At 46.9% G+C, this 53,441-nt stretch overlaps 1 protein-coding gene across 1 annotated transcript; it reads right to left on the reverse strand.

Moving 5' to 3' along the window:
* Positions 1–280: 280 nt before the first annotated feature.
* On the reverse strand, positions 281–46,845 carry hs3st4 (heparan sulfate (glucosamine) 3-O-sulfotransferase 4). The gene is made up of 2 exons (XM_037476966.2): positions 45,546–46,845; positions 281–2,333 (listed from the first exon to the last, which is right to left on the reverse strand). Exons 1-2 carry the CDS (start codon positions 46,127–46,129, stop codon positions 1,679–1,681), a joined length of 1,239 nt encoding a protein of 412 aa, XP_037332863.1. The 5' UTR covers positions 46,130–46,845; the 3' UTR covers positions 281–1,678.
* Between the last annotated feature and the right edge of the window lie 6,596 nt (positions 46,846–53,441).

The following is a 53,441-nucleotide window of genomic DNA, read 5'->3' on the forward strand; positions in this document are numbered from 1 at the left end:
TTTCTTTTTCTTTTTTTCTCAGTAAAGATAATGAAGCCCTGGGTGGATTTGGTTCCATTTAATTACGCTTGACACTGCCAAGTTCTCTTCAGGCTCGACAGAAACGCACCGCAGCCTTTTACCTTCATTTTAAATAGACGGCGGTCGCATCCCATGTTCTGATCTGTACCCCCTGCAGGGAAAGCACCGCGGGACACGGCTTCCCGCAGCAGCTCACACGACGTAAATGTTAAGAGCGACCTGAGAGGATTGTCAAGAAAAACACCAGAAAGGGGGGGGGGGCTGCAAAAGAAAAGGCCTCGAAGTGGGAGACTCTGGCGACGGTTAAGACCAGATGGAAGGTGTTCAAGCTCGGCTCTACAATAGGTGGGGTGGGGGGGGGCAGCGTAGTGCTCACTCTGATTGAATCAATCGCTCCGTGTGAGTTGCTGCTGGTGCTGCTGCAGGCCTCCTCTCCCCCCCCCCTCTCCCCTCCTCCCCCCAAACCATGAAAACCACGAAGACGGAGGATTAACAGAGCGATGCATCATATCTGTAGCAACCAGTGATGTGCAGCAGACTGCATTTATTGACTCCATCGGCTGTATTGATTGTCTCAATTGATCTGAAAAGTCCAGAGAGCACAGACAGACGCACTGCAGGTGATGCAAAGGGAAGAAATATGGTGGGTCAGTGTTATTTTCTCACTTGAGGGGAAAAATAACAAAGTTTTTCAGAGCGGAGCCCTGTTGTGTTTTTTTTTTTTTTTTTTTCACAAGGTAACCCCCGACGACCGCACATTTCCATCCCCACATCATCGCGGCGTAGCGAAGCGCACACACAGCGACGGGCCGGGGGGGGGGCATGTATGTTGTTTTTCGGATTCTGTCATTGACATTGAACTTGTTCCAGCCCGGCGACGGCGGCGGGTTTATTTAACACGCCATTAATCTCTAACGACAGAAGAGGGCGTCGCAGCAGATGTCTGTTAACGAAGCGCTCGGCCCGCCGTCACTGCGACGAGGGGGCGGCGCTTGGGCGCCCTGCAGGGGGTTCATCGGTATTTTGGGTTGGGAATTTTGTTGTTGTTGTTGTTGTCGTCAAGATGCAGAATAGTTTTGATCCGCAGCTAAAACCCTCTATGTGTAGTGCATGGATTTATCGGGTCGAATCGCGCGGCACCGCCAGTGCGCTGATATGCGGCGATGCGGCGGAACAATCCAATCATCGGCTCTCTCATCGGATATGTGTGCAGAGCATAAAGAACACTGAACACTTTGGTAAAACCTAAGACCGAAACAGACCAAAACTGAGAAGACCTGAAACAGAAAGGTCCTTTTTGCGGCGCTGGTGAGAAGGTAACAGACAGAGTTTGGCCTTCGGGCTCATGGAGGTAAGGACACTTAACTTATCGCATGCATCGCCACAGTCAACATCACTTCCTTCACTCTGTGCTTTAAAAACAAAGAGGAATAAATCGTTTCTCCTTTTCACAAATATAAATATATTTTATGTTTCAGTATTTACAATAAGTGATTTGCCATCGTCAACAACATTAGTATTGAAGGGAGAGGAAAAAGCATGTCGGTAAACTCTTGCTAACGGATACAGACACTGCAAAGACGGCCGTGATTGATTGGCGTGCCGAAGCACTCGTGAAGCGAGACAATGCAGTTTTTTTTTTAAAATCTTGACAAAGCTAGTCCCGAGCGCCGCGAGGTCCGCTGTCCTCCTGCAGCTCCCACTCAAAGTTCTGGCCGGTCATTTGGTAGAACATCATGTTAAAGGGCTTGTAGAACTTGTGCAGCCGGCGGATCACGTCCGGGTCGATTCTGGGGTGAGTCCTCCCTTTGGACTTGCCCAGGCAGCGGGGCGTGCTGCTGTCCTCGGGCTTCTTCAGACACGGGAACCCCTTGGTCTTGTTGAAGTAGAAGTGCTTGTCCGTGACGATGCGCTTGAGCCCCAGGAAGTCCTGCACTTTGCCCATCTCGCCGGCGGGGTCCACTATGAGCCGCTCGCCGCTCACAAAGTGCATCTGGGACAGCGGGAAATACTGCATCCAGCTCTCCAGGTGCAGCGCGTAGATCCCTATGCGCAGCGCGCTCCACGAGGCGTCTATGAGGCCCAGCGTCCGGTTCTTGAAGGCCAGCACCTCGAAGGTGGGGATCTCGGGCTTCTTGGACAGGGTCTGCGTGTAGTCCGAGATGGCCCTGGTGACCGGGTTGCGCACCACTATGATGAGCTTGATGTCCCGGGCCATGGAGTGGATGCGCTTCGGGGCGTGGCTGGTCACAAAGTAGCTGGGCGTCTTCTCCATGGTGATCTGCCCGTCCAGCGTTGAAGGCATCAGGTCCCTGCCGACACACAAAAAAACAAAAACAAGAGGAGGGCAGCGTTTAGCGCAGCGTTCTCCTCAGCAGCACGTTATCAAAAACACGACATGTGGAAAAAGGCGTTGTTAACGCTGGACACTGTGTTGTGAGGAGCAACACGCAGCTAATTACACCCGTGGAGTGATATGCCGGAGATAAAAGGAAAAAGGAGATGAAACGGCAGGCGAGCGACGACGCTCATTGCTTAATTGACTCCATCTGTGTTACTCCAGGAGCTGTTTTGGAACTTTAATAATGAGTTCCCTGCATATCATTAATACCCCGGCGCCTGGGGTATTGTTTTGTCATACATTGATTATGTATGCAAGGCTGGTGCTCCGAACAGGCGGCGGCGGCGGCGTCTCCCCCTCCCTCCTCCCTCCTCCCCCCCCCCTGCGATGGGTGAAGGCTCCCGTTTCTCCCCCCCCCCCCCCTCCCCGCGTGCCTCGTTTGAGGTTTTTCGGGGCTGCTCACTGAAGTCTGCGCGGATTCATTACCTCGATCAAGGGGGGGATAATTTGCGGTACAATAGAAACGTCCGCGGCCTGAGAAATCGCTCTCCGGCGGGAAGCCGTTCGCCTTCGCCACGTTTTTGCACACTTTTTTGCACACTTTCTATTTTTGGATCCATAATAAAGCAAAGCGTTGGCCTTCGGCAGCTCAAATGTTTACACTGATGTTCGTTCCAGTCTGTGCTGCTGGATTAACCGCATTAAATCCACCTTTAACAAATGAGCAAAGGACAAGGACTTAATTCACAATGATGAAGTTAAACTAGATCTAAGCATAAGTACAGTTTAGATTAAGTGCATCTCGGCTTTGATATTCATTTGTGAACAGCCACCATTGAAATACTGATAATTGGTCCACAACTCCAGGATGAAACTCGTTTCCTTCTCACTCCATAAGACCCCCCCCCCCCCCCCCCTGCACCACGGACCTACACTTGTGACGACATAGTCACATCAATCTTTTGCATCTTGGACATATTCTAAATGAACTGTTCTCCAGCAAAGAATCCAATTTACTCTACAAAACATAAGAGCAGTTATGCAAGTATCGACTGCACACACACACACACACACACACACATGCACCCATGGATACTGGACTGAAAGTCTCACAAGTGGCCTGGTAATTGCATCTCAGTAACAGTATTGCCTTCCTGATGGGTAATTTCCCTCTGGATTGTGTTTTGTCTCTTGGCAGCAGAGAACTGTGGTTACTTCTGGGCCCGTAATGGGATATTAAACATATCAACTGATAGCACAGTGACCAGAAAGAGTATTAGTTTTCATTAAATTCCATCACTTTCTCCCCCAACTGTAATGAACGGCTAAAGACTTTTGTGACCTTTCAAGGACTTTGGCCGCGGGCAGAAAACATGAAAAAAGCACCACAGCGAATCAGCTGGAGCCAGGTTTACCGCACGGAGCTGAACTGGGGCGTCTCTACTGGTTATTTCACCACGCGTGGGATCGTTAGAGACTCCGGGTTGGACCCATGTGAGCTGCGCGGGTCCCTCAGGTGGGTGCAGATGAAATCCAGAGCGCTAAAGAGGTCCTGCAAAACCACCTGCTGTTTACTGCTGCAGACGGAGCCCTCAGACAGGAGGAGGGGGGGGGGGGGGGGGGGGTGAAGATAAAGTTCCTATAAAAGCAGGAGAGGCTTTTAACAATGTCCAAGGCGAGATGCACGCAACAGAATCAGCTTTTTATGGTTCTGGAGATGAGTGAGTCCCTTGCAGCAGATCCATTAAATTTAAACAAATGACAAAAAAACAGAAAAAAAAAACATTTTTTTTAAACGTAATTTCTCCAGTTGTTTCGGGGGTTAGTTTAACTCAGGGAAGGAAATCCATTTCACACCCATTATGCACGAAATTCAGAGACAGAGACACCGTGTTGTCTCCAAAGGCCCGACTCATCATCCAGAACGTGCAGCATCCCGCCTCTAACGCCCACCGCTAAAGGGCCCTGGAACGCGGCCCGGCGCTCAACTCGATGTTTCATTACGTCCCGTCAGAGGAAGGGGCGGGGGGTGGGGGGGGGGGGGATACTTTCAGGGCATGATGAGGTGAGGGATCCCGCTAACTTAGATTCCAATGTGTCCGAGCTGTTTCTGGAGGAAGAGAGTTGCGTCTAATAAACTCTGGCAGAGCAAAGGGGGGGGGGGGGCATCTCATTTGGATTGATCAGGGGGCGCCGCCGAGGAGGAGCATCAATCCACGTTGTGTCAAACGCAATCAATTATTCTAAAAGAGTCCACTCATAAGCCGCTGGGTCCTCAGAGAGATTTCTGTGATCCACTTAAAAAAAGAGAAACCCGACACACACACACGCCCATATATGGAGGTGTGATTTGTAGAAAAGTGTCTCGGTATTGACAGAAAACAAGTGTTTTCTGCCGTACAGCAGCGGCAGGAACTGAGAGGGAGGATAACGAAGGGCATTTGTATTCAGGTGAACCTCGGAGTCCGATTTCAAACATCAATCCGGGGGCCCGTAAGCGGCTTTTCATCAACAACAGTCGGCCGGGGACATTTTCGAGTGAGAGTCACTGGTCAGCGCGCAATGAATAATCCCGTTGTTTTACGCTCTGAGTGACATGTTTGTGATTACAACAGTGGGGGAAAAAAAAAAGAAAAAGAACAAAAGACGTGGTTTACTGAGAGTTGCAGGAGGAATATCAGAAAAAAAAAAGGTATAAAAATTGGCCGGTCAAATGAGTCACTGTTCAGCTACATGTTTGTCTACGTGGAGAGAACGGGCCCAGAGGCCGGAGCACGCAGGCTCTCACAGGCTCTCACAGGCTCTCACAGGCTCTGTTGTGGAGTGGGAGGCTTTGTTTTGTTTACGGTTGAAGGTGCAACTCTAAAGGAGGCCGACAAACACACGCACAATGCTGCCGTGGAGGGTTTGGTGTGTTGTTGGTTTTTTTCATCCCCCCCCCCCCCCCTCTCAACCTGGACCTGAACCTGGCGGGCTGAGAGCAGCGGATGTGGTGATGTAACAAACGAGGTGTGTGTGGGGGGGGGGGTTCGGTTGTTAAAGTGGGCCCTGCGTACGCGGACCAAATCAGATACATATTAACGTTGTCTTGTATATGTGTATATATATATATATATATATATATATATATATATATATATATATATTATATATATATATATATTTATTTTATCGTTCTTCACTGTGAATATTTCCCTTTTCGGATGAGCTGACGTGAGCCCATTGGGTTTGATCACAATTGCCCTCAATATTCTGCGTTATGTGTTATTGATGCTGCAAGCGTCATTTATGGATTTAGTAAATGACAGAGCAAAGAGAGAAAATACCCAAAAGGAAGACTGCCTCATATGTATAATTTATGACAAATTCTGGCTCCATTTTTCATGTTGCTCTCTTTTTTTTTTTAACAGAATGTTAATATTATTGTTTTCTTTAAAGGAAAAGCACAAACTGGCCCAATTCAATTTGATGTCAGAGGCAAAAGGCCGAAATGTCGCAGAACTAATTAATGCAACAGTCTGAACATGTAAAAGGAAAATGCGGCGCTTATTACGCTAGTGGACCAAAGGAGGAAACCTTTCATCCATGCTTGTTGAGCACATTTTAACAGCAGGTGTTAAAATGATCCCGTTTATTCCCACAAGGAGGATTCCCACACTCTGCAGAACGGGTGACATGACTGAATGGTGCATCCATTACCTCGTGGAATAAACAACTGCCTTAGAATGAGAGCACGAAGCCCCCGTCACACACAAACGGAACAAAGGCGGCCATTAAAAGACGCCACGTGAAACTCAGCGGCTGTTCTCATTTCGGGTGAATCGGGACGTGCGCGGTTGGACCGCTGGCCTCTTCTTTTGTGCGGCACTATCTATTTAACGTGAACACTTCCAGGAAATGGCCTCACATCTCATTCCTCCGTTTCATTATCTGAGCTGCAGGGTCAGGGTGACACCACAGACTCCTCATCGCCGTGCCGCCACGTTGGCGCCTCCGCCCGGTGATGAAGATGGATCGCGATTCCAGAGGGTGTTTTTTTTTCTTTCTTCCTCTTTATTGAAACGCATCAGGGTGAAAATCACAGCAGGCCACCCTGTCACATTCGGTGATGTGTGGGACGTCAACCTGGAGCTATTTACACGTTTCTTCTAAAAGGAAGCTGCACACTCAGTTGTTTACGTGCTTTGGTTGGTTTGGTAAAAGCTGCACGGGTTTAAAGTGCCAAACAGCTTCCACGCGTTTGGTTGCGTAGCAACGGTGCTTTTGTGCAAACTACACTTTGATTAGTTATTAACTAAAGAGTATTAGTAACACAAAGCGTATCTGTCGCCGTGGGAACGAGAATGGGCTGAACTGCACTTTGACCTTTAAAATCCGGAACCACGTTGATTATTAGTAAGCTGTATTTTGTCATGACACTTAACCTACAATCTCTCCCCCCCCCCCCCCCAAAACATCTTCAAAAAAGTGGGTTTTAGTCCCGAATGAAAGAGCTTTTGGCTGCATTTCGCTCTCCAACAGAAGAGCTCGCACTCATCGTTCCTGGAGCTCAGCAGGAGCCTCACAGGGATAAATGGTGTGGGAGTCTCCCACTGCGTCTCGCATTAAGACGAGCAAAGGAAAAAACGAAGACGACCGAGACACACATTTCATCCACAGCCCTGAAAAACGTCCTGTAATGATGAGCCAAAAAAAAAAAAAAAAAAAGGCTTCGCTGACTTCAATGCACTTTGAATACATCAAGTGAAGAGTTCCCTGCATTCGGGGGGGGTTCAGGGATAAATGTCCGACCCCGACTGCGTGTGGAGACGCAAGTCCCTTCCCTTCATCCCGGGCAGGCGTAGTCCAGGGCCGCGTTCTGATCAGATTGTGTAAAAAAAAAAAAAAACGCAGTCCGTAATCATCTGTTACCCCGCGATCATCACTGCCGACACCGCTTCAAGGCCAAAAGACTTTTCTATTAGGAACGACGGCAGGTGGAGAGACATTTAACTCAAGTGTCATTTTCCCTTTGCAGCGCGTTAATGGTGCCCTGCAAGAAAAAAAAACCTACCCTACCCTCCAGATGCATATTTGGAAAACCTCCCACATACGTCCGCTTGGATGTTCTCCACAAGTATGTTTACTTCTGAATTCAGGATGATGTTTAGGAAAGGTTGTTATTAACGCTTCACCCTGGTGTGCCTCCGTGTAGGTGAGTGCGCACGAACGCACCGCCCTGGCATGTGCTCGGAATCATTCACTTTATCATCAGAACAGCTGGGCCGGTCCAGGGGGAGCCCTCTTGTTTAAGCCGCGGACACAATGCGGCGCCGCTGAAAGTCGTTTACAAGTGAAAGGTTGGTGAAATATGGCTCCTGGGCGGGAGATTTATGGCAAATTGAAAAAGAAAAAAAAAAAAGCAAAGCGCCAACAAAACGAGTGAGCCGCTACATGTCAATTAACTAAAAAGACATTTTTCCTATTGCTGAAATGTCCGGTGCAGCTAAAGTAGGACGTAAATCTTGACATTGTGACCCTTTGATTCAGCAAAACGACGTCCGAGTCGTTGACTTACAGCACAAAACGACTGCTCTAAAACGCTCAAGATCAAATGAGCCTAGAAACACCAGAGAGGTTTTTTGTTGAAAGTGCATCCTTTCGTGTCCCTGTGATCTGAATGTGTGTCGTCGGGCTTAAAGGCATTGCATCCAGCAACATCTGGATGCCGTGGCAATCGACTGCTAAGAATGTTATAATCATGCAGACAAGGCCTAAGCTGCTCCATTACGGGCTAAGCTGACCTATCAGTGGGGCTTTTGCTAATCCAAATTTGTGCTTTAGCTGGCAGAGATTGCTCAATTCAGGGGGTCTGCTGGGAGGACAAAAAAAAGCAAGCAGAAAAACGGCACACCTGCCGCGTGAGCTGCTATCGAGACGTGGATCTCTCGGTGTGTGTGTGTGTGTGTGTGTGTGTGTGTGTGTGCACGGGAACAAATGTCAGTGAGAAAAGCTCATTTTCACGGTGGATTTTCTATTTGTCTGACATATAAATACCAGCCGTGACCAGTCCACGGTGCCTTAAGCGTCCTTTCATCTGACACCAGATTAACGGGCCTCGGCTGCCACGCTCACATGTGATGAGTGACAGTTACATTTACTTCTGCGGACAAGGGGGGGGCAGCTCTGGAACGTCTACCCCATGCTTTTCCTTTTTTAGAAACACACACACACACAAGTGCTAAATTGTTCTCCCTCATAATTTCACCGTGAGGCCATCGGGTCAAATCCCGCCGCAGGTTTGACCACAGCAAACGCCCCCCCTCCCCCCCACCCCCCGCGGACACCCGGGTTAGCCCGGGAAATTTAAATCCATTTACTCGTTAATTCTGACAACTTAATCCCGAGGGATTAGCTGCTCCTCCTGTAATCTCACACCTGCTCAGGATATGTGAGACGAACAAAAAGGAGCCAGGAAGAAAAGGTGTAAACAGCGACTAAAATCCCACTGGTATAAACATTTTTTTTTTTTTTTATTTCTTTTTATCAGAACAGCTTGCAACCATCACATCGGACGATTACCCGGCAAACGTCCCTCGAGTGACTTCACAGGAAGCTTCATCCGGACCTGAGGCCACAAACCGCAAATGATAACCTTTTCACGGTCGAGAAAATACAGCGACAAACGCAAGTCGCTGGGCGCCTCGCGTGGTTCTCGGTGCTCAAGATGGAGGAGATGCGAGGCCCGTAATCCTCCAACCAACGCCGGCGGAGCCCGCGGCTTCTTTGTGCACGGCGACTAAACCCCAGCGCGCACACACACACACACACACACACGTGTAATCTCCCAGGCTTGAGGGAGTTTGACACGAGAAGTGAATCTGCCATAAATGCACAGCGCACAAATGCTGGATAATGTTTGAGAGATTCACAGATTAACTCGTGTAATCCAGGCTGCTGCCGCCGGGGGGGCGGGGTGGGGGAAGTTAAAAGATAAATGTGTCAAATGTTGAACCTTAGCTTCTAATCTATTGTTGTGCCCACATCTTCCTTATCCTGCAAAAATTAAAAGAACCATCTCATGCTGCTACTTTTAACCGCGGAACATCTTTGGAAATTATCATTTTCACGCACATTTCAAGTAAAAAATCCAGTTTAAAAAGGAGCACAAAATGCTTATTTGAAAAATGATAAAAGATACAAAGTGTCCTTCAGTGTCAAACCGCAATTTGCAGTTTAATTTAAAAGACAAGAGTGTTGAACACAACGAGGCGTCTCACAGACGGACCTTTTATTCTGTTGGGAAATGTGCCGCCACTTCAGCGCCGTGTCAACCGGACGAGTGCAAAGTGAAACAAATTGTAGCGTGGATGGAGCACGGGGCAACATTAATAAACAGTGACACGTTGTTAGACATTTTAAATACTCTGCGGTGTTGGTCTCATCATCAGTGCTGCAGAAACACACAAAAGTGTGACGCACACAAAAAAAACAAACACAGTTTTTGTTTTTCTGCACACGGATCGGCCACATTTCTAAAATATACCCAGTGATTAACTCCTCAGCTTAAGAGGTCACGCCCGAGCGCTTCAAACAAACCGCTCCGGGCACCGTGAAGTCACAACAAGTTCTGAAAAAATAAAGCTAAAACCCCCCCCCCCCCCCCCGCAGTGATGGATGAGGCGCTGCTCTGGTGGATGGTTCTGACACGTGTTGGCCCATCGTTTCACCAAAGCACGAACGGTTCTGTTGGTTAACATGTGACCTCTGGAGGAAGTCACACCCGTGAATTTATTTTCTGCAGCCCTCTTGCTGACCGTGAAAATCCCTTATCAATAACCAACACTTAAGCATAAGTTTGAAGTGAATTATCCGTATTCGCCGGGCGGCGGTGTTTTAATTACTTTAAAAACCTGCTCTGCTATCTCGAGCTGTCTGCATTCCACATCAGTATTTAATTAAGCGCAGTGATCAAATGATTTGGGAGGGATGGAGAAAAAAAAAAAAAAAACTGCATCGCACCTTTTTTTTTTGTGCTGCCACCGTATTGAAAGAGAAGCTTTGACACACAGACAGGTATTTTTTTTTTTTTGTCAATAAAAACCACTGATTTCTGTGTTGTCATTAACCACCGTGAAGCCTTCACCAATTCATCATAGAGCGTCTTCTCCTGACAGTCATGACGGAAAAGAGGACTCATGAAAGTCTCATGCGCCAGATGTGTCTTCTAATCTCGTGATAGAAGTTCCGATGTCACTCACAACAACTGTATTCTTTCATGAGTTCAGTGAGAAAGTGACATGTTTTTACTGTCATTGTTTTAGCAGCTGATACATTTGGTATAGACGTTTCCCCCGAATTACATCATGTGACAATAGGGCCTTTCATTGGGAAATTATGGATTTGACCATATAAAAAAAAAAAACAGTAAATTGTGCCGTATTCACAAGAGTCCCTTCTGTTATATAACGGAGTGAATTTAACAGTGTAGTCCAGGGCGCTTGACCCAAATAAACATGAAAAGGCAACTCAAACTGACCCCGTGGTTTGAGGTGAGTGTTGTTCGCCGTAGATCCAAAGAATATCGTTCCACCCACACGGGGGAGGGGTCGCCTGAGAGGGGCTTTCAGAGCACGTGACAGATCGCCTCAGGTGCATCCACTCTGCAGACGACCCCCCCGTAAGCCCCGCCCACCCGGAAAACACCTGCAGGGGAGGCAGCCGCCGCCGTCTACCGCTTCACGGGCCGCTGCTCTTTTTCAATTTGGGGGGGGGATGCTCTCCCCTGCATGTCAACACACACACACAGACACACTCTAATGGCACAGTATGTGGCCCAAGGAGCCGGGGATTAGCTGGGGATCAATTTGACAATCTGGCTCAATCCAACACTGACACCACGTCGGACCTTTAGTCGGGCCAATCGTGGAGGTGGACCTTCGCTGATGCTGATCCTGCAAAAAAAAAAAAAAAAAAAAAAGGTCCCGAAAGCTTGTGGGAATTCTGCCCAGAGGAGGCCGAGGCCACTTTGGAAGCAGATTAATACACGACATCAGGGTTGTGGCGTTCCTTTAGGTGTTAAATAAAAGAGCAACAGGCCATGTTTTAAAATGTGTTGTTCATGTGTTGGGCACTGTCACTGTTTTTTTATGATATTTTAGTAGATTTGGACTTGTGGTGTTTCTCCGAGCAGACGTTTGCAGTCATCATTCACGCAGCAGGAAATGCGGCTGAAAACTGGAAAATATCAACGCTTGTACCTTGAGGATATTATAAAACTAAGCGGGGTTTCGACAGGGATAATCTCAGATGAGCTGAAATGGGTACAGTGCCGTGAACGCTGTTAATGGACGGCTTTTACTTCGGAGCGTTGCAGTTAAAAGCCCCACTGAAAGAACCCCCCCCCCCCCCAATTAATCCTCTGCTTGGTTCTTATGATCACATTTCAAAACATACGTTTTCAAGTCAACTGCCACCACTAATCTCTACAAACGAGATCGGCGATGCAAAAACAAACTGTGTTGTTGTGTTTACAGCTTGCTGAGGGAGGGGGGGAAACAATATCAGGACATGAGAAAGAATATTATCTCAAAGCACACCTGATGATTGCCTCATCGACTATCACCTCAGCGAGAGAGGAGGCTATTAAAAGGTTCTTTATTCTCCCTCTGCGTCTTCATTATTCCTCAGAGCCAAGGATGCTGACATCTCAAACAAAAGCCCTGAAGTGACCAGCCTGCAGCCTGTCAGGGGGGGGGGGAGATAAGCCTCATATGCATTCCTCCAACACCCCCCCAGGTATAGAAAAGAAAAGTGATGATGAAATATTGGACCATTTAGGTGCCAATTTTGTGTGCTCGCCTTGCCTTCCATTAGATGTGACCACAATTAAACACAACATGTAAACACTAAAAATAATTATCTGAATGACCCTTTTAACCCTTTTTTATTTAGTGTTTTCAAAATACAACCATGTTAAAAGGCTGTTTTCTCTAAATAAGTTGCATTTCTTGGCCCCGGATTTCCGTAGCAGTCCCATTACATTTCATATGAGCTCCATTGTATTTAAGAATCCTTTTGAACCTGACTTTGTTCAACATTAAAATTTCAGTCCCGATATATACATATATATGCAAACGAGTGTATAATTTAATAATTGAGACAACAGATATTCACAAGGACGTCACTTTTTTCTTTCTTTCGCTGGAATAACATCAAAACAAAAGATTCTCCAAACAGCTGCTGGAGGCCTTTTGTGGGACGGACGGACGTACTTTTCGCGACAAAAAGACGCGGTCGGGTTTTGGACGAGCTCTGCGTCCGTGACGACTTAATGTGCAGCCTGTGACAAGCTCGACCGATCTCACACCCCCCCCCACCACCCCCACCACCCCTCCCGATACAGCCTGCAATTATTCATGTTGCTTAAGTGCTCCAAAGCTGAGAAAGTGTCCGGTTTGACTTATTTACCGAGACAAGCAGCCAGCTGGGGGGGGGTTTTGGCAGGAATCATTGTACATTTTGACGGACCTCTTTAAACGAGGAGTTGACGCGGGGAAAAACACTTGGTGGTTTATCGCCATCTCTAATTGCTCGCAGGTAATTAACTTGCCAGCGTTCTTTTCTATACCTTTCTTTTTTCTTTTTTTTTAAAAGGTTCATTTTGTTATCTCGGTGTGTGTTGCTTGATGCCCCTGACGTGCCAGTAATCAACTCAAGACACTTATTATGTTGTCTGGAGCAGTATTTAGCAACGCAGCGCACCCACATGACGTTTCCTTTATTCTCAGAGCAGATGTTCTGTGCAACCTGACGCGGCGAGTAAAAAATAAAAAGGCAGATGCAAACAGGACAACACCTCTCAGGAAGCATTGAAAACTGGGGGGGGGGGTCAGCTAACCATAAGTGATTGGGGGGGGCGGGGGATATTTGCGTTGAAATGAAACCCTCGTTCTCTCGCTGTGTTTTAAAGAACGGGCTCGTTTGGGCCCTCACGCCACCATCTGAGTGACGCGGCACCCCCCCCCCCTCCCCCCCTTTGAGGCCAGTCCAAACACACGAGAAGAGAAGCTCTGCTAGACTCATAACTGGGCGTATTTCGTCTTGAAGGAACAGCGATATCATCTGGAGAGTGTGTCCAAGCGTTCTCTGGTTGTTCTTCCTCTGATGGCATCAATGCTGTAGTTTGAAATGTTTCTATTCGACTGACTTTCACCAGACAAGACTTTGCCAAAAGGGCCAACGCCTCGGAGGGCGAGGTAATTAACAGCTGTGGACCGTTTAGCTGCGTCATCTCTGCGGAGAACCAGGGATGAATTAAAAAACACGAAACCATTTAACGAACCGCTGAGGAAAACGTTTTTTTTTCTTCTTCTTTTTCCCGATGCATTGTGGGGGACATTTTGGGTCCGCCGTGTACTTAACATTCGGAACGGCGATGGAAGGAGGGGAAACGATGAAGAGTATCTGCAGTCATTAGAACTGGATCAACTCAAAACGGAGGGATATCTATAGGGAACGTCTCTCCTTCACATGAAGAGCCGCCCTCTTGTTCTGCATGGCGACGCACGCCAGAGTATTTTTAAAATCCGTCAACACGCCGCACAGGAAAAGACAGACAGGCGCCCGTTTTTTAAAAAAAAAAATTATTTGTCTTGAAAGCCACAAAGTTCGTGGCGCCTCGTCGCTCGTCGTACTTCGCCCATTCGAATAAATCTCGCCGCTCCGGGCGCCTTTTCGAGACTTTTCGGTGAAAAGCGGCTAATTGTCACTTAGAAAAACACAGGCCTCGGGCCAATTAGAGACGAGCGTTCCACGGACTGATGGGCAGACGGGGGGGGGGGGGGGGTGGAGGGAGGTTATCGGGTCACTTGTATTCCATAGCAATTAGTCGGCTGTGGAGTCAAAGTTCCTGTGTGGGGGGGAGAGAGCCGCTCGGCAGATGACATCACTTAGCCGGTGTCGGAGCCCTCCGACCTTTTGGTCTGTCGAGTCTGTCGAGTTTTGTGTGCGGCGCGTCGCTCCGATTGCACCGCGTGGATATCACAGAGAGGGCAGGCACCCCTGACCCCCCCCCCCGCACCCCTGACCCCCCTCTCGTTGTTGATGCCTTTTTCTTGTTCACAACAAAAGCGCCTTTTTATTGCGTTTAAAAAAAAACGCGGAAATGCCTCCCGTGACCTTTTTTTCCGTGCTCCCCCCGTGGCCTCCAGGATCAAACAGCGCAAAGACGACAAACATTCAACGCACAACGCACCAGCTGAAACAGTGGCCCGGTGGTGGCGAATGAAATCGTGTGAATGAAATGAAAAGAACTGTCTTTTTCTCGGCAGAAGTGGTGATCAGGGATTAACATGCGAGCGCGCTCCGTTTCGCCCTGTCCTCCGCACTCCGTTGACCTTTTGGCTCGAAAAGGGGGAATTAAGATGAAGATGTAACGCTAACACATGCGCGGCAATGCCGAGTGAAATTTTGTACAATTTGTACAGAGTGGCGTGAACCCTGTTCTGAAACGAGGTGAGTGATCACATATTTACATTTCTGTGACCTCATCACATCCCTGCCAGTTTCAACAGGAAGGACCGATTGAAGCTAAATGACATGTAATGTGATGTAAAGTAAAAAAAAAAAAAAAAAGTTTTCAATTAATTATGTTGCCTTTTATTCGATTTAAAATTGAGTCCACTTTCCTCTCCGCCGGTGTTGTTGAAAGTGATGCACGCGTTTGTCTAAATGTTTTATTCCCCACCGGCTGCTGCTAAGCCATCACTCCCCATGAAGGCTTTGTCATAAAAACCTGACGTCCCCCAGTGCAAAATCAGAGTTTATGTACTGGGAGTAGCTGCAACTAAAACAAAAGAATGCGACATCAATCTCCAGCCCCGTAGCAGTGAGTGCATCAGACGCTGAATTATTGACGTCCTTTGTCACTTTTTTTGCGAGGCACTCGTCTCGGGGTTTAACGGGAAAATCAGTCAACAATATTAAGGCCTAGATTTCCTCAGGTGGAAGCAATAAACAAACTAGGAAAACAAACACTTGAACCCGGCGGGCGATCGGATGCGGTGCGATGAACGCGCTCGCCAGGACGGCCCTCTGGAGTAAACCCCCCCCCCCCCACAAAACAACACAACAACAATATCATCAAATATGTATGTTCGTCTTCTCTCCTAAAACAACGTGTTTGACCGAGTAATGGAATAATGGAATGTTTCTGTTCAAGCTAAAACAATAGGGGCCCCTGGGAGGACGTGAAGAATAGAGAATACTTCTCGGGCCTTGTGGGGAGGAGGGGGGGGGGGCTGCTCGCCGTCACGCGGCCTGTCTGCAGCTGTGACACTTCTATGTTCATCAAGTCCGCCACTTAAAGTCCTCCTTCCAGTCCTTGAGCTTTTCTCCGCTTTTGTCTCTGCGCGTCCCGCTAATTGGGGAAAGAGAATTATACAGCGGCGTGATGGATTTATTTTTTTTATTTTTTCCCCACTTGGAAAAGATGGCGAATTTCATACGCCGGTGCCTTTTGTCTTTTTTTTACAGTTCACTTGGAGCCGAAGTCGAAGTGGGAGACCGGCGAGGTCAAAAGGTCAGCGACATCAATATGGATTTATCTCCTATCAGTTATTGCTACCATCTTTCTTCTTTATGAGATGTGAGCTTTGTGCTCAGCACACCACCTAAAGCTATCTACAAATAAAAATAAAAAAAACCCCTCCTTTTCATTTATTGATATCAACTTGGATCTTTTCTGCATCTCTTGACGTCGGATGGAAGAACGGAAGTGTTGAAGTTTACTTTCCTCCTTTTTGTACTTCGTCTACATGTCAAAGACATTTTTCAACCCGTATCAATCCATCTGGGAAAGGAGACGGAAAATGAAAATGTGCCCGATAATGACAGCCATGACGCACGCACACACACACACACACACACACACACGGAGGATGATATGCAGTTATTTAGCAATATCTGAAGACATCCTGTGTGTTCAAACCTGTTTCTCATCTCATATCTAGTTAGACCTTGTGAGGGATAAATTTGCTCCTGAACTGGGTGGTTGCCATGGTGATGCTAAGAACACTAAGGACAATACCAAGGCCATCTGTTTACTGAAGTAAAAAAAAAAAAAAAAAAAGAGGGGTGAATAGAAAGCAACTAAATAAAAAATGGGTCTCTGTGGCTGAAATTGTCGGCAGATGTGAAGTTCAAACATGGGGCAGAAAAAAGTATGTTAAAATAATGAATATTTAAATTTGAATTATTATGATGAATTATTCAATGAAAGCGGTATATTCATTATACAGTATTCCTTATTCTTTAAGTAAATGTCATGAATAAATTTAAAAGTCCACTTATTTACAATGAGTTTATAATGAAACAAAGTGTATTCTACCTCAGTGTACAATCACAAGACTTTTACTCCTGGAAGAACATCAAATAAAGGAGCATTGCCTCAGTGAAATGAGGGAATGTTCCAGGTTCTTTGAGAGGTAGTGACCCACTGTACATCACTTTAATTTAGTACGGAACAATGCAAAAAAAAAACACAACATAGCAGCCCCAACGAGTGTATCTCTGTCAATGAGGAAGTGCAGGTCAATATGATGCATTATTGTCGTTATTATTATTATTATTAATCTTTAGGACCACAAACAGGATATTGATTGTTTAGAGTGAAGCTTAGAACATTAGTGAATGCGTAGCCTCAAGATAATTAGCAGAGCCTCTTTATTGCCCTTAATTGCTGTGTGCTGCCTAAATGCTAACACTATAAATGTTTCAGCGATAGCTCAGACGTTTTATGGCTTGTGGAATTACTTCATTTTCTAATGTGATCTGCACGATAATGTACGCGAAGCGGTTGATATTTATTTACATTTCCTGAGGGAATCCTTTTTTATTTCACCGGCAAAGACGGAAGAAAGAAAAGCCCAGATTTTCTCCCAAAAGTTGAAGTCTCGTATCTCCCCTTTGAAATAAATGAGCGCGTAACACGACCTGAAGAGATTCAAGGGGCTCGAAATATCAACCATTACAAATGCAAAATCTAGAAAATTGCAGAGCAGCACCGAGCTGTGTGCCCCCCCCCGGTAATCCTTTTAAAACCCAACAAATTCAGGGAATTTTGGGAAACTAATGCCATGCTTGACCGCTCGGATGGGGCCGCTTTTGGCGCCCAAGTCGCTGTTTTTAGCCCGACGTGTGCGGGGCGGGAGGGAGGGGTTTGTAATACGGGGCAGCATTTTGGGAAAATATCCCCTGTGAACACTGGTTTTTATTCATAGGATTGTTTCATTCAGGAATGCGGCAGACAATGATCGTTATTAAGAAAGGAGCTAAAAAGCGAACGGGCTAATTGAGCGCCGTTCAGTGCCCTCAAACCAAATGAGGTGTGACTAAACGCGTCGTCGGAAAATATGAAGACGGGTTGCGTTTCGGGGGGGGGAAACCCGAACCACGGCTTCCTGCCAGATATGCATAATCAGCAATCTGCGGAAAGCTAAACAGCCATATGATTCCTTAATGCGCTGCGACAACGACAGAATCCTAAACGCTTTTCTCTCCAAATGCCCCCCCCCCTTCAGATAACAAAAATACTGCTCTGGTTTGTTCTGGAAATGTTACTTCTTCGCGACGAATGAAGGGCGGTAAAAATAGACGGCGATCAAAGGCTCGCCTGGGACCCGCGACGAGAGAAAAAAAAAAAACCCACCGGCAGCCCGGAGAAATGGGTCTGAGAGGCCCGTCTCCTCTGAGAGCCAGGTGCTGGAAATCACCTGAGGTCACGACTCACACCCCCCCCCCCACGTGCCCTCTGCGGGCGCCATCGATGCTTAAAAGCTTTGTGAGCAGGGAGGGTTTCTCATATAAAACTAAAAGCTACAGCAGAGAGGAGCGGTGCTCATTTTCGTTCCGTTTCCAGCTTACTGTGGATCTCCTGAAGCTCCCTCAACGTTGGTTGATATTTCCCATTGATCCCGACGGCCGTCGCTAAATGTCTGCGAGAAAAGATCCGGGATCTGCAGGATGAAGGGCTGCAGACCTGGCGACTTTCTCCTCCGCAACATTGGGACCTAATGTGGCCGCTACCTGCTTTTATTTGAAGAGTTGGCAAGACTGTGCTGCTTAGATACCTCTTGGAATACTGCTTACTCCGGCTGGTTTTCCCCAATATTGCAAACCCCAGCTTTTTAAGCAGGTGACTCATTTCGGACAGTTTGTGTTATGCTGATCCAACAAATATGTGAAAACCCCTCAAAGGACATGAGAAAGAAAACAAAAAAACATGTCCTAATGATACAAAAGGGTCTTCCCAGCGGATTAAGTACTCGCTTCATACGCAGCAGGTTGAATTACTCCCCAAAAGCTGTACACGAAGACGGGTTTTACAGGCTTGGTATCGGTGGGCGCTGGCGTGTGTGTGTGTGTGTGCGAGCTTCATTCCGGTCCATCCCTTTTAGCGCGACATCCAGGAGGCTGCGGTGTAAATTACACGCGACCACAGAGTCGGTGGGGTGAGAAAGCCATTACCGGAAACGTTACAAGTCATTACTAAGTGCCGTAAGTGCTTCACATTTTTAGGGAAAGCAGAGACAGAGACGGAGAAAGGAGGCGCAAAGCTCGCCGCGTGTGTGAGAAACATGGTCGACGGAAGACTTTGTGTCCCTTTCACGTGAAAGTGTCATGGAAACACGTATCGATCCTTTGGTCCGGCGCCACTCCCCTCCCTTTGCACGCTTCATTCAGAACAGCGAAGGCCGTGTATCGACCTCCTCCAAGCTCTTGACTTAAGAGTGCTGATTAACCCCAAAATTATTTGAAAAAAAAATAAAAAAGCAAGGACGTTCAATAGCACGGCGTCAAAGTGAGAAGGGGGGGGGGGGGGGCGGAATTTGCATCTCAAAGCAAATCTCTTCCTGCCTGGGACGGAGCGTCGGGGGCCCTCGCTGAGTTTCTATGTACAATATGTCCAAACTGTGGGAGTTCGCCACAGAGCGACGCATTCTGCACATTCTGACCTCTGAACCATCGAGTGGCGAGTCCAGGACTCATTTCATCGCACCTCGCACCCCCCGCACCCCCCCACCCCCCCCCCCCCCCCACTCCGACGTTGGGGAGGTAGATTTGATTACTGGAGAAGAAACCGCGAGCCAAACAGCATCACGGCAGCCTCCAGATGCTTTTGATGGCATTCGTGTAGTGGGATAACCTCTCTCTGGAAACTAGGACAAACACCAAATAGAAGTGAGCAAACAATCTTAGCCCCGGCTGAAAGCACGTCTTAAAGCAAACAACCCCCCCCGTCTCTCCAAATGGATGTTCTTAAAACTCCCAAATGGAGGATGTACCACAGTGGTTTTACTTGAGTACGGGGGGGCTATAACCGCAGACGGCCTTTTTATTTATTTAGTGCGCCGTTTTAGCTGTTTCAAGACACTTTTACGGAGGACTCTGGGTGGCTGAGAGCGCGCCGCGAACGAGGCGAGCACTCGAAGGGAAACGGGCGCGCTGCCGTGTGCCTTTTGTAAGCAATAAGCCCGGGGCAAAGGTCGCTAAAAGCTGCGGTCTCGCTCAGTGCTCCGGTGTGCTTAATGGCATGGAAAAGTCTTGCGGGTCAGTGCGGGTCTTTCTTTATGTTTGTGCTGGTTAACGACGGAGAATCTCTGCTCACATGTGACATTGTAATTAATGAGGTCAAAGGATTTAAGTGCTTTTTTTATTTTTTATATTGAGAGTACAGCTTTAGGAATACAATCAAATTAAAAAGGAACAATGTATGATACATCCATTTTTAATTCATTCTAAAATGAATGTTCCAAAAATATATTGCCCCTAAATATAATATTCAAATTTGATAAAGCGGGAAATTGTTTCGTCAACCTTTTTAAATGGACACTACTCAACGTCAGAAAGCGGCAAAAATGAACAATTCTTAAAAACGCACTAGCGGGTTCTGGCTTATTCTTGGGGGACGGCTAACACCACACACTTAAATAGCTAGCCGCGAGAAGCTAATGAGCAGATAACGGCGATTTCGCTGTATGCACATGTTTGTGGTTCAGACGCCGCCGCATCAACACCTTCCCTCCCTTCTGTGACGGGTTAAAAGAAATGAAAGAGGTTGAGATCAACGGATCCCATCATTTAATCACTGTGGTTTCACCGAGGAAGCCAAACACCAGCGTTAGCGTTAGCTTGAGTAGCGCGGTGAGGCGAGGTGATTAAACGAGTCCGGGTGGAGGAGGAGTCTATTTTTCTCCTTGATCGATGCTACTTGTCCTTTTTGTGCTCTCTCTCTGCTCTTAGACCACTCGCCGTAAGTCTCACTTTGAGATGGTGTCAGCAGAAGGGTCCGCCGCCGAGCTCTTTAACGTCCCCCTGTGCTCTTGAGACGCTCTTTGTCCCTCATCAGGCAGACACCGAGAAGCAAGAAGCCCAGACATGGGTGCCCAAGAAATCCTTTTTCTTGAATATATGTATATTTTCCTCCAAAACAGTCCTTCCACCGCAGTAAACAACATCAACCCCCCCCCCCCCCCCCCTGACTAAACTCTGATTCTCAGAAGACTGAAACTAAATATGTCCCAAGAGAGGAGCGAAGAAGAAGAAGAAGAAGAAGAGTGCTTATTTGATTTACCGCAGAGACTGCAAAGGAGCAGACTTGAAAGACACAAGTTTACTAGAGTGAAGCAAGGCTTCCCCCGGCGCGCACTAAATTATCGTTTTCACTTTGAAAGTTAGAAGCAGAGCTGGAGCTACGAAAACAGCCTTCGGGAGGAGAGAGAGAGAGAGAGAGAGAGAGGAGGATGGATGGACATCTGTGAGGAGCAATAGCTCTCTCTTCTCCAAAAAGTTGCCGTTGATGTTCCCCCCCTGTGAAGCTCTTCAGCTCGGGCCCCCACGACCACGGCTCGTTGTTGACCTTGTTGTGCAACTGCTCACGGTTTACTTTTCAATCGATGCGAATCATCTGCACCCCCCCCCCCCCTCCGGGTGCTTTACATGCCATGCGTTAGCGAGCTGGAAAAGGTTGCGTCCACTGATGCAGCCAGAACAGAAACTAAAGTGTTTTAAAACTGCCTGGTTTCTGATCGGGTCCCGAGCTGCACAAACACGTTTGGACAGGGAGGGACGCTGAGGACTTTCTGATCCCTTGGGACGGATGAGGAGGAGAAGACTAGTTCCCTCGTTCTTATATCGATGAGATGTTTCAGAGGAATTTAAAATCAGAACAATGAACGTTGAACGATGTGCATTTGATCTTTTTCAGTGGCAGGCTCAAACTAAGCAAATTATACTTACTGTTTATCCAACTCCACTAATATGTTAATCATCGCATGCCTTTGTCATGTTAACAGTTAAGCAGTTTTGTGGAACTGCAATTTGGATTTTTCCAATACGTATGGAAGACAAAACAAAGTATTCATTGGACGAGGCGCAACAAAACCACTTAGTTGGGATTTTGTAACTCTACCCGTGATCGGCTGGGCATTTGTTCCACATCTGATCTGTTGCAGCGTTTCTAATGATCCGCGCTGTGTTTCTGTTGTTATGCCTTGCCGATTCTAATGAGCAAAATGTGCAAATGTTCATTCCAATGATACTTTGAGAGGTTTTACAGTAATGGGATGCAATGCAGGACAAATATTCCCTTGATGTAAATATGCTTTCTGCCCTGGTTGCAGAATGATCCACAGCACGCAGAAGCCATAAAGTAGTTCACTTTGACGAGAAGAGGAATCAGAGGAATCTCTTTTGGGTCGGCTGCAAACTGACGAGGAAGCAGAGGTCACTGGTAACGTAACTCTTCTTTTACGACCCCCCCCCCCCCTTTGTGTCATCCATCCCAAACAAGACTATGTCCGCCACAAGGAAATGGGATTTCTGATCCAAACTAATCCAAAACGATCGCCTCGCTCCCCCCCCCCTACCACAAACGCCCAAAACTGTTATCTGAATTAGGCTAAACGCCCATGTTATTCCCTCCACGTTGTACGAGGTGTGAAATGTATCTGGTGGGTAAATCACGATTCGAGGGCGGTCTGACTGGGATGAAAAAGGAAATATGCTAATGGGGATTTGGGAATTTGTCGCGTAATAAATGGAAGGGGACACACACAAGCCACAATGATAACTGTGAGGTACAGCTATGACCCAACTTTCGTTTTTTGTTTTCTTTTTCATTACGTTGTGCATTTTATTTCAAATCACCAGCCCAATTCCAGTGATTACAGCCCCAGTACGGCCGCTCAAACGCAGAAAGGAAAAATGATGGAAAGCGCCTCGTCCCGAGGCCGTGAGGCCGCAGTGTGTCACAGAAAACCAACTTGTTTGCCTTCCGCGGCGAAGGAGAACAAAAGACACAAAGCCAGTGGTCTCTGACACTGGATATTACACTCTATGCCCACAGAATAGCTAATGAACCCCATCGGGGCGCCACGCTAACGGCTATCAGCGAGATTTCTCCCCCCCCCGGCCTTTGTGTGTAATTATTGATTGTCCCCGAGAAAAGGCGGGGCGCACAGAGCCCAGCAAACAGCAGGTAATTAGTGTTTTTACACCTTTCGGGAAGGGTAATGTCCTGTGTTTGTATGCATGGGAGCAGAATGTGAGCGTTCCTCCTCACACGGCGAGATAACTGGGAGTAGACTCATGAGCCGGTACCCCAAGCTGCATTTTATCTTCCCTCTTTAACGCGATAACACTTAGAAATCACCATACTTGCGTTTTCAATTAAAGCCATTAAGGTAAATAATCTGCCAAGAATCACAGTTTTCCACGATAATGGCAGTCGGCGCTTTGAAGAAATATCCCCCTTTTTGTGAGCCTCGTTACGTCTGAATGCCCGAAAGCCAAATCCCGTAACACGATATTCCAATATGTCGACATTATTCTCATTATTGTGATTCATTTGAGGCTGGAGGAGAAAATATAAAGTGTGAATCCCTTTTGTCTCCCAGAGGATGAACGCCACCAAGTGAGTATAATCTAGGAAGGTAGGCTTTCATATTCATATGGCGTCCCAGCTGGAGGACCCAGAGGGGGGTGAAAGCGACACGGGAAATGCCTTCGGGCACGTGTGTGTGTGTGTTGGGAAAGGGTATAAAAATAAATAAAAATAAAACTCAGTTATGAATCTGAGGCGACGTGAAATCACTGACAGCGTGGATAACCATCCATCTTGTTGCACCTCTCACGCCGGCTCCTCGTAGGCAGAAGGGTCGAAAGAAGTCCGCCACGCGGCGGCGTTTTTTTTTTTTGCAGCGGAGCGTTCATTCGGTGTGAGATGGTCACCGCGCGTGGCGCCGTACGGAAGCCGCCACTTAATGAACTGGGAACCAGTACCTCTGGTGCGGAGTGAAACGAAGAAGCGGATTCGAAGCGTGACCCCCCCCCCCGCGCGTCCCGGGGGCTTCAGGAAATGCGACGGACTGGCTTCAGGAGGCCCCGACACACACACACCATCACGGGCCATTTGTTGTGGATCAGTCACTCCAGAACGTCAACACGGTTCCAGGCTGCCACTTTTCTTCTCTGTGCAGCGGCGACTCGGGGTCGCTATTAGAAAGCCCCCGCAGCGCTACATGTGCATGCATCATTCATGGGCTGGCAACAATACACACACACACACACACACACACACACAATAGGACTCCAGGAAAACTGGAACATCACAAGAGTTTGTGAAAGGATGACTATTACTTTCCTGACAAATCGTAGTATTTTGACAGTATTGTAAAGACAAGCTGAAGCTCGTATGTATAAGTTTCACAGGACTCCCTAAATGTTTATAAATGCTAAGCTTTGATAAGAAATGTGATATTTGCATGTTTGGGCTGTAAAAATGTGAATATTCTGGGAGTCTGAGCGAGAACTTATGAGGAAAAAAGCCCAATGCTAGTGAGTACGTTGGGTACATTCATAACTTGGCAGAGATACAAAGTCCAAAAATCATGAATAAAATCTGGGGTTTTTAATGCCGGTGTTTACTTCAACAGCTGCATCTACGAGTCGTTTCACGTGTGTTTATTCAGTGCCAAAACCCGTTCACGAGGCGATTCGGGTGGATTTAGTTTCATGGACTTGCTGTTGGGGGCCGGGTTCACGACCAACACCACCTGCAATGCCATATGCTGCACCCGTCCCCCCCCCCCCCCCGCTGCAGTGAATCAAGGGCGACGATCCCAATATGAAACCACGACTTCGACTTCGCTCATCGCTTCGTGGCTTTTTGCACCCAATGTTGGCGTCTTATTGAAGTCCTAAGTCGGACGTTCTGCACCAGATGCCGGTTTTAAGAGCTTCGGAGCCAACACTCGTCTCCGTGTACCTGATGCGTTATTTAATTACCTCCTAATGACACTAAACGATCAGAAAATTGAATGAAACCTCGAGGAGGCACCAACTAATTAAAGAAAAACCAACCTTTTCGTTCATGCGCGCGTACGGAGCCCGCCGCAGGTTATGAAATCGCGACCCCCCCCCCCCCGCAGGCCATCTCCCTGATGGACGGACGGCCCCTCGGCTCGGCTGTCACTCTCCGCCACCTGGGCCACCTGATTGATTACAGCTGCTGCCAGTCTCCCTAACAACTGGCGACATTACCCACGTCTGGCACAAAATAGAAGAAGTGCACCCGGCGCGTATCCATCGCAGGGCGCCGGACGCCGGGAATGGAACACGCTGCGGGCGCCGTCTGCAGTCTGGGCCTCGTTTTGGAAAAGGAAGATTAAAGCGCTCAGCGGCTCGAAGGCGCGATGCGCTACACTGATGAGGAGCTACACAGCACAAAAAAAGCACCTGTAAAGTGTATTATAATTATATTTTCCCCCTCTTTTAATCCACTGGAGTTGTTGCCTCTCAACATGGAGTCCAATGCATCACTAGCCAAGGAAGGTATTCTTGTTTCCTTTAAGAAGACTTAAAGCTAAAAAAAAAAGACCAAACAAGGGTCACCTGCTAAAAAGGTGAGGCGGTAACAGCTGGATGGTCACATGTGCGTTTTACCTGTGTGTGTGTGTGAACGGCTCCTTAAAACGCCTTCTGCCATTTGGAGAAAAAAAAAACTCAAGCAGACAAAACACTACTTCAGGCCAAAAACACACATTTTAAAGTGACATCATACTGCTGGTAACATCGTAAATAGTGCAGATGTTAATTCAGCAGATTTCGCTCTGTTCTCGTGACGTTGTCGAGACAAGAAACTTTTCCTTTGTGGTTTCTGCACCAAGCGTCTTCGAGGAACATTTCATGATTTATTCAATCTTGTTGTAGATTCTCTCCTTGATATGGGGGTTTTGTTTATTCATCCCTCATAGTTTTAATTCGGCGGTTACATTAAGACGATTCTCTTGCGTTGCCAGTGTTCAACATTTTGAGGTCCATCTCTAAGGGGAAGCTCTCTGGTCCGTTCCTCTCAGCCATCGACCCAGAGCCCTGCGGCTCTCATTAGTGGAGCATGCGGCGTGATGGAAGGGGGGGGGGGGGGGGGGGCTGTCTTGGCGGCCAGGTTAGTGTGCACCTCTGAGAGCTCTCTCTGGTGGGCCCTGCCCCCCCAGGCCAGATTCTGCCTCACCAAAAAAAAAAAAAAACCTCATTCCACCTTTTCTCTCTTCCAGTAAACTGGGTCCTCGTTACCCTGGATATCGGGGGGAGGAAGCCGAGTGATGTCACACACCGGAGGCGTCGTTGGGTGCTCGGGTGCAGGGGAGCGGCGGGTTTCTCCCGGAGAACCCCGGGGTCGGACGGGACGGAATGTTTTGTTGCGTCTTTCTGGGCGACGCGTGTCAACGTCACTTTGTCACGTACGTGCACTCTTTTAGGAATAAAACCGCGTTCAAAGACCTCCGGTGGGTTCAGGATGAAAGAAATCCACTTTGGACTTTTGGTGGCACTTCCTTGTATCTGTTTTACAAACTTTGAAACACATTCTTAGGATATCTATGAATTGGGGAAATGTGCTAATCCACCGTACTCGGGGGGGGGGGGGCGGACCCAACGACAGCAGTAGCTTCCCTCATGATGAAATCCTGTGGAGCAGGCCTTTTAATGTCACACTTTTTTTTATTCAATTTAAACGAGTTTCAAATCCTGTTTGGGCTTTTGCAGAATTGCATCACAGCGTTACGAAGCATAGTTTTCTTCAACGTGTTCTATGTTTAGTCCATGTCAACAACCCCCTCAATAGCAAGCAGAGCAAACGACATCATTCCGGAATCCTTTTTAAAACATCAGATGATCACCGTCTTCAGCGTTAAAGGCACATACGAGTGAGGCCCTTTCGGGACGTTTATTTTCAGATCCCCTTGCCAGTCGCACCTGAGTTTCAAACGCCGCCGTCGGCGCGCGGCGCGGCGGGAAGCTTCGACGCCGCTCCCCTCAAAATAACTCTGATGTTAATGCGATTACCGCGCGTGACAGAGAATACGTGAAGAAATTGCAGAGAAAGAGAAGATCGCAGTGTGTGGGATGTGTGGCAAATTTCATTCTTCAGTACGGGGAGGGAGGGGGGGGGGGGGGCGGCGTGTGAGCGGGCTGTTGGAATAGCCTTCACCCACATACTGTATTGTCCAGATTAAGCTGGATGGAAAGAGGAGCCCATGGTATTTAATCAGCTTCCCCCAGACCATTACCCCAGTATGGGGGAGTGCAAACACCCAGTATTGTCCCTTCTCTAATTCTATGCAATCTCTTATTAAACCAGCATGACAAGAGCAGACGTGTAGGCAGTGGTGTGTGTGTGTGTGTGTGTGTGGAGCGTGGAGCTGTGACGGGGTCCGTAGAGAGGAGGTAAATAAAAGGAATGTCTCAACCTCTAACAAGGATTTTAATTGGCTATTCAGAGATATAATTACACAGACTTTGGAGTAACAATTACTCCAAATATATGACCTTCGGTGCCGCTAACAGTAACCAAATTGGAACGGCAGCTCTATGGCCGCGGTGTCCTTAGAAATCAATTATTCATTAATTAAATTATACTCCGGTTAAAATGATAAAAGAGGGTGAGAGAGAGAGAGAGAGATGAGGGGAACCGGATCGCTCACCTCGTTGACTTCCAGTTGCTGGTGACTACACAGAGAGCTATTGCATTGTACCACAAAGGCCTCCTCTGCAAAGCTGATCAATAACTATAATACTCTGCTACAGTCTCGTGAATCGATGAAATCCCCCCCTTTGAGTTCTAAGTGACAAAATGGCAAAAATGAATCAAACTTCAATCACGATGTGACTGAGCTGCTGCATGTTTGTTTTTTAAACCTCCTCTAATGAATCCGAAAGCAGATGTTAATCTAGGCATGACATGATTGGATTTACATCAATTAGAATGGTGATGATGATTAGCTGGAAGTTAATCATATTTTTAACCCAAATCTTTCAGCTCCTCTTTTCGCTCCGTTCAAAAAAAAAAAAAAAAAAAAAAAAAAAAAAAAAACAGACGCGCGAGGGGCGAGGAGACGCCGGGAGGTTCGGGCGGATCAACGTGTGAGGCCCCCCCCCCCCCTCGAGGAGAACGTTGCTGGAGACCCAGTGGACGGCTTCGGATGCACAGCCGTAAACCTGGTTGAGCAAATCCAATCAACATTAAACCTCTCTCACTGGGGACAGATCTCGCCGGGTTGTCAGAAGTCTCCGGTATGTAGCGGGAGAAAAAAAAAACATTACGTCCTGCCAATTCAGGGGATTCAATCGGTTATCTCGTTCCAAACCTCGTATAGTTTCAGAGGGCTGCGGGCACGAGTCCTGAAGGAAGGCAGTCGGCTCGTAGAGCTTCCAGTTCCCTCCTCTCAGCCTCAGCGGCTCGTTGGTCACATGCCCGACCACACGAGCTCAGGAGATTTTATTTTGGTTTGACGACAGATAAAAAAGAAATGTGGATGAATATCCCACTCATCAGTTCTGGAGCTTTTAAAACACAGTTTCAGTGGTCGTTTTAGTCAAGAAGCACATTTTTTACATGAAAAATCCAGTCCAGAAATCGAGGTTTTTTCGTTGCGGTAACCATAGCGATACCAACTCCCGGGGTCGGGGCCTGCAGGCACACGACATCCCAGCAACACTTCGTAATGGTGAGCTTATCCCACTTCTACGGACTGTGGACTCCTGCGTTGAGACGCGACGAGTCTTTGTTCCCCCCCCGCCCCCCCCCGGAGACGGGCGAGAGCACTTCAAGCCGCGGCGTCCCGCTTTCATCTCACGGCGGGCCCGGGTGTGAGGATTCGTCCCCCAAAGTCCAAGACAACCCGAGGATATCATTACGATGGAGACAGAACAAAAAGGACAGCGTACCCAGGAGCATTTTTTTCTAATATATATCCGTTATATTTCTCATTCAAAGTCCTCGGAGGGGAAGAGAAATAAGATTTACTTTGTGCAGTTCCATGTAGGCCGAAAAGACTTAAAGCAAAGGGTCAAGTCCCTGAGGACATTCTCTGACCGCAGGCCACATTTGGCTCTTATGTAAAATATTAACCCCATTTTTGATGACTTGCTTCTCTGGGAGTTCATAGGTCTTTATTCTAAATAAAGCAAAATATTGTACTCTTTTCGCAATGGATACTGAGTGTGCAGTGGAATTCTGAAAACAATGTTAAGGAATACTCATCTTTAAGCTGGCGAAGCGACATCACTTTTTTTTCCCCACTTTCGGGCACGTTTTCGCATTCAGAGAGCGGCAAATTACGGCGACGGTTCTCCAGCCCGAGCGGCGGGACTCATTACTTTCCCTGATTGGAGGGTGGTTCTTGGGTCTAATCTGTTGTCTGGTTGTCGAGGGCTGCCTTTTGAAAGGGTCCCGCTCGCTTGTTCGCGCGTCGCCTTTCAAAGAGGGAGCATTCTGCTCCAGTAGAGTTCCAACGCTGCCCGAGTCAAAGTAATCGCGGTGACGGACGCTTTTTTAAAGTAGATTAAAAAAAAAAAAAAAACACACACACACAAAGACAACACACTCACTGCGTTACCAGCGTTTAAATAATGAATGTGGTCGTGATGATTAAACAGTCCACACGGATCGTGGAGCGGAGGACAACAGAGAAGGTGGACATTGACGTATTGTCTCATTTCCATCCTTGTGGTTTGCATGAGAATGTGGCCCAAGCCACCAAGGTCACAGCTACATCAACTCTGGTCCTTCAAAGAGCTTGAATTCGATTTTCAAAAAGCGCGGTGTGAGACACACGGCACCTTCACACGGGACAATATGCTAATGTTGTTTCTGTGATTCACAAACCCAAGAGTTTTTTTTTTATGGAACACCTGAGCTCTTGCACTGCAAAAGGAATCAACTGGTTTTTTGGAACATACATATTGAAAAATGTGCCAGATTCACTCTAAAAATGTTACATTTCACAGTAAAATGACTTGATTCTAAAAAAAAATGTTTTTTTACCAGAGGCTCATTCCCTCAGAGCCTTTTGCTAAAAAGAAACTAAATCAATCAAAGTTTAAGGAGACGACACAACGATGTAGTTCATGGACAGTCAGTTGCTTCCCTTTAACTATTCCCTGCAGTTTGTATGGCTTGTTGATCTGTTGCCTCTGACACATGACTTTGTGAAGTGGGTGACGCTGAAAATGAATTGCTCTTGTTGAAAAAAAAAAAAAAGTCTGAATCTGATCTGAGAGTGGATGCTATCCCAAAATGTCCATTAACCATCCAATTGCAGAAGGTGGGATCGCATGTATGACATACAGTATTAGAATAGAAGGTGAAGTTTGGGCTTTGCTCCTCGGGGACTGGATGCCAACCCCCACACCGGGACCGAGGTAAGCGGATTACATCACATTCGGAGGGGAGTTTGGAACCACTGAACACCAGACTCCACGTTACTGGGCGTCCAGCTGGCATATTTAATGAGTCATATAGTACATGAATAGGGCTCGTGCGTTCAAACAGACAGGACGTGTGATCACAACATATGGTGAACGAGACTGAAACTGACGATTTTCTGTCGAGTCAGGGTTTTTTCCCCTTATCAATGAACCCTCTTGACGCCAGAGCTTACCCTGAAGTCTACGTTAAATGGTACCGAAAGGCCGGGTAGCAGAGGTCACAGAGGTCAAAGAGTCCGCCGAGCAGCTGAGGAGTCCCCCCCCCCAAAAAAAGAGGACCGGGTGTTGTCTCGCATCGTGGACCCATCGTTTGTTGCGTCCTGACTTTTGGTGTTCCCAATTAATTCTGCATTTCTCTGTGAGTGGCTTACTGGGATGGGCCCCCCCCCCCCGGTTTGATGGATAAACAATGCTCCAGTGCATAATTCACGTGAGCCACGAAAGTGGAAAGGCGAGATCCATTCACTCTCCCCGGTCGTATTCTTAGCAGCTACTTAAGCTGACAGCAGGGTTGTAATGAGATTATTGTGATTGAACAAACAGAAAGGAAGGAGAAAAAAAAGAAGAGAATTTAACTTTAAACGTCTGCAATATCACCTACGGGTAATTGGGATTCACAAACGTGACGTTGTGTAACCTGCGGCTGCTTCTAACCATGCGATGCGAAGTTATCACATTATTGGGATAAATATTGAAACAGGTGCTTTTCTGCATGATTTATGGATTTTTTAACATCCGAAGAGAAGGCCCGCCCCCCCGCCGACATTATTTCATTGGCTGTCTCCGTGAATCAAGACGACGTCCGCGCGCCCCTCGTCCATTTTGAATGGGAAGATGGAACCGCTGAAGCTGTCGATGGTTCGCCACACATCGTGGACCCGTATTGTTTTGGGCATTCCTATTACGTTTCTTGAGTTGCTTAGTTGGCTTTTAATCACCCTTCGACAAGATTCCTTCTCATTTCTGTAATTAATGCAGAGTCTTTGATTACTCCAGAAGAGAAGAGGTTGAAATTAACATTCTTACCTCCAGGCAAAAAAAAAAAAGCTAAAATAAATACATTTTACACAACGGCATGAATATGGATGATGAAATATCTCCAACCACGAGGAGTGGTGTCCTATGTTCCTGATGGTTCTTACTGGTGGGGCGCAGTCATGTGAGTCTCTGGCGGCGCGGGGCAGTGCGAGCTGCTGTCGCATGAAAGAAGAGCCCGGAGCAGCGTGTGCTTTCATGTGAAAAGTGATGGCAGGATGCTGTGGGACATTAATGGTTCATAAACAATATGGATGACTGTGTGAGCAAAGAACTGGTGTTCTGTGCGTGGGCTTTTTTTATCTTTATGCATTTTTTATATGTTTTCCCTCTTCAGTCTCAGTCAGATGGCAGAGAGGTTAACATCCGTGATGCATGGGAAGCACGCCTCCCGTCTCTCACGTGTGTGTGTGTGTGTGTGTGTGTGTGTGTGTAGACCTCAACCCCAGGGATGACACTTTTCCTTTTTAATCATTTCATACCTTAACTTAACAACTTTTTATAATAAGCATCGTTAAAGCAGTCGCAGCAGAGTAAAGCTAAGCGACCCCCTCCCCTCTTATGTGGACATTATTCCACTATATGTAACCGTAGCTGTTAGCGGTTTGACGCTTAAAGTTCAATATTCCTTCCACCTGGCCTGGTAGGAGCTCTGAACAAACAGTGGGACACGTTTTTCAAAAAATCAACCACGCTGTTAGCAGCAACAAGAGGAGATATTTGGCACAATTTGCACTTGAATGAGACAAATGGGGCTTTGTGCGTGACGTTGATCGTTCAGGGCCAAATCGAGACAAACACACGCTGACAACCACCACGTCAGTGTCATCGGATGGTAAAACCCAATCCGATCGCTACGAGGAGGAAACAGGCAGCTGCAAAGGGAAATTCATTTCATCCCTTGTTTCATTTTATCAAGATGTAGATCACATTTTTGACACTTCTGTATATTTTGATGTCAGCTAACACAAAAGGTTGTTTTTTTTATAGTGTAGATTAGATGGTGTTATGAATCATCTACAAAATCAATTTGAGGCCCTCTGATGGTTTCTAATGAAATGGAAATATAAGCATCCCACAGGAAGTGCTGCCTTTAATTAAATTGGATATGGACCACACGTTCTGGACTTGGGATTGAGGTGTAAACAGATGAGTGTATGCAATAAAGATGACCCTGTAACACTCACCAAATAGCTGCAATATGCAAGTGAGGAAATTCGCAGTGTGCCATGATTTATGTGCTGTTTGGTAATGAGGCGGTGTAGAAGGAAGTGGTCTGTGGCTGCCAGCACAATATCTGACCTCTGAGAGTGCATTAAATCAAGGCATTAGGGATTGCTGTAATAAAAGAGGCCAGCTAAAGGCACTGAACCCACTCCAAAACAAACAGGCCACAACGCCAGCAAAGAGAAGCCGGGAGATCACATGCAGAGAATCTATCCCATTTCAGAGGAAGCCAACGTGGAGGTGCACCCGTCATGTATGACGGGCAGCAGCCCAAATGCCCTTCGGTGAGTTGCGATTAAATCGAACCGGTGGAAATGGATTTTAAGGACTTTCATTGGAGCTCTCAGTGCATCAATGACACTAAAGCCTGCTGGTGAGGGGCAGATGGGAATGTGTCTCAATGTGCAGGTATTTGGAGACCCGTGAAGTTGCAAAAGAAGTCGCCTGGCTTTAATACTTCAGTACACATGGGACCAAGCTGGACCGTTTCTTATTAAACATGGAATATGGAAAGTAGTCATTGTTCAGAGCGGCTTGTTGGGCTGTTAAACACTTTTTTATTCATTGGGAAGCGGAGCCCAAAGAGAGGTACGTTAACCATAACAAGAAGAAAAGCTCTTAAGAAAATCCTAATAACAGAATCCAGCAACGGCGACCATCTGCTCCGCGACTTCTGTGGCCGAGGCAGCGAGTAACCTCCCTCACCCCCCCACCCCTCCCCCCTCCAGAGCTGTCGGCGTGTGCAAACAACGGTGTTTGGATGCAGCTTCCCGCAAAGCCAAGCGGCCCCTTGACTCCTCCCCACGTCGACGCGCTGTTTGCAGAAGCCTTTTGCGCCTGTACGGACTGATGAGACTCAATAACACTCGTGTATATATGCTCAGCTTCATGGGCTCACAAGCTTCCGCAGCCGATGCACCCCGATACCAGAATAGCTTTTGCATTCTCTCGTTGTCTTCTTTTCGTTTCAATAGTTTGAAAAATGTTGAAGCTTGCATCACTTCTTGTTGAATGGAAGAACAACTGCTATCCTTGCAGTCACAGTGTTCTTCCACACGGTCATGGGGAGAGATCATATCCTGTTTTACATGTTCACAGCTTCAAGGCCTGACATTTTTCTTTTTTTCCGTAAACGTTTCAAAACCTCGGGAGCCTGCACAATTACATTCATTTTCACTGCATGATTTCTGTGCCTACTTTCAAAAATTGACAGATCGTGCAGTGGGCATTGTTGTGCCTTTCAGATTTTGTGCTTTCACAAGTCAAGAAAAATTACCGCGGAAAGGAAAAGCAATGAAGTTATAGAGAAAGGGAGCCAGGTCGAGCTCTGTGGGTTAGCACTTATCTGAGGGGGGGTGGGGGCGCGCGCGAGGCCTCGGGTGTTAGAATAATTTGCCCCGCGCACCTAGACGTTCCCCTCTGAATGTGACAGCTGCAAGCCTTCAAAAAAAATGGACGACGCTTTATTGACATTATTCCGGCTTGATAAAGAAAAGCAACACTGAACACTGTGGGTTTCTTTTTTTTTTTTTTTAAAGAAACGATTTGCCAAATTGCTGTCGCGCGGTTCGAGTCGATGGCTTTGGAGGTAGATGAGGGGTTTTAAAGGTGATTCTCGATTCAAGCCCTCTGGTCCTAAAGGCCTGCTGGTTTGCAGTTTTCGGCGTGTAATCAGGAAGCGGTTGAAAACCTGGACGCCAGGTGAAAGCAATTACCTGCAATCAACAGCTACCTGGCTGGAGGTATGCAGCGTTTCGTCTGCACAAGGCCAGAGTGAAATAGAGCAGTGGTGTTATAAGCTGTTAGAGGGGTCCGTGAGGCCGTGTCTTCACGTTGAGTGCAATACGAATAGTATGGAAGCGGAATCTGTGCACAAAAAGTCCTGGAAAACAATTTAATTGTGGGTCTAACAAGCGTGGTTTCGCCCCTACGTCGCGCCATTTTGTGACAATGCATCTGTTCAGATGAGACAATAGAGACCAGGACCATGAAATAACATATGCACATTACAACCCAGGCAAATTAGACTGTATATTATTAAACTCAAGGTGTGAAATTCCTTCCTCTGGCATTGCTCCGTTGCTTAACTAATTATCATGGCACATTAATTTTCGAAACCCCGAAGCCTTTGTTGAGTTTACCCAATGTGCACAGCGCACGTGTTTTATTCCCGTGAAAACGAGGTGTACTACAAAAACAAATTTAAGAGAAAGCATTTCGCTCTGAGCCGCCACAACCGACCCAGCAGCTTCATTTATATTCCGCAGATTGCATCGGAAATTTGGAAAATCTTAATTGGAGACAATGTGTTAAGAGGGAGATACGGTCTGACATGTGGCCGACATAATAGCATTACGGGCAAATTAATTATTGCAGTATGCAAAGAGTGAAAACAGCCACCATCAGCTCCTGGAGACACACAATAGATGCTGGAGATAGCAGGGAATGCTAAATAAATATGTCTCGACACATTTTAATCAAAAGATTCTGGCGGCCCCCTGTCCTAACAGTGGACATGTGGACAAAACCCTCATTTATTAGAGATCCGCTGCCCCGGGGGGGGGGGGGGGGGGGAGCCCAGCCACGGCCAAGGCGCTGATTAGAAGCCCAGTGCAAAATAAGCTCGACAGCTCCATTTCAACACAAACCTACATCCGTTTAGTTCTGCAGATTAAAGAACATTCGGGCTATCTGTGCGCTAAAATGCAGCCTGACACGGGAGTGTATTCCCGCCCTTTTGCAGGAGGAGGAGTTAATCTCTCTTTCCTTCTCCATCCATCTCCCGGGGACCAGCGCGTCTCGTGTGACGCGGCGGCCCCCGAAAGCCGCAAATTGAATTAAATGAACCCCCCCCCCCCCGCCGTTAGTTACGGCGCCTGCCTTCTCACCTCGGCCCCAGATGCACTTTCATGGCGAGTCGGCCCAGTAATGGAGACACAGAGGACGCTGCTTAAGCCCGCCGCGGCAAGGTGACCTTGAGTCGAGAGACGGCGTTGGTTTTTGCTTCGAATCAACTTAAGGCGGCCTGTCTGCTCCTAAAAACCGACGCTCACTCAAAAAAAAATCAATCCATACTTAGGATTCCGCCTCCTCCCGTCTCGTGGACATGAAACAAACTAAAGGTCGTTTGGAGCAGGGTGCAACTATTTTTTTTCACGGGCGCACTTAAAATGCATGGAATGAGAAAACCGAGCTCGGTTCAAACGCCTCGTGAAGAAGTCACGGGGTCCAAAAAGCGGTCCCGAAGCAATCGGTCTATTTTTAAAGTCGTTTGCAGACAGACTCAATTAGACGCGTTCGGAAGTTTAGACGGGCTTTCTATACCTGATAAAGATGCTTTTTAAACTATGCCAATCTGACGGCTGCGTTTTCCAGCATTTTGTGACAGAATTTAATTTAGAAATCTGGTCTTTCATCCAGCTGGAGACAAACATAGTGGAAACGTGGTGATTCCAGCGTATATTAAAACAACCGTTGCTTTGGTCGACGTGTTTTTCTGAATCTTGGAATGAAAAGGGGACGTGAAGGCAAACCAAAGCACTAACTCTTTATCACGTGCACTATTTTCAAGTGTCGCCATTGTTTTGCCTTCGACTGAATCTCTATTGGTTGACGCTGTCATGTCTCATGCATAGGAGACAACACACCCCACGGGGGGGGGGGGGTGGCGGAGGCAACCGCTCCTACTAGAAAGGCCGAGCACGTCGACTCGCCGCTAAGCCTCTCGATGCCAATAATCCAAACTGTCCGAGAGCAACAATCACAGTTCCGGACACAGTCATTAGCGATTTAGCATAAATCCCTCATGGCCTCCCTTTTATCATTTCACCGTCTTCATCCGGGTCTCGCGATGCCGTGGCAGCAGATGTCGGCGGTGAGGTTTCCTCGCCGCGCGCGCATGCGCGACGTCGTGGATTCAAACGGAAAAAACGCCCCGCGGTGATTGGTGGGGCAAGAAGGTGGCATGAATAAGTAAACAACGTCGAGCAACGAGGAGGCTTCAAAGGGGGCGACGAGGGACAATCGCGGCAAACAAGATGCCGCGAGCCGACGGATGTGTTTGTGTCTTTGTCTGTGACAGTGACTCAGGGGTGTGAACAGAGGAATTAGCCCAAAACCTCCGGAGCCTCGACACGTCACGCAGCCATAATTGAATTAAGACAACAACAAAAAAAACGAAAGATGGCCGCTGTAGAGGCTCCTAACTTTTCATCTCGTCAACGAGGAGAGGTTAATGAGCGGAAATGGCCTCTAACGTTTCCTCCCTGCGTCGGGAGGCCGTTGTCTCCGTCACAGACGAGGCTCACCGGATGGAGGAGTGGAGTCACAGCGCTGCATATTTCCACAGGATAATGCCGCCTGTATCCTGACGGGGGGCGGGGGGGGGGGAAGAAGCCCGTCCCTCGGGCTTAACGCACCTATCAGCTCGTGGACACACGTTAGGGGGGGAAGAAAAAAAAAAAAAACATTCCCGGCCCGTATCTCGGCTCCGTGACCATTCCTGTCAGGGTTTTTTTCCCTTTCCGACTGAAAAAAAAAATTAGAAAATGCATCAGCTTGTGGCGTGAGACCACATTCCTGGCAGCCGATGAGGAGGAGGAGGAGGAGGAGGAGCGCTCCGGGGGGATTGTGGAGGGAAAATTGGAATCTTGACAATTGTGATTGACATGCGCATTTGTCCCGAAGGTACGTCCTATTTGCCGAGATTCTAAGACGTCTGTAAACCCACATCCTGCAGAAACGGGGAGGGATTGTTCCTCCAGACGCCGAGCACGTCACGGCAATTCTGCCGCGCGCAAATAATCATTTGGGCGAGATGAATCCCCCTTTTGAGCATCAGATGACTCTCGGCTAAGCTTATACTTTATTTTGGGCTTGAAATAAATAATTTAACAAGCTGTGTCTTTTCATCTGTCCATGGTCTCGGGAACAAAACAAAAACACGAGCCTTGCGTCCTCCCCTTCCGTCGCCGCGGGGACGCAGGAGAAGGCCGCTGCGGATTGTGTCCTCCGCTCCTGATGGACACGAAAATAAAGTGGATACGAGGCTACGTGGCGAACCATAACCCAGAGCCACTCCGCGGCAACGGAAGGAGGAAAATACTGTGAATTTAATTCAAACCATCAGTAAAATAGACTTCCACTCTTGAAAGCGTCGGAGTGTGGCTCCAGCAGGACAGGAGGAATGCACATGAATTCTGAACAGGACCAAAAGGCACAGGGAAATCGGGCGTACCCATTAAGAGGTGGGGTTATGCAAAAAAAGGATGGAGCCATAATCCGCCATGATGCAATACAGATCCTTCCAAACCAATCTGTAGTATGCAATGGATGAGAAAAAACAGAGGGATTGTCTATTTAACCGAAACCGAACCACGGAGAGGAAACGCCTCCTGAAAGGTCAAAATTCGTACTTATTCATAATGTTGAAATCACAAAAACACCTTCAAAAAGGTCAGGAAGAGGGTGTCCAGGTCAACTGGAAAATGTAGTTAAGACTATTGTGCATTTGAAGATAATACTTCACGCCGTCCACTTTATCCACTAAAGCCATAGTAAAGACCCATGACAAATATTCGGACATATTAACGTTCCAGCGGATGCGTGACCTCGAGCGCCGGTGGACAGGTTCCCACCCAAGAAATTATTCACAATGATTCGCGTTAAGGCGACACTATCACACGTGCACTTTTGCCTATGAACAATGTGACTGAAAATGACATTGAGTGTAAAAAATAAAAAAAATAAATACACATGCAGTGTTATCAGTGAGATTGCACAGTCACTTTACCGGCACTCCACCATTACCCTTCACAATCAGCTGCTGGTTGGATAATCACGGAGGAGTGCCCGCGTTATTAACAATAACAAATCACTTCTCCACTCGGGGAGGGATGACTCCATGATACTGTTGATTCAACAGGGTGGACAGAAATATCTTTGATTTATACGGCAGCGTGCGTGCGGCACAGAGGGAGAGGAAAGTAAGTGAAGGCGACTGCTCCTGTGGTAGCTTGAACCTCAGAGCTCCACGATGCCGGCCGGTCTAATCGAGGAGGGAGGCGGGGGGGGGGGGGCTGGGGGCAAATGAGAAAGACTGCAGCGAAGCTGTCCACTCTCTCGACAGCGCAGGGGTGTGCTGCTAATTAAAAACTTTAATTCCACCACCGCCAGCACTCTGAGGTGCGTCCTCGTGAGTCTTGGCGCCGTCTTATCGGGAGTCGGCAGATCCTGCCGTGTTGTCTGGGAGGAGGCGGCGTGGGTAGCCCTAGGCCGGAGGGGGATCTTTGGCCCCCAGTCAGGTGACGAGAGTCGGAGGCTTGAGCTGGCCCCTCACGGAGCGCCTGAGAGAGGGAGAGCGGGGCCCCGAACCAGGGATTAAGCGCCTGGATTCAGCTCCGCGGCTCGGCTGCCCGCTGCCTGTCAGCGGCTCCTTCCTCTTGTACCGGCAGGCTGCCGGTACACAAAAGGCCCGCGCCACAGAACGCGCCGTTCCTTCACAGCCGCACGGGCAGACGGGATGAACTCGCAACACCTCCACAAAAAGCGTGTATTCAAAATGGATACGGTGAGGTGGGAAGGCACTCTATTGTAAGACATCGCTGGACGTAAAGGTGTCGTGAATCCATTGATCAGAGCGCAACTCGCAGCATGACAGAGGGACGCTGAGACGGCATTGCTAATTCTATGACATGAGCATCAAGGACGGATGATTAAAGAAAAGGAAGCAATAAGAGTAAAAAATAGTTGCTGAGTAGTGTGCTGAAATGAAACCAATATCTTCTGGGGCTGGAAGCTGCTGCTGCTGACTGACTTCTACATGCAGAGGGACGCGGCTCTCCAGATTTACAGGCACATGCTTTTATTACACAAAGGGGGGGGGGTGGGGTGGTTTAAAGTGTCATTTTAATACCACGGAGATATTAGAGCTTGCGAACCTTCGGATCTGATCTTGTCTGCCATTGAGACGGGGGACGCGTTGCCCAGACTTGTGTCTCAAGTTCAAAGGGGACGACTCCAGTGTGGCTGCTGCTGGCTCATCCGCCTGCAGCGCCATCAAACCACTGCCAAACCACCTGCTGCTGTTTTGTCACTTCTGAATAACGGCTCGGTGGTTTTTGCTGCGTCCAAGAGCCGACCGCAGGGTGGGGGGGGAGGGGGGGGTGTGATAAATGACGTGTTCCCCTCACAGAGAGGTGAGCTGGGAGATGAATCCTTTTGGGTCAAATCCACAGAGGCTGCGTCACGGCAGGTGGCAGCTGTGGAGTGTTAGCAGCCGGCTGACGAGGGGGGGAGAGGGGGGGGGGGGGGGCGATAACTTAATTAGTGTGGCTATTTGCGGTTTGATACACGGGACCTACACTCCTCTTACACACAGGGACACGTGTCCGTGGTCTTTTTCAACATGCTGTTACATTCGAGTTTGTGATCTCTGTGGCTGTTACGTGACGACGTGTGTGAATCAGTTTCACCTCGTTTTTATGTCCGATATGACGTGAAAATGTTGGGGGGGGGGGTGTATCTGGCCCCATCATGACACACGTGGGTGATATTAAGTGGACCCAAGGAGTTTCTACAAGGTCATTTCTCCCTTCAGTGACTTATTATTTGCTGTTATTCTGCATTCTACCATTATAAGTTATATTATTGCTTCATATTTTACATAAGTTCTTTTGAGATTCCAGACTATGTTTCATAGACAAACACAAGAAGCACAAAGCCACGGAGAATAAGTTATTTGAAATGTAATATCTCTGTTTCACAGGCCTGTTTATTGTGATCATTTTCACACAGCATTTGAGATCTTTGGCGATATAGCGGTGTCCTTGACACTTGTATTGATTTGTTGATATGTATCGGTTCAACTTTTGCACCTGTGGTAGAAATAGATACCGATAGAGCATAAAATTAGATTACCAAAAAACACAGCATCTACTTATCTGCTGCAATAACAACAATCTTCTGGTCATAAATTGCAGAAATATTTAAGGACAAATTCATGCCTCAACATACAGATCACATATTAACACAGTAATTCCGAAATTAAACAGCATATTTCTCGACACAATGCCTCGTGGCCGGGTTCTTTGAGGATGAAGAGAAGCCATCGGTAATCCTTGTGAGGAGACTGATGTAACTGCTCCCACTTGCTGACTGTCAGGTTCACATATCAATGCAGAGCGGGATTCCATTGAGCCTCAGTAGATGAGAAGGCTCGTTCCTCCGGCTGAATCGTTTCAGCCGGTCAAACACTTCTCAACAGAAATGAATATAAATCAGACAATTGGACACATTTCAAAAAGGTTTTATTTTGAACCGCAGTGCCGTTGTTAATCTAGCCAGTTAAAGGAGGCGATGTGCAACACTGACAGATAGCAATTAAAATGGGTATCGCAGGCCCTCCCCCCAGGTTGAGGACACTGATGGACAAAAGGTACACAAGCTCACAAAGCATTTTCGGGTCTGTAGCATATTAAAAATAAATTGACGACTAGGTTCATAAATTGACGATAAATAAAAAGCATTTAGTCTACACCAAAATACAACCACGATTCTAAAGATATGTATTCAATAAAGTAACGGGAATGTTGTAAAACCACTAATTTTGAAACTGTAATCAATAGAATAATACCAATGTACAGTTATGATTGTATTCAATGTAATGTAACCCACCAAAATGCATTCATGTAATACTTGATATTGACTGAGAGACATTCGAAATCCGAGTCACATTGAACTCACCTGGGAGACCACTCCCAGGGGGCGTGGCCACTGACTTTCACACCTTTACTGATCTGTACAAATACTTGTAGGCAGCCATTGCTCTCGAGTTCGCCGGTGGAGACAACAGACGGCCCTGTGGCCCGACACCACCGGCTCCTCACCTGAGACGTTCTTTCCAAGATGTCTTCTGTCCGTCTGGTGTTTCTTAATTTTTGGACGTAACAAATGGTGAATCCTGACGTGACGGAGAAACAAAGAACCTGTGGTTTTAAGACCGAATGCTGTATAGCTTATCATAGAACATTTAGGTGTGAGTGGACAAAAGACGATGTTTTGAGGTAAACAACACTTTTGGCGCGAGTCTCTGCTTTGAATTTGTTTGGACGTCTTTGTGCGAGTTGATGAAATAATAACAAAGAAAAGCACTGCTTGCACACACTAAACACCGAAACCGCGTTGAGCTGATTTGACATTGGCTGGAACAACTTTATTTGGTGTGTTCGGCCCGGGAAGGCACGACCTTGTTTAGGCTGCTTGGCTAATATGAGCTACATACTGTAGTTTTCAATAGAAATGTCCTCCTAGCAATCTGAGATTTGAAGAGAATCATCGATTTCAGTCTCGAAATGCCATTAACTCTTCTGACAAGAGCATAGTCTATTTGGACGGAGTAATTGCATTCACATACTGAATCAATCAGTATCAGTGTTTTTTGTCTTCTGTATCTGTCACACAATTGTCGAGGGATTTCATATGCCCAAAAAATAAAAAAATAAATTTAATGAATTTGCTTATTTCCCTGCTGGATTCTCATTCACATACTTAAAAATATGTATTGTCCTTTTTTGTAAAGCAATAGTCCAGATTGTAATTGATCTATCAGATAATGGAAAACATTTGTATTTATCTAGTTGGTTCGGGCTGTTTTTCAAATGCATTTTGCCAGCATTAATATAAACACAATTGGTTTGGCATTTTATAAAATTGCTTAAAATACCAAGCAGTCGAGCTCCTAAATAAGCGACGTTAAGCCGGTCCCCATCTAGTGTGGATTCCTGCTCATGAATCTTCACATAAGATAGATAATCAATTGCATTTTTCCATTCGAACGCTGTCAAGAGACCTTGAGTACATTTCGCCATATGGTTCATCATGCATAAAATGTTTGATGTATTCCAGGATGGGCGTTTTTCACCCGGTTGGGGCACGCTCAAGAGAGCAAATAAGTTAAACCCCTGGCGGTAGTGGCTCATTCTCTTTATTCGGAAACACAAGCGCCATTAGAAGCGCCAATTGGCTGATGAAAGTCCTGTGTGTACGGTAATGATGTCACTACATCGCTAATTGCTTGTTCAAGTAAGCCCAAAACACACAAGAGAAACTGTCTGAGAGCGATAAAAACAGGAGAGCAGCACAAATCACCAATCTGTGCCCGTCTACCGAGGCTCATACGGGGCCCACACTAAACCCTGACGTGAATGTTGGATACGTGCTGGATCGGTGCAGAAGGCACAAAACCTTCTTTGTGTCCCATCCAGAAGTTATCACCTTAAATACTAAACAGATTTAGTACAAATTAATCCTGAGATTACTTGAGTGTATTTTTTTTCTCGTGTCGCTACAACCCCCATCTGCCAAAGAAGTGAATAATGAGACGGCTTTAGAGAATTTACAGCCACAAAACCTTTAAAATCAACAACGTGCTTTTTGCTCAGCGATAACGTGTGCACATGAAGCATCTTTATTGACACTCATGAGGCTCTCAACATGGCGACGGCCCGATGCTAACGGTAATAACTGCGTTACCAGAACTAACGGAGCTAACGATGTTTACCTGAGCGGAAACCTGGAGGCTGCAGTATTCATGTTTTCAAGGGTTTACAGAAAAGTGCTAGTTCAATTGGTTTAGTACAGCCCACTATAAAAAATGTGATTTTGCTGTGCATTTATAACCTCCCAGAAAATGTGTCAGTTGCAGTTTTTCCCAAAAGTGATATAGTGCAATTATTGTAGGTTTATCATTTATGTAAAATACTTACAACCTTTTATACGTGACGCTCTTCCACTGCCTGTATTTACTGCAGCGAATAAGAGGGCGGGAGCCCACTGCTGCCTACGTGAAAGGAGCTCGTAAGTCCTTTTCTTCGACTATCACTGACTCACGACTGTCAACAACAACGTTCAGGAATGATTCTTTGTCAGAATGGATCAAGAGGTGGCACCGAAAGCTGATATTGAAGCATCTTACAGTCTCAGAGTGGACCACACAATACCTTTCGGTGGAAAGAGGCTCTAGTTATCACTGAATGCATCCACACTGGATGTTTTCACTTCATGTCTGCAAGGTTCTTCAATTCACAGCACAAAACCCCAGTGGAGCTTTTCTTTTTTGTATCCTCTGGAGCACAAAGTAACACACACACACACACACACACAAAGAATAACAACACAAAAGACCTCTAGACCTAAAGATGTGAAAGGACAAGTATCACCAGCAGTAAGACACAGACATCCTTCACGTAAGCACCCTCAAGATGCCTTTGGGTTGCATTAACCCCCGAAGTCCATCACATCCATTAGAAGCAGGTGTTACTGCGACACGTCCGAATTTATGAACCATTTTTTTTTTTAACAGATTACTGGTCTCTTTCACCTACACCAATGTCAAACGGCTGCAAGCATCTGTAAGTGATCATAATTTCACTTCCATTAAGTCCACATTAGCCCCGAGCAGACAGAGAAGAGAGATGCAGTATAATGCATCATTTAGAAGCAAACAAACAAACGTGGTCTGAATGAACGCCGATGTTCGTTCGGCTCAAGTCGTGATTGTTTCTAATCGTCTAAACATCACCGCCGATGTCCCCCCCCGTCCTCAAATCGTCATTTTGAGCCGACCAACGGCAGATGTAGAACAAAGGCTGCTTTTTAGGAGTTTGTTTTGCTCAGGGGCCCTTAAACACACAAGCACACTTATTATTATTCATGTAAGCATGTCGTCCTCCTGTCTAATGAGCCTTTCACCGCGAGTGTAATGAAACAGCTTGCATTAACACAGGCGAAATGATCAGCCGAGAGCTCCCGTGTCTACGCAGCAAGATGAAAGCAGATGCTCCGTAAACCCAAACACCAGCGTAACAGAAACAGAGGGGACTTTGAGTCAGCGTCCTTCTCGTCAGCTCATTGACTCCATTAGAGGAGTCTGGAAATGCCCTTGGTCAAACATCGTGAGAACAGCGCCTAACTGAGCCGTGACCAACTGGCCGTGAACGAACCCTGGAATTGATTTGTTTTTCCTCCCAACGCGGCGATGATGAACAGGTTATTCTCTGACTAATAAACCTGGACTCTGAATGTCAACTGTCACACACGCGCCTGGCAAAGGGGTGATAACGGATCCAAGCTGCTTTCGAGCAATCAGCCTCGAAATGCATGAGGCTCTTTATATGATACAGCATTTAAATGATTATTTGAATAGGCAACGGGAGGGTTTTGTGTTCTGAGGAGAATAAAATGGGAATGCTGGCTGACTTGTGAGTTTAAAGTAGTGCATGGAGGAAGAATACTTCTGGAATCTCTTTCAATAGTTCAGAATAAACTGTCTTATAGTAAGATGTGAAGGGGCTGTGAATGTTTGAGTGAACAGTGGAAGTCTTAACCTGAATAGTAAGACAATCTCTCAAAAGATTGTAATGAAATAGTTTAAATTAACAATTCCATGTGTATATTTCATTAATTTTCTAAAATATGAATCTAACATCTCAAACAGGATGTGATTTGGGTTGAAAGAAACGACAGCTTTAAGGTTATTCAAAACAAACCCGTTGTGTGTAATTGCTTTCAACGTTTGAATCTCAGCTTACTGCATAAAACACACCCTTTGAGGTGAAATCTAGTACAATTAATGCTCTCAGATTCTCAACACAAGATTTCAGAGTAAAGCCAGTGTCCAAAGATTCCCGTTTTCAGCAATGAAGTCGGTGCTTTACTGAGAACTTTAATAAGCGTCTCTTCAAGCGTAAATTTAATTTAAATAAACACATTTGGGGGTAATCTAGGACACCTAATTTAAAGCAAAGTAAAGGGTTGAGTTTATTTCAATTGCAGAAAAAAAAATCTCATAATAATATAGTGTGGCTCAAAGTACGGTGGGTGGAAAAGGTATTATTTTCACGAAGTCATTATGTCTGCTGAACACATCACGGTGAATGATTGCCCATCAATCTGAGCAAATTCACTTTTTTTCCACCAAACAAAATTCCTGTAGATATAAATCATCACGCAGGCATCAGCTTCTAAGTGCACGCAGTTTCTCATAAATCGAGCAGTAAAAAATTAAAAAAAAAACTTAAAAAATAATAACTCTGAGGCCAAATAAGACTGAACTCACCGGTACCAGTCCAGCCCCTTCTCGTAGTTCCTGTCAAAGAAATGTGGCTCGTTTCCAACGGCTCTGACGTCCGGGTGCACCCTGAGAGCCTCCAGCAGGGCTCTGGTGCCCCCCTTCTTCACCCCGATGATGATGGCTTGGGGAAGTTTCTTCTCTCCGTAATCCGTGGTGCAGTTCACCCGCAGGTCGCTGTCCGTGGTGCTGAAATCACGGCGCTCCCTCCCCGGCGCGCCGGTGCGATACGCCGCCGCCGATTTGGTCGGAGACGCCTGCGTCCTAATCCACTCCACGGTCCTCTGCTCGGCCTCGGCATGGTTCTCCTCGGCGGGTCCTGCCGCCCCGGTGATTTCCGTGAAGCCCTGGGAAGCGGAGTGAAGTTTCTCCCTCAGTGTCACCAAAGTTGTCTCCTCCGTCACCAGCCTGCCCTGATACGCGTAGTTCTCTTGCAGGGGGAACTGCAGCGAGTTGTAGCAGCTCATCAAGCTGTAGAACAAGTAGGTGACAGAGAGGGAGAGGGTGAACATGAATAAGATTTTCCGGGGCACTTTAGAGGTGAAAACCGAAGTGCTGGACCAAAATGCCATCTCTGATAGCAGTGATCCTCTCAAAGAAGTGGCCAGACATGTTTCCACCCCGAGTCTTGCATGGAGCAAAATCAACAGCAATAATCAGTCACTATCAGCGCAGCTCCAGCTACAAAAAGCCTGAAGCTGGAACAAAGCAACCCAATCCAACCAAACCGCATATTTATAAGGATTGCGGGGGAACCGAGCGTTAATATTCCGAAGGAAAATCGCGTCCTTTTTCTTGAGAATCGATTTATTATTCCAAGGCTGACAGACAATGTCACAAATTATTAGACTGAACTTGCAGATTTGAGAGGCTGGAGATCTGGCGCCCTTCCTAAAGAGCACCCCGGCTTCATCTGGACAGAAAATGATGGACCGAACCCTGGCATTTCCCAACAAAGGGTGGGAAGAAAACGAAGAAAAATAACAGTGTTTTGAAAGTCGCCCTTTTTCCCTTCAGCCCGAAGTCCAGTCCAGTCTGCGATCCAAGAGTACGTTCACATCCATCCGGGCGAGCTTAAATCCGATGCGTCTCTCCAACGAGGGGACGATCCTCTCTGCATCCTCTGACTTTGTGCAGCAGAAAGTCCGCAGCCTTTGCACAAAAGCCTCCACTCATCGCTGCGCACCAGGCTGCCGCTCGCCGTCCTCAGATTGGTGGAATCCGGCGATGTGCGCGTCGGCCGAGTGAGCTCATCTGAACTGAAGCGCCGTAGAGCCACACAGCACAACTAGTGTGTACACCCACTCCCCCCCCCCCCACTATCCGTGCACAAGTAGGGATTGAAGACGTCAGATTCCGTCATCCGAATTAGTTTCGTGGAAATCTGCGGCCCCTCGTTCGTGCCGCTGCTCGCCGGGATCGGGACGTACGAAGGTTTAATTCTTTGTGAATTGTTTGGTAAAAGTTCACTATAAAACTCCATCTCAGGATGTTTTGATAGAGATTATATTTTACAGAAAGCTCATGTCTGCACCCTGCTGGTTTTCTACATGAAAGCTCATATTAATGGGGAGTGTGTGTGTGTGTATGTGGGGGGGTCGTCCTCTTATATGTGCAAATACGACGTGTAACACACGTTCTTCACTATGCTGAGGATTGTCATCACAAAGTCACGTCCTCAGGGTGTGTTGCAGCATGACATGACGACTCTTTAGGATTCAAACATTCAGCGCATGTTTCTACCACATCACGACCAATCCACCCTCCAATGGGAGCTGCAGAAAACACATCTCATCTCATTTCAATAAGCTAATGGAGATGTAGCAGGTTTTGTATTCATTTTCAAAGCTGCTAATGTTTTTAATGATAGTTATCACACCTCTGGTATGAGTTGCAGGTCATTGTTTGACTTGCTGCAACCAAACGACAAAGAGGACCACATACAGTATACACACATTCCCTTCAGGAGTCGGTAGGGACCAAAAGTAGAGCAAAAAGAGAACATCAGACACTCATCAAGTGGCCAAAGCCAACTCCAGTTTAATGAAAATGTTGCTCCCGTACTGGCCTGATGTCTAAATAAGCAACTCACAAGCAACTTAAAACGTAAAAAGAACTTTGACTCTGTCACTTTAAATAGAGAATAAAGTACAAAACATGTGTTTAGTAGTTTTCAATTTTACGTCCCAACCAAGAAGGACTACCGCATCGACCTGTGCATGAGCCTTGCAGGTGAACGGGTGAGGGGGAGGAAAGCACGGACGAGTGTTGGGAGCACAATGGTGGCCGCGTGTTTGGCAGTCAAGAGAGCGTAGGAGAAGCTCGATGGGTTCGATGAAATTGCCGCGTTTCGCAAATTGCCACTCGGGGGGGGGGGGGAAGCAGAGAAGGCCCTTAAAGGCAATCCGCCCTGTTTATAAATTATCGCTGTTTTCAGACTTTCCTACGTATCCAAGAGTCACCCTGTCGGGGAGATCTCTGAGCATGCTCAGACACTCAGACGCTGTGGAGAGGCGGCAGCAGGACGTGGCAGCGTTAACAACTCGACTGAAGTGTCATTAAGATGGCCGCCGCTACTCAGCGCTGATGATAAATTATTGTCAGAGCACAAGAGAAAATATATTGACCCGTTTTATCTTCCCTTTGTCGTGGTGGTTATATCTGAGCCATTCATAAATCGCTCAGACATCGTCTGTCCCGGTGGAAGCTGAGTGCTCAGATTGTGTCTATTTGCATTTACAAACACACCAGCGCTCACTCGGGGGAAAATTGAGTTTATTGAAGTTGAGTTTAAGACCTGGCAGCTGCTTTGTGAAGACGAGGATTTACTGGTCGTGCCAAAAGGCCGATATCGAATGAACGATTGATACTTAATGCGGGCAGCGGGCTATTCATAAAGATAAAGGTATTTTAACATTGTCTCATTGATCGAGGAAGCGTTCCTCACAAGGAGGCTGCGAGCCAACAGGGGACCGGCGGCGCGCATTATCATTCGCCTCGTGTCTGGATTGTATTCAGATATGAATTATCCATATTACAGCTATACCTGGTATTAAAAAACGTCTCTTAGCTACAGTGAGTGTCTGCAGCGCAACTGCAATAAAGATTTTCAATCTTGACAATAGTTAAGGCAGAATTACTCCACTAATTCATTATAAATATCATCTCGACGGCTTTGTAGCAAGCTGCAGCACTGAGTCTAATTAATTCTGCTGCAATAGAATATTTCTGTATTAAAAACACATTTACTCCGCAGTATGGAGAAAAAAACCCCCAGTTCAAACTGGCCCCCAGCGAGTGGTGGCCACAGCATTGTTCTTTTTGGGGATGGAGCCCGGAGACAATCCCCCCCCCCCATCACGTGATTCATCATCACAAGAAGCATTCTGTCTGGAGAAATAATTCATGTCCATGTTCTGGAGCAAACCCCTGACACTGGATTTGTATCGTTTCAAACCAAACGACCTGAACTCTGAGTCTGTCTGCTGGACCCGAGATGAACAGGCCACTTTGGGGAGATTTTGGCGGCTGCCACTGGGCTCCGTGTAACTTAAGTCGGAACCCTTGGGCTGGTGATGATACGCCCTTTTGTTCCTCTGGGGCCGACAGCAGAGAGGGTTTATCAGGCCACAATTAGACCAAGGAGGAGACCGTCTTTCCATCAGTTAAAATCCACCGGGGGTCCCGAAAAAAAGAAACTTCCTGAACTGTAATCAAATCAACACACTTACAGTGAATGTATCGCACAATGGTAACTCAGTAATGTACGAAAAACGACAGCCAATCACGCCTGTCCCTGCGCTCTCTGGGCTCAGCAGAGTTTACGGCCTCGGTGTCTACATTTAATGAAGAAAACAATCGTGAAAATGCCTCGAGTGACGCTTGAAGGCTTTTCCTCATGAATGTCTTTGAAGAATTCGACTGCGGGAAGATTGTAGAAAAGAGGATTCTTACACACTGCTCTGTGGTTAGATTTATTCTTAAAGGTTTTATAGGTGTACTTATTCATTTTACACAACAACATAGTGGAACGCATCATTTCAAACTACTGGAATATTACATTCGTATAGAAAAGCATATGGGAATACCACATTTACATTTAGACACCCAATGAGGGATGTAAGAATCCAATTCTTTATTTCTGGGCCTGGAAAATGTATTTGGATCACAATCAAATAAATCTCCGCAAAAAAGCATTTGTTTCCCGTTAGCATACCAAACATCATCAGAAACCTGGTAAATACACATACGGAGGCTCGGCAACAAAACGCGCCAAGACAAGACTGGAATTCCACGTATCCAGGGACCCGAAGCCTGCGGCCAAGTGTGTACTGTAAACAAAACCTGGGACGCGTGTACACAAACACAACGTGCAAACATATGCGCCCCCCCCCTGCGGGGTTGCACCTCGGGTATGTACCGCGCATCCTGATCGGGACGGTTGGAAAACAATAAAGGAGAGGATTTGTGGAATTAAAGACATATGCCTTAAATCTCATGCAGACGTGTAAAAACTGAGTTTTATTTGAGTGCCGACTAACTGGCTTTAAAGTTGTTAAATTTGTTGCTTCACTGGAACGATCCTGTTCATCCTTTATGAAGATGAGAGGAAATATTCTCCTACTTCTTTTTAAACGTTGGCAAGAAAAATGGATAACTCCAAAATGCAATGTTGAAACTTTGCAAAAAAGACTTTTGCTTTGACACATTTAATTGAATGAGCGTATCAGTGTGCAGAGGTGTGGATGTTTAGGAGCTGCAGAGTGACGCCGAAGGCCAAATCGGCACAAAGAAAGGCGTTCGAAGTAGAAACAAGCGACGTCTAATTGTGGGATCTGACAGCCGTTGTATTAGTCAGCCTTTGGGGTCGTGTCTGTGCCGTGCACAATGTCACGTGATCCATCTCGCTCCGAGGAGGGCGTTTTGGAGATGAAGAAGTGCGTTTGATGCGCACTTCTTCCCCTTGGTGAGTGCAGTGGCCGTTCTTCACAAACACCCCGACGTGTCCTCTGATCCCGGAGCACAGCTTTGTGGGACATATTAGTCCCACTGTCCTGAAAAAGGACAGAAGTCGTCTCTCACCTCAGTCAATTAATCAGCGATGTACAGTGGAGGTCCTTTTACAAATAAAATACATCTGAAGGAGGACACCTTTTGCTGCCATACGAATGTGGACACAGCTTGCATGCCTTGTGTCTTCTGTGGACAAGGTAGTTATGGAATTTCCCTTTCGATTTTTGCTGAGGAATAATTGAATATTAATGAAATCCACGCAGACATTTCCTGTTTCGTCTAAAGCTTTGGACGTGGTGTGCTCTAGCCACGATTGGAAAAAGGCTAATAGGTTTTTGTCGGATGTTAATAATCATAACACACTCTCAAATGTGAATGACTTCAGACTTTTGAAATGAGTGAATCCTTGTTGAAACTTAGCTGTTTTAATTAAAGCGGTATATTCCTGTGTTATAACTGACATCCCGATTGTGAACGCCGATTAAATGCCGTCCCCCCTTCTAGTTGTGGTGCTTCTAGCCGTTGTCGCACTGCAACGTCCGTGCAACCGGTCGATTAGTCACTGGCCCAAACCGAGGAGGACAAACTTGACGGGCTCTCTGCTGCAGGAGGACAAGCCCCGACTCCCTCCGCTCCGCTGCCCCCGCGCTCCTCTTCCAGCGGGCCGGGGTGTCGATGCTGAGGTGGAATGATAGATACTATCCTTCACTTGATCAATACCTCTGCTTCCCTGCCATGTTGACCAGGCTGCCACAGAGCGGACTAATTAGATGATAAAAAGTGATGGATGCGTATCAAATTCGAGGCGGCCTTAAAGAGAACTCCTTTGGGCTTCGGCCCTTTTCCAGCTGACCTTTTTTTTTTTTTAATTGTACGTGGATGCACTTGTATCAATGTGTTGGATGTTTGTGTTGCATTAATGCATTCGAGAAAAAATTCCTTGAGACTGTAAGTCGCTTTTCACATCCCACCAATATGAATATAACAAAGCATTAATACTTATTGACCCTCACTTCAAAACACAAGATAATGAGATTTCACAAATTTTCTCCCGGATAAGTCACAGTGGCTTTGCTGCGAGAAAAGGGACAAATCACCCCGACTGGGGATTGTTGTGCCGGGAAATCCAATAACCTCCACGAACGGGTCGTATGTTCAATGGCGTCCTCGCAGGACGCCAAGACCAGTCGCCCATTACTGGAGGGAAAATGAAGGAGGTGTAAATCGAGGCGGCTCGGGGTTCTCGTGGATTGTGTATTCCCAACACGATCAGTCAGAGGCCACTTGAACGCCCTTCCACAGTCACTGCACAACATTTGAATTTCCTATTTAACCATCAAGGTGTATGCTGCATTTAGAATATTGCACGCAGATAAAGGGTTGTTAAAAAAAAAGTCATTAAATATTAGCTATTTTTTTTTTCCAACGGCACAAAGTGACCAAGAGTCGGGTTTTGGAGGAAAAAAGTGATGTGAAGACTCTCATCTGCTCCCCTCACTTCCTCAACATCTCTGTGACAACAACCAAAGGGGCAAAACCAAAACAATATTGTATTTTGCATCATCGAAAAATGAAATGTAACCAACTCTTTTTTTGCCTCTTGAATGTGAAAATAAACGAGTGTTGGGATGTCACTGTTTTAAAGGGTTTCGTGTCTCTTTGTATCTTCTAATCAAACAGTTTGCAGAGGATTTGGTCTTTTTTTTTTTGTCTCCCCCCCCCCGCTTTTCCTCATTTTGTTTACTCAAGTATTTTGATCCCATCTTCTCTTCCACTCATCCTCCCATTGTGTCGGTGCGCTATCTTTAGGGTGTTGATGTGAGACTGACGCAACACTGCTGTGTTGTTGTTTTTTTTCTGTAAACACGTCGCAGCACAGCCAAATAATGGGACGCAATTAGAGACGCGGTACAAATGGTTCTGTTTGGAGGCACCGTCGCAGAGAAAAAAGAAAAAAACGTTCCTCTAATGACCTATGAGTGGAAAACGCCCTCGAATTTATGACACCCATGCGCCACGGAGTCGATTTTAAAGTTAGGGACACTTTAGACTCCTGAGTCGCTGTCTCCGGGTTAGCGAGACGTCGTCGTCGTCGTCGTCCCCCCAATCCCCGGACGCCTCCCAGGTGTGGCTCCTTCAGCATAATTAAGGTGGGATCTGCCAGGGCTTCTGGGCCCGGGGGGTCATTCATCAACTGGATCACCCGCGAGATTAATATGCACTCGCCGCGGCGCTCCAATGGATTGCTGCCACTTGCTGAGATCATTAGCGCTGGCCTCCGTGTGACTGCAGAGGGCTCCGCTCAGTGGACGGGGAGATTTGCAGCTTTGCATACTAAATGAACGAGTCCATCATTGCCTAATTAAGGGATTATTGGAGACACTTGTGTCCAGTCCTGCGGACAGTAAACCATAACTGAAGGGCAAACTAGACAGATTAGCTCCACCTGCTTAGTAGCAAAGTGCAAAGTAATGAAACTGCTGACAAAAGTAAGCTCAGAGGAGAGCGGGGAGGGAGGGAGGGGGGGGGGAGTGCACCATTACACAACATGTCCACCCCAAGGAGACGCAGATACACTGTTTAATTACTCAAGGAGATTTTGCAACATTTCACCGTGCAAGCACAGTTCGGCTATCATTGATCCTGCTGAGAACCACGTGACGCCCCTTTAATAACACACACAGTTTGAAAGGAGAGTATCGCCTTTGCGTCACGTAGCCGACAGCTTGGTCGGCTGCGGCTGCTCAGGCAGACGTGGCTCGTGCGGTGGTTTTAAGAGCTGCGTCGGTGAAAACAGCGTCCTGTTGCAGCTCAAAATAAGGCTGTGAAGGAGGAGGGGGGGGGGGGGGTGAACCATAACCGTCGCGTTTT

Source organism: Pungitius pungitius, chromosome 12 (genome assembly GCF_949316345.1).
Source record: "Pungitius pungitius chromosome 12, fPunPun2.1, whole genome shotgun sequence".
Classification (NCBI taxonomy): Eukaryota; Metazoa; Chordata; class Actinopteri; order Perciformes; family Gasterosteidae; genus Pungitius; species Pungitius pungitius.

What these genes read in the sequence shown, in the direction of transcription:
- hs3st4 (XM_037476966.2), bottom strand. Translation starts at nt 46,129, where the DNA reads ATGGCATTTTGGTCCAGCACTTCGGTTTTCACCTCTAAAGTGCCCCGG. An exon ending in AAGGGGCTGGACTGGTACCG is followed by an intron (nt 2,334 to 45,545) that starts GTGAGTTCAGTC and finishes GTGTGTCGGCAG; the next exon opens with GGACCTGATGCCTTCAACGC.